The 72,089-nt window shown below is 45.6% G+C and overlaps 1 protein-coding gene across 1 annotated transcript; it reads left to right on the forward strand.

Annotated features, from left to right (window-relative positions):
- Nucleotides 1-21,029: 21,029 nt before the first annotated feature.
- On the forward strand, nucleotides 21,030-53,221 carry LOC147673655 (protein S100-A2-like). Its single transcript, XM_086946396.1, has 3 exons — nucleotides 21,030-21,050; nucleotides 50,195-50,341; nucleotides 53,048-53,221. Exons 2-3 carry the CDS (start codon nucleotides 50,210-50,212, stop codon nucleotides 53,183-53,185), a joined length of 270 nt encoding a protein of 89 aa, XP_086802522.1. The 5' UTR covers nucleotides 21,030-21,050; nucleotides 50,195-50,209; the 3' UTR covers nucleotides 53,186-53,221.
- Nucleotides 53,222-72,089: the final 18,868 nt, after the last annotated feature.

The following is a 72,089-nucleotide window of genomic DNA, read 5'->3' on the forward strand; positions in this document are numbered from 1 at the left end:
ACCCACCCAGGCTGTTGTCCTTCCACCCATCATTGCTTCATCATTCACCCAGCCATGCATCTCATATTCTTGCCTTCCCAGCTAGTCTTCAATCTCAATAAGTAAGGAATATATAAGAGCTTACCTCTGGCCGCCACCACCACCGTCTCAACTCTCACAGCCGCCGCCGCCGCCTCCTCCCCTGAACAATCGGCCTCCGCCTCCGTGTCCAGCACCACCACCTCCACACTGGCCCCGCCACCAGATGTTCCACCTACAAAGTACATGTAACAATGTTAGAATAAAGCACTCACTAGTCACTAGTATTTGGTCTAGGAATGAAGACATGTGAAAACAATGTAATTTGTGACTGTCTACGTTAAAGTTAAAAAAAATGTCCCTTTTTCCAGGGAAGGTTGTCTTGCTGCACTTTTTGGCACAACTGATGAAGGCTGTTTTTTTAACACGCACCATTTTTCTCCACATAGACAGAAGATGGACTTCTAACTACAAGATCAAGTTGAAACCAGGTGAGAGCTCGGCTCGACCACAAGAAATGTCTTCAATTAATCGTCAGCACTAACCACTTTTCCATTATCAGTTAAACGTTTAGTTTTATTATGACTTCATTTTAATAAATGTGTTTACTTTTAATAAAGCTTTTAAACTTAAATACAATCTGTGTTTTTTGGTCCAGACTAGAGTGACTGAGCGAAAGGTTTTGCAATTTTTGCAAGCATGAGTCCAGATAGAACACTTCAAAAGACATTATGGACAATCCCAGAGGACTGCACTAAGTTGATAGAGCTATTGCTGACTAGAATCATGGGAGTTTCGCCAACCGTGCAATCTTAGTTAGCTACACAGACAGACTAATAAGAATAATCTAGTAATACCACAGGGAGTCATAGTAGAGGCAGGATAAGAATTTAGATACAGTCTACAAGAAGAGCAAAGACAATTTTGAAAAAAGTCAAATGAGGAACGCTAGGAAAAATAGGTACTAGTCTAAAATGAAAACTTACTGGGGCCAGCAGAGGAGCCCTCGCCTGCCCGATCCTGGCCCTGTTGAACAGCATCCGCCGCCTGCTGCTCCTGTGTCCTCCTCTCGCCCCTGGGGGGAGCTGACGTACAACATGAAAGAAAGAACAGAAAACATGGATGATTGTTGCTTGTCAATGTCAACCAAATCAAACATTTCAAAAGAACAATAACAAAATATTTCCGCGAAATTATATTGATTATGGTTACTTTTCATTTATTTGCGGACCTGTGACTTCGAAAGTCACGTAACTCACTAAACAAAGTACTGAAACGTTCACCTAGGACTGGCAGTCCGCAGTCCGCAGGCAAGACGCAAAGTGACAGACAAACTCCATTGTGATTTCAGTCAGATCAGTGACAACACTAACAGTTGCCTGCTACATTACCAGTCATTTAAATAGTCAAACTATCAATCCACCGCCACTATTTTTCTTATTGTCAGGGTTACAAAGGAAGGGGCAGATTTAAGCCCTTGCGGCTCTTTTGCGCCGTTCTTGCGTGACTTTTGTGACGCAGCAGCTAAACAAAAAAGGTCGCCATGGTGCGGCGTATAATATTATAACAACGTGACGCATTTGGGAGATGCATCCCGTTATAAAGCCCTGCGCCATCAGGGGGCGTTCCGGCGCAAGGGAGGGCATTCCTGCGCTGGAACACATCCTAATAGTGGCTGAGGGAAATCTACAAAATATCAATCAGTCACCTTTAGGACAATGATGCGTCACACAAACCCTGCACCTGCTTGAAGCAGACGTACGGCTTGACCCAGCATTGGGGAGATAGGGTACCCCAGAGCATTGATGGAGCTGCGCCATCGTTGCGACGCAACTCCAGCAGTAAAGCTTCGGTGACGTTTTGGGCCCATGGTGCGCCGCATTGCAAATACGGCGCACCATGTTTGGTGGTGGTAGCGGGCCGCACAATTAATGGCGCATCCCTGCTACTTTGCAGGGATGCGACGGTAATTGCAATTCTGCCCCTTAGGGGCATACTTACTTACGCGTTCTGGCGCATCTCCAGAGATGCGCCAGATCATCATCAAATGCGTCACGCAAAACTACCCTTGCGACACGGCAGATGTGCCTCATTTACAATGCGGCGCGCCCTGGCGCAAGGGTAGGCACTTGCGTGACGCATCTCGTCACGTAAGAGCGGCGCATCGCTGGAGTCACGTCGCCAACGCAATGCAACTCCAGTAATGCTCAGGGCCACCCAATACTTAACATGCTGTGTCAGTCCTTTCGCCTGCTTCGAGCAGACATAAGGAATTGAATTGACGTAGCAGCGTCGCAGAAGTGCCTGCGTTAAATCTTGTACATTTCACGCAGGCAATTTTGCGAGGCGCACAGCCGCTGGACCGCCCACCCTGCGTACTAGGAACGCACCCATTGTGGTGCAGGCCCATGGCTTTATAACGTGACGCATCTCCCTAGATGCGTCATGCTGTAAATGACTCGCAGGGATGCGGCACGTTTACGCCGCTGTTGCGTCACGCAAGGCAACGTAAACGTGGCGCAAGGGGCTTGTAAATGTAATCTGCCCCCTAGTGTCTAGCATTACGCAGTTCTGTAAAGTACACTCATACATAATAGTTACTCAGGCCAATGAGACCACGAAATAGAAAACAAATAAGCATAGTAGCAACGCCACTGAGAAGGAGAGCAGTGCACCTGAAATGCACAGAAGATTTTGAAATATAATTTAACTACAATGTAATCGTCATCAGCGGCATTATTGGCTTGCTCCATGTAAAAAACAAATATTTGCAATACAACAACACAGAGCAGGAGAAAACATCATAGTAGTGAGTGATTAAATGGCTACTACTACTCACCAAGCCCGGGGATCTCCAAGCCGAGCTGGTCCAGCAGGTCGCGCTCGCGGTCCAGGAGGTCCGTCCAGCGATGGGTGACCTGGCTGTAGGTGCGCTGGACCCCGTAGAGGTGGGATATGGCCCAGCACACCTTCTCCCACCGCTTCCGGCGCTCCCGCATGTTGTAGCCGCCGGCCGCGATCCTGCCGCCTCCCGCGATGGTCCTGGGCAGGCGGCGCTGGACGAAGTAGACCAGCGCGCCCACTTCCTCCGGGCTGAATATCTCCCGTCGCGTCACCTGCTCCCCCCTCAATCTCCCGCATGCTGTCCTGCCACTGGGTCCAGCACTACTCCCCGCCGCCGCTGCGGCCCTCAAGTGCCTGGGCAGCTTCACGGCGCCTGGCTTGACCATGGTCTGGGCAGGTAAGGTAGGAAGAAGTAGAAAATTAAGAAAGAATAGGATAGGGAAGAAGAAAAGAAAAGAGTTTAAAAAAGTAGTTTAAAAGTAAAGAAAAATAGCAGAAAAGACAAAAATATACAGCTAGGAAAAGAGAGGGATAGATAAGAAGCAAAATCGTAAAAAAAAAACTGAAAACAAGCAAAGGATGGCAAAGATACCAAGAGGATTAAACACCATGCCCAGACACAGGAAATGAATGAAAAACAAGATGGCCGGCGCCCGTTCACGAGCGCGAAAGTAAGTTCGCGCGAGATTTTCCTCGCGATCTCGTGCGAACCTCTAGATTTCCCGCGCGATCTCGTGCGAACCTCTACTCGCAATGCGCTTACTGCGCGAGATTATACATAGCGGGCGGAAACGGAAATACGTCACGCAAACAAAATGGCCGCGCCCGTACTCGACCTTGGGGTAAATTCGCGTGTTGCGCTGCAAGCGGCTCGCGAATACTGCAAAAAAACTCGCGAAACAACAAGCCGCAAAAAAATAAAATGCTCATTCGCACGAATTGGCGTCTTCCGCGGTCGGTTTCGCACGACGCCGCGCCCCGCGAATAGCGCGAAAAAAACCGAAAAACGATTTCAGCAAAAGCAAAAGCAATGAGCAGGTGCAAAAGGTCAACCTCATGATTTGTAACGATTCTTTGTAGTGCTTCCTGAGGGGGCCCTCCAGAATTCGGTTGCCTGCTTGCAACTATTGTGTGACCCTGCTCTGACCTTAACTGTATGCCACAAAGGTCCTGATTTACAGCTAAAGGAGCAGACAAGCAGGTGCCAGGCTGGAACTTTAAATTCTTTCAGTGACACATTAATTAGCCCCTAATTCATTATTGTCAGTTGGGGCAGGGCAGGTGTTGTAACTAATTTTGCAACAATGAAAGCACTTAGCAAGTGCAAAAGATCACTAATCAGGGCGCACTAAGGAAGCAGGTGCCAGCTAAAAAAATATTCTGTGACACATTAATCAGCCCCAAATTAATTCAGGTCACTTGAGGCAGGGAAGGTGTGCTTTGCTTTGCCGAAAATGATGTACACTGGACAACCAGAGGGTGTGGTGATGAAACAGAGGGTGGCATGGGTGGGCCAGAGGGTGGCATGAGTAGTCAGAGAGTGGCAGTGGTGACAGAGAGTGGCAGTGATGAAGAAGAGTGTCCCAAACAGGCTGGACATGTAGAAACAACAAGTTCGCAAAACTTGCGACCCGACAGGTAAGTTCGCAAATTGCGAAATTGTAAAAACCCTCGCGAACTGGCAGAAACACGGGCGAACACAAAAAAAAAAAAATCCGCAAATTCGCGGGAATTCGCGGATTTTGCGGATTGCGAATCCGCAAATCCGCAAAATTCGCGAGCGCGAGATCTGCAAAATTCGCCCATGCTTAGCACAGACATGTTCGGGGTCCCCTGAGGGACACACAAAAGCTGCTTTAGGAATTTATTTTCGACCACCTGGAGGCCCTCTAGGTTACAGTATCCCCATAGATCACTTCCATAGCTGGCTATCGAGATATTCTTTGGAAGATAAACCTTCAACATAGCCGCCACTGGTCTATTACCCATTCTCGCAGCAAAATCGCCGCCCTACACAAGTCCCTGCTTCTGCCCGGATTAAGAGTACTGCCTGACCCCCCGGCTACTACTAAAGTTTCTTGTTACCTTAAGATCTATGGTGTATCTAACATTTGTCTTTGTGTCTCTATATAGATCTTTTAGGAAGTTCACCAGGTATTGCTCTACCCCCATGGCCTCCATGGACTGCCACAACTTTCCCCGGTTGACACAGTCAAAAGCCAAGGAAAGGTCCATGAAGGCCATGTAGATAGTCCCCGGACGTGAGAGGGTGTACTTACCCAAGATCAGATAGAGATTTAGGCATTGGGCCATGGTTGAGTGCCCTATGCGGAACCCGTAATGAATATCGGAAATAATCTCTTTCTCCTCCGCCCAGTTAGTCAGCCTCTTTAATATAACACCCCCTAGAACTTTTACAGTAGAATCAATTAGGGAGATGGGCATATAATTTCTAGTACAGTTTCGATCTTACTTCTTGAATACTGGTACTATTGTTGATACTCCCCAGGAGGTTGGACAACCTTTTTCTGCTGCGGCATTTCCCACTGCTGCCAGAATTGGGGCCCAAAATAGAGGGTTAGATTTAAATAGGTCAGGGGGGATGCCATCTGGACCTGGGGCCTTCTTGTTTGAAAGGTTGATGATTCCCTCCGTCGTTTCCGTTACTGAGAACACCATAACGTCCAACCCCAGCATCTCTTTTGGTTGGGCTGGTTGTGTAACTGTATCCTTAAAAATTGTGGAAAAATGGGACACCCATTCATCCTCCGTGATGTTTGACCCCACTTCTTTAGTTAATAGAGGTGAACGGTTGATTGTGGACCAGAATCTTGAGCTGCTTGCTAGGGTCAAAGGGTCTGGGAGTTCCTTCCAGAGCACATTTTTCAGCTCCACTTTCCGTTCAAGCCAACACATTTTTATAAATTGATCGAAGTGTACGGATCAGGGATCTATCCCGGGGAATTATTTTAAGGGCCGTCTTCAAATCTCTAGCTGCATTAGAGCAATTGTGGCAAAACCATTTGGGTTCGCCAGATGGAGTTTTTCCCCCCGGGGCATGTAACATCTTTCCTACTTTAGAGGCAATACATTTGAAGGCTTTAAGAACTCCTTCGCCCAAGGGTTCATTGCTAAGACAGCTTGAAAACTCAGCAGCGCAGTCTTTCTTAAGTCTGTCGAGGAAGACGGACGGTATGACCTGATTACATTTATAGGTTGCAACATATTTCCTCCTGCGACTTTATCCTTTTTTTTCAATAGATTCCCTCCTAGCAACACACAGACTGGATTATTATCGCTGTGTGCACTAGGTGTTATACAGAAGCCCAAGAGGAGGATCATAATGGTTCTGGAGACTAGAATAAAATCTATAAAGGTTCCATGACTTCTACCTTTAAAAGTGGGTTCCATTTGTGTGGTTAACGGTGGCGCAATACTCATGGTAAACAACAAGTTGTGCTCATCTAGCATGAGGTTCAGCGCATTTCCCTGTTTTGTGTGTTCAAAGTGTAACCCCGTTATCGTGGGGCAACCCATGGTCGCTAAGGTATTTAACATGGGGTCGCCTCAAGGGTGCACGTTAAAGTCGCCTGCAAGTAGCAGGTTCTTTCTTGTTGGTCCGCAACACTGAGTAATAAAGTAATGAAATTCAGTGATCCTACATCCCTCGCCCTGGTTACTTGCATTATAAAAATTTATCACACACAGGCTGCTGTCTTCTTTCCCCAAAACAATGGCCTGGATGTTTCTGTTATCAGAGTAAAAGGCCCTTATGATGCATCTTAATGCCAGGGAGGTGTAGATGACCAATCCTCCCGATGCATGACCGCTCTTTGAGCTTATTGCTGTAACACAAAATGATCTATAGCCCTCCAATGAAGTATTGTGGTTAGTAGCCCATGTCTCTTGGAGACAGATACTAGAGTATTGGCTTACAAACTGCACCCATAAGGGGTCTGAAACCTTTCCTGACAGCCCCGGAATGTTCCATGAAAGAACGTTTTATTCTAAATTAACCTCTCTAATCACAGAAATAGGCTTTCTAGGTGAATCAGGTTGAGTTGTTCCAAAGAGGTTATCCTCACAGGGACCTTCTTCTGCTGATGGTGCCGTTGTATCAGGGATAAGCACTGGGTTATCATAAACTTTCACAAAACTAACCAGTGATAAAGGATGTACAGGCAGAAAGCTAGGTCCATTAGGAGGGGAGTTACTAATAGGATTACCACACAGTCAGTCGCAATCATTAAGGCCCGAGAGGACGTTATTTCTATTTGTGACCTCCATGTGTGGGAGGTGCCCTGATCCACCCTCAAGTAAACTCCGTTGGGCCTCAGAGGTATTGTATCCCACCCATCTGGTCCTCTAGGATAAGGTAACTTGTTAATGTACATCCTGTTCCTGTTGTTGAAACCACCCTGCGGCCCTGGCCTATAGAAAAACCCGAGAGGTAATATTTCTATACCCTGTCCCCCCTGTGAAGTGCCTCCCTCTACTTCCCTAAGTATCCTTTCCACTGGTGTCGGACTGTTAAAGTTTATCACTATACAGTCTCCATCACTAGATTTCCTAGAACATCTCAGCCAGGCTACTCGTCGGGCTATGATTATATTGTGCCCTACCATTTGGCCTCCTATAGTATTACGGGATAGCCAGTATGTAACCTTATTTTTGATCTGGGAAAAGTCCTCTCTCTCTCCTAGAGGGAGGTGGGGAACGTTTCCCCGAACTATCACTAAAGGGGTACTTTGTGGGGGTAAGTCTAGGATGGTTTGATTACCCACACCCTGGGCTAGCTTGTTAGTCTGTATAGATCCGTTAGTCTGTGAAGCTGGTTGTGTGCCCTCTTCCTGATATGTCACAGGGGCCCCCGCAAGACTACGACTTTCCTCCATTCCTGGAGGTCTGTCCTTTATGTCCGCTGGTCTAATATCCCCGTTGGTCAGAGTCCCTCTCTCTATTGACGTAACAGGTTGTCTGGCAATGGGTGTAGGAGGTTGGTTAGAGTCAGTCCGTTTGTTTGGGAGTATAGCTTGTCCCCCAGACCTCTTGCTATCTATTAAGGAATGTAGCAGTTGAGTGTTATCCAATGTGGTCTGTTGTAACTTGCCTGATTTTCATAAATTATTTTCAATCTCTCGATGAGGGGGAGCATTAGGGACTTTGTGATCTGTTCCACCTGCCCAATTAAACCGCCATCTCCCTGTACGATCATTGGCAATCTTTTCAGCGACTGATGAGGGCCATTATTAGATGGAAGGGAAGTACTCACACACACAACCACACACACAACCACACACACACAACCACACACAACCACACACACACAACCACACACACAACCACAACCACACACAACCACAGCCTCACACACACAACCACACCCACATCCACACCCACAACCACACCAAACCACACACACAACCACACAACCAAAACCCCACACATAACCACACACACAACCACACACACAACCACACACACAACCACACACACATAAACACACACAATCACACACAAACACACGGAAACACATACAACCACACACACACAAGCACAACCACACACACAACCACACACACACAACCACACACATGCAACCACATGCACAACTACACACACACACACAAACACATACACAACCACACACACAACCACACACACACAACCATACCCACAACCACACAAACACATAACCCCACACAACCACACACAGAACCACACACAACCACACACATACACAACCACACACACAACCACACGCGCACATACACACCCACACACACAACCACACACAACCACAAACACATACACACACAACCACACACAACCCTACAAACACACACAACCACACACACACACAACCACCACACGACCACAACCACACACACAACCACACACACACACAACCACACACAACCACACACACAACCACAACCACACACACACAACCACACACATGACCACACCCACAACCACACCCAACCACACAACCACACACATAACCACAATCACAACAACCACACACAACCACACACACAAACATGCACAACCACACACACACAACCACTAACACACACACAACCACACACACACACACAACCACACACACAACCACACCCATATAACCACACAACCACACCCGAACACCCAACCACACATACAACCACACAACCAGAACAACACACAACCACACACACAACCACACACTACCACACACACATAAACACACACAACCACGCACAGAACCACACATACAAACACACAGACAAACAAAACACACACAACCACACACACACAACCACACACACACACACAACCACACACACAACCACAACCACACACACAACCACACACACATCCACAAACACAACACAGCACACACAACCACACACACAACTACACACACAACCACACACAGACAAGTAAACACACACACAACCACCACACACACAACCACACACACACAACCACACACACAACCACGCATACACCCACACACACACACAAACACATAGAACCACACACACAACCACAAACAAAACCACAACCTCACATACAACCACACATACAACCACATATGCAACCCCAAACACAACCACAAACAACCACACACACAACACACACAACCACACACACACAACCACACACACAACCAACCACACACACAACCACACCATCAGTGCACACTTTCACAAGACACAGACACCATCAGTCGTCAGTGCACGCTTTCACCAGGCACAAACACCACCAGCCATCAGTGCATGCTTTCACTGGGCACAAACACCACCAGCCGTCAGTGCACACTTCCACCAGGCACACACCACCAGACATCAGTGCACGCTTTCACCAGGCACACACGCACCACCAGCCGTCAGTGTACGCTTTCACCAGGCACCCATACACCACCAGTCGTCAATGCACGCTTTCACCAGGCACACAAACACCACCAGCCGTCAGTGCATGCTTTCACCAGACACACACCACCAGCCGTCAGTGCAAGCTTTCACCAGGCACACACACCACCAGTCGTCAGTGCACGCTTCCACGAGGCACACACACCACCAGCCGGCAGTGCACACTTCCACCAGGCACACACACCACCAGCCATCAGTGCACACATCAATTGTTAAAGCATCCACAATTAACTATTGTAGCATTCGCAGTATGGCATACTTTACTTTTAAACATATTCATCTAAAGCGCAGCATGCCACCATTGCTACAAAATAAATACACATTTTTTGGCCTACAATTTATAGACTTTTGTTGCAATTGGTGTTGCAATATTTAGCAATGCCAATAACTCAAACTTAATTAATGCAAGACCTATAAAAAATCTTGGATTATTTTGGGGACAGTTGATCCTTTAACAAATATTCTAGGATTGGAGTTAGAATTGTAAAATTTGACTTCCTTGCATTCACAAAGCCATCTGCTGCTCGAGAGTGCAACTGAAGGCAAGAAACTCAAATGGCACCTGTGTGATCCACAGCGCCGCAAAAAGTGAAACAAACTCTGTTTGTAGTAGGCTTTGTGCAATCAATTACATCCTGCAGTGGCCATGCAAGTGGTTTATTCCTCCACGTCCCACCTTAGTGAGACCAGATCCAGAGACAGGCCATACCCACCTACACAGCTAATCTTCTGCATTCTTATCAGCTGCTTTATTTTTTTTTTAACAAAATCTTCCAACAGTTTGACAATACTTTTCTATCCCAGACTTCACTGTTTACAAGATTGTATGTATTAAAATTGACTTCTAAAATGTTGGCTACATTATGATTCAGTTGAAATTGCTGAAGTATTAAGATTTTGTATTTCATACCTACCTATGAAAATTCCCAAAATGTCACATTTTTAAAGTCACTTTTATGGAATACATTCTTTAACCCCTTCGATGCTCATGACGAGCTGAGCTCGTCATGAGGCACGGTGCTCGTGTGCTCATGACGAGCTCAGCTCGTCATGACCACACCCATTTACATTAGGGCCCAGCACGGGGGTAAATCTGCACCGCACGCAAGGTGTTAATGTATCTCAATGTTTTCTATTGTAATGTATTTGTGATGAGTAGGTGTTAATTAGATCCAACATATCCAAACGTGACAATCAGCTTGACGCACACTGTAATTTCACCTTTTTGTTGGAGCTAATTAACATCTTGTCATAGATGTTTGGTATAGTTTATAATTTTTAATTTTCGTTTAGTAAACAGCACCCTAAGCTGATGTTTTTGTGTAGATTACATTGTTTATTTATTGCTTCATAGGAGATTGTGTTACCTGAAGAAGGGCACAGCCTGTAATGCATTGGGATTGATGAAGTAACACGATGAAATAATATGTGGATATCATTTGTACTGATCATCCATCCTTGGATGAATACCCACATATCATGAATAATGATTAAAGATAAAGACATCCTGCCATTAAAAAATCTTTATTTAATTTACCTAAATGAGTTCGATGGAGTTCACTGTCTAGGAGTGAACTTTGGGAATGCTGTTTCCAGATTGGGAGGGAGCAACAAATACATAATAAGGCCAGGGTCAGAAGGCAATACCCTAGAACACCCAATACAGCCAAACAACCTAGAATGCACCACTTTCAAGTGCCATCTTGGTGTGCATTGCCAACAGCTTTTCTTACTCATGCGAACATTGCCCACTGGAAGTGCTCATCTCTGACATGGAGCTGCTTTTTGCACCTTTAAAACCATGCCCTCTCACTCCAATGACCTCGGACTAGGCATCTACCAAAGTTTATTGTACGAAACAGATATGTGACCAAAATCAAAACTTGTGAGTCCTAGAACTTGCTTCACTCCCTCTCTTCTCTAGCTTGTCTCACTACCTCCATTTATAGAGTAATGTAAGGGGATTGCTTACCTTAAACAGGAAACATTGTCCTTGCCACCACAACTGATCCTGCCAGACAGCATGAACCTGGAATAGAGGGTGGTGCCAAACTGGAAACTAAAGAAAGACGCAAGGTGTGAGGAGCAGAAGCAAGAAGGAAGTGGGGCACAGATGAAAAGATGGGGCAAAGGAGAATCCCAAGCTCATGCCGAGAGAAGGGAGAGAAGGAAGATTTCGCACACTCTAAAATAAATGTGTTGCATTTGCATATCATACTTTTCAACATCAGTGACACACACACTCTCTTTATTATCTCAGTGTGTTACAGATGCTATCACAGAGACACGCTCACTTTGATCGATCTGTGTGTCATATTTCTCATCATTGAAATCAATGTCATATTTTATGAGTAATGTCACAGTTATTGAGACATATATATGATAAATAGATTTCTCGTAAAGTTATTTACATACATTGTTTTGATCCTTTGACTCTCATCAATATTTTAATTTTTTCAGTGTCATAATATAATGGGTCATTGTCGGCTGAGATTTGCTCATAAATTATTTCTACATTGTTTTAATAGTTAAATTACATTTGCTGTCTAATTTACTTTATACAAAATGCAAAATGTTACAGCAGCCCCATTTTTTAGGTCTCGCCCTGCGATTGCAGGCCAAAGGCCTGCTGTCGCAGAGCGAGACTATTGCTATCATTCCGGTTTTCAGGGACTCAAGGGGAGAGGACAACAGACTGTCACGCGCACGCAGCATCAGCCTGCCGGGATCAGGTCGCGCGCGTCAACACGCGCTCCGATTCCGGCAGGTTGTTAACAACATGTGCAAACACACATACAGCCCCCCCCGCATACACACACACACACGCACGCACACACCCACACAGAGAACCCCCCCTTACACACACATCACCTACCTTGTCTCGGCGTCTTCGCGCTCCCTTACCCCCGCTCCTCTGGTGCGCGCGCACCACTGGTTTCGATTCCCGAGTCGGCTCCTCTCTGGTGCGCGCGCACCACAGGTTTCTATTCAGTGTTTATTTCAACAGCCAATCAGGAGGCAGAACTCCTTGAAGATATGCTCCCTCTCTGGTCCGCCATCATTTGAACTGCACGGTGCGTCGTGCACCCCAGCAAAAACGGCAGCATGGGCCAATCACCTTTGTTGCTTTGCTTATTATGTCCGTAGGCAGCTTTTGGTTATGCAGCCCGCGTCACATACAAAGACACCCATGCGAGTACTTTAAACGTGACTTGTTGTACCAAGCTTTCAACTTCTTTTGTAATCATATGCATTATTTGCAGCTGCTAAGCAATTTATCATGACTTTTGTGGTGTACTTGTAAATATGGCTATTTCTAAATGGGGTCCCTTGACCTACCTGTAAAAGCTATAATTTCTTGCGAGTTTATTTGCAAAATCGTGCCTTAAAATGCATAATTTTCATACTTTTTCCCTTTCAATTACTGTTGGTAGTTAATATCAGCTGCTCCGCTTCAACCGTAATTTCCACGTGGTGTTTTTCACTTGTGAAGCACAATGCTGCAGGACTGATCTGATTTTTGCCACGGCTGCGTAGGATTCCCAGTTTAACCCCAAAAGTCCTGCCAGCCTTTATTGCCCCCAGAGGCAGGTGACTGTTACCGCACAATGAGAGTTGGCAAGAGACTTTAACTGCAGCCAGTACTAATTCAGTGGAATCTGTGGAAATCACCAGGGTGTTGCATGTGCATATAGAGCACCCAAATCTGACATTTGGTTTATTGCTGCACCCAAGGAACATTTACAACACCCAGAGATGTATCCGAGATATTCGAATATTGGAATGTGGAGTTCGTAGTAAGGGCATAGAGTGGGAAAGGACCAATAGGGACTTCTGGCCTCTGATTCACCATTCCAATGTTTGTCCTTCAGTTGTTTTTTTGCTAATTTAGAACATTCCTCCCTCTGAGTGGCCTGGTCTGATAGCACTATTATCACTATAGCCCACCTGGCTGGAGATATGTTTGTTGTTCGATGCCCTATCCCGTAGTAGACCTTTGCCTTCGGCTTGAGCCTATAACTTGGAGAGGGTATTTAACAACCAGTATACACCCAATACCAAGAGAATTGTGGGATGTTTTTAGTTGGGTGGCTTATAACCTGTCCCAACATAACACAGAACATATTCAAATTACAATATCCAATCAGTCCATAATCTGTATGCTGGTAACCCTCATGTCCTATATAATAGAATTGCCAACAGTGACCACCTATTGGTCAAATATGTTCTCTCAATGTTTCAAGCTTTATTACAAATGTAACAAAAACATGTTAATATTTCACTTCTGTTTTAGGACTTTTGTAACAATAAAACACACAAAACATAATCTTCACAAGTTATTTACAAAAGTTTAAGCTATTGCCATTATAAATTACAATACCTTTTATTTAAGTATTAATTATGTAAAAAAAAATTAAAAGCCATTGTTATTTGTAATATCAATACATGTAAGTCACGTAAATACAACACATATTGCATTACAAGTGCTATATGTGTCACATTTGCGAAAATTATAACTATTGGCATTGTAAATGACAAAACTATTAATTTTGCTATTTTCAAAAAAAAAAACGTAAGTAAAAAATTTGTCATTTACAATTCCAATAGCTCAAACTTTCCTAATGCGAGACCTATTGCATTGCAAATGCTTGTTCTATCTTGTCCTGGAACACCTCCTTTAAAATGGAAAAATGGAAGGTAGTTTTTGAACGTTATGCTAGGATCTGTGGACCTTCTCTTAGCGCTGAAAGGAAGTCCTCTTTGTTACTTCATTGTTTGGGGTCTGAAGGTCAGGATGTTTTTTACCATTTGCCTGATCTTCCACCTTCAGAGGCTAGCAACCTGAATGACTATGAAATTTGCATAAAAAATTAGACAAACATTATCTTCCAAAGGTCAGTACGATCTTGGCAAGATATCAATTTGCAAAACATATGCAGGGCATTGATGAGACAATTTAATGTTATGTAACTCATTTGAGAAAACGTGTCCCCTTGTGCAAATTTGAAAATCTCACTAACATGCGCATCCGGGATAAATGTATGTTTGGATGTAGCATAGAAAAAGTCAGGGAAGAATTGTGGTTAAGAGGTGAACCTACTCTTGAGGAAGTTTTAACTGTAGCCAAACGAATTGCGCATTTTCTTAAATGTGTAGCTGTCATAAAGAAAGACTCTGAGAAAGTTCTCAAAGTTCATGTAATTTAAGAGATAACAGAATTTAAAAGATAAGAAGGAAGTTGTTAAAACATGGACAGAAAGAAAGTGTTATAGGTGTGGAAAAGCTGGGCATCTTGCCAATGATAAGAAGTGTCCATCTCTTAACCATACTTGTTCTAAATGTAAAATAAAAGGACACTTTACAGCGTTGTGTAAAACCAAATTCAAACCTAAGGTGAAAGAAGTGGAAATTTATGAAGGTGCTAAGGGAGGATCTAGCTCTAAAGATTTTGAACGTGGACAAAAATAATAGTTCAGGTTGACAACAAATCAAATAACAAATCATGTCCTTTTGATGAGATCTTAGTTGAAGGGGAGAGGACTAGAGTATTATTTGACTCTGGCACTAAGATCACTATTATCTCCAATGAATTCTTTAATACTAAGCTAAAAAGAAAAATTACAATAATGAAAGCTGATATCATTCCATTAGCATATGGGGGTGGCCCATTAAGTGACAAGGATATTTTGTAGGACTTATAGAGAACAAAAACAGATTAGTATCTGGTAAATGTAGGTCTCAAAGAAAGGTGGAGTATAATTAGCTGGATACACCAAGGTGATCTGGGGGTGTTTCTAGATCCTAATGCTAACCCACCCATACAACTTAAAAGATAAGATTCAATCTGTGGAGAGAAACAGTGATGATAAATTTGCATGCAATTTGAAAGCAGAATTTCCTGATGTTTTTAAAGAAAATGTAGGATGTTTAAAGGGTTACAAACATAAAATCCAGTTAAAGAGTAATGCTGTTCCTGTGTGCTGTAAGGTTAGAAATGTGCCATTCTCTGTCAGAGAAGATATGAAAAACGAAATTCAAAAACTAAAGGATTGGGGAATCATTGAAGATGTTGAAGGATCTGAGTGGCTGGCTCTGGTCATTGCAGCACGCAAACCTAATGGAGATTTGTGTCTCTACATCGATTTGAGACAGCTAAACAAATGTGTAGTAATAGATCGTTACCCTTTAACCAATATTTATGAATTATTGACGTTACTTGATGGTGCAAAGGTCTTTAGCATCATTGATTTACCTTCTGCATACTATCAGATTGAGTCAGAGGAGTCATGCCGAGATTATACATCCTTCATTACACCTTTTGGCACATTCAGGTTTAGGAGAATGCCATTTGGGTTGGTGTCTGCTTCATCAGTATTTCAGCGGGTGATGGAAAAAGTGTTAAAGGATCTTCCTGGTGTATGCATATATCAGGATGATATTTTAATGTATGCTAAAGATGTGTTTGAACATGACTTAGGACTTAAATCTGTCATAAAGAATCTATGCAAACATAATCTCAAGGTCAAAGTGGAGAAGTGCAAATTTAGATCCAACTCACCAACTACTTAGGTCATAATATAACTGGTGAAGGAGTAAAACCAAAAGCTGACTTATTTGACAATATTACAAAAATGTGTTCACCTACGAATAAATCTGAATTAATGAAATTTTCAGGTATGATTGAATACTATGCAAAATTTGTGATCGGATTTGCCAATGCTACTGTCAACATGAGACAATTGTTGCGCAAAGGTGTAGCTTTCTTGTGGTCAGATCTTTGTGAAAGAGAATTTGTAGCCATCAAAGAAAAACTGAATCAAGCTCCTTTTCTTAAAAGTTTTAATTGTGCTTACAAATCCATCTTAGTTACAGATGCGAGTAAGAAAAGATTAGGTGCTGTCTTAAAATAAAATGGTCCCAATGGTATGCAAACCATTATGTTCTTGGCAAGGAGTTTGAGGGATCCCGAAACAAGGTATTCCGTTGTGGAGAGGGAGGCCTTGGCAGTAAAAAACTTTTAAAAATTCTTTGGGGTTCAAATTTTGATGTCCATACAGATCACAAACCTTTGATCGAGATTTTTAGTAAGAAAGGATTGGATCTTATCTCTGGTAGAATAACTAAATGGGTTATTGGCTTACAAGAGTACAGTTTTAACATTAAATACATTCCTGAAATAGACAATGGAGTAGCTGATGTGCTGTCACCTCTAGTTTCCATTGATCATATGCAAGAAGATAGTTCAGAAGATGATGATGAGTTGGTGTGCGTTGTGGATCATGATATTGTTTCTGAGAAAAGATGGTCTGATGAATTGGCACTTGATACAACCTTGTGTGAGGTGGTGTCTTTAGTTAATAAAAGGTGGAATAGTAACAAAGAGGGTTCAGAAGCTACAAGACCATTTTGGGTTATAAGCAATGAGCTTTTGGCACAAGATTGATTCCACCCAATAGCCTTGGAAAAGAGTTAATTGATTTGGTACATGCTTCTCATTCAGGCTTTTCTAAGAGTAAGGAAATGTACGGATGTCATATTGGTGGGCTGGAATGGACAAAATGGTGGAGCGTGTTATAAGGGATTGCATTCCATGTAGTTTGAGTGATGAGTCCAAGTGTACACATGTTCAACCAATGGTCCTAAGAAGGCGCCCTAATGGGCCTTGGCAAGACTTGGCCCTATACATGGTAAGAAATCACAACAGTTCTTATTAGTAATAATCAATGTGTATTCTAGGTGGCCTGAGGTTTTCTTTTAATCTGCTGTTGACTCTAATAGTGTAATTTAATGTTTGAAAAGCTTATTTTCTAGAGAAGGATTACCAAATTCCATTTTAACAGATAATGGTGTACAATTAATTTCGAAGGAGATGGAACAGTTTTTATCTTCTAGAGGTATTGTATATAAAACGTGTTCTCTTTACCATACAGAGGCTAATGGCATAGTTGAGAGATTTAACAAAGTTATAAAAGAAACCATTGCCTTAGCTAAATCCATGTCTTTAGACTGGAAAAAAGAAGTTATGATGAAAATAGAAGAGTATAGGTTATCTCCACATGCAACGACTGGGAAAACTCATTTTTTATTGTTTCGTGGTAGAGTCCCGAATACATGTGTAGAACCCTATTGGGTTAACAAGTACGAATTGGAGAAAGGAAAGGAGAGTATATGTGACAATAAAGAAGAATGAATGGAGGAAGAAAAAGCCAGACAAAGGAAAACATATTTCGATGCTAAAAATGTTGTAAAGAAAACTGAAGTAAAAGTGGGTGATTGGGTCATGATTAAGCGTTGTGGTATGTTAGGAAGCTCTTTATCCAAATTCATGAAACCCATCAAGGTTATCAAGATTTTTAATAATGCTATTAAAGCACCAGACCACCGCATTTAGAACTTAAATAGAGTGGGGGTAGTTAAGCGTAATCTGGTCTATGATAAAAATGTTGATTTATCACATGAAGATGACACTTTCACTTACTCTAAACCTATTGTGTAGTAGTATAGTGGAGAAGTGTGGCTCAGGGGTCAGAGGCGGCAGACCCGGAAGCTGAGATCGGCCCTGGACCAGGGTTCAATTCCCCGCCTCGGCGGGTCTTGGGCTCAAAAATTCCATGGACTCGATAATTCTCGCTCCGGTGCCTTCTTGACTCACGGGTTCACACTCTGCGACTCTGGGCAATAGCTTGCTTAATCTTCACAACGGCCCCTCGCGGCGGGATGCCTGGCTTTCACCTTGTGGAAACCCACTGCGGGTAGCTGTGCACTATATAAGCTCAAATACATTTACATTTACATTCACATGGCTATTCTGACACTGCCTGTTTCATTTCCTGTAAGCAAATCCTGGAGAGGCGGAGTCTCACAAGAAAGGGGAAAGGGTTTCCTGCTGTTTAGAAATCACTATCCTTCAGTGATTTCAGCAGGCTGGTGCTTGGTCAGATGGACTGCTAACTCCCCGTACCTACTTTGGACCGGCTATTTAAATTATGCCGATTCACATTGTGTACTAAGTTTGGTACCCGGCCACCTTGTTGGAAGGCGAGTCATTTGTAGCGACTAACGCTCGGGGGCTAAGATTTGCTGGATCTAAATTACATATTGGATGCTCTGAACTATGACTTTTTTGTCCTGATGATGACTGCACTAACTCGTTTTGGTTGAAACGCCATTGACGCACATCTTTGGCATACATTAAAGAGGAAGCATCTATTGCCAATCCTGTTTTTTCAATTGTCTGCATCAGTGGTCCTTTTTATATATTTTCCTCGGCCATTGTTTTATTGTTTACACTGTCAATTGGTTCTTTTGTATTGTCAGATTGTCTAACTGTATGAGCACCTTTTTGTTCATTGTTTTATTGTAATTTTTCTAATGTTGCAGAGTTTTAAGATGAGAGCGGTGTCGTCGGACCGGTGATAATTCCAACCCGGTCCTAATCGGGTGTAAACAAAGGAAGACGCGAGAAGGGAGTGCTTCTAATACGTCTAGGTGGCATGTTAGAGGTGGAAAAATTCGCTGCCGGGTGCGCGGTCGGATCGAGCAGGGAAGCAAATCCGCTTGCCCTGGCTTGTGAACTTCTGGCCGTCGTGCGGAGGTGAGACGAAGTCCGTTGGTGCTCGGGTATGTGAGACAACTACCCCCTGACCACTACCTGTAGAGCGCCATCATATTTCTGAACACTCTCATAACCCTTCGCTGAACTTTGTGATATGAGAAGCAGACGAGGAACAAAGATTGGTAAAGGCAGGAAAATATGCGACAGCCAATAGAAATGGAGTAAAAGAAAGTGCCAAGCACAGTAACCAATGAAAAACCAGGAAAGCGAAGGGTCCCTTTTAAGATTATTATTAAAAACAATAGATTTCTCAAGCACAGCGCAAGGGCTGTACAGGTGAAACCCGAAATGGGGTGAATAAACAAATATGACTACTTACCTTGTTCTTATGACCGAAGAGCAAAATCAGTCCTGAAGGCCAGTGGAAAATATTCAGCAACATCCAGCCTTAGTTACCACACAAACTACTAAACGAAAAAAAAATAGACTTTTGAGAACTGAGAGAGAATTCTGAAAACCCCTTTTTGTACTTAAAACAAGAGAACGATAAACCTGAGCATGAAAGAAACTGATCTGACTGTTTAAAACCTGAAGGTATATTCTATAAAGTCACAGTTAAACTCTGGCTGGTTGAACTTGTGATTCACAGATTACTAATTTTTTTTCTCAATAAACCCATTAAGACTCCGGCTGACGTCTAAGATTAGAATTTTACACTGGCATTTGAAGAAAAGGCTGACTGCTGCAAGACATGATGGCTTCCTTGGTCGCCAGAGGCATCGCCCTGATTATGAGCTAATGCCTCAAAGGGGCTTCCTGCTTGGACAGTGGGGCCTCTTTTTGGCAACTGACAGCTCATCGACCACCTGACGTGCCACCATCTCGGATCTCTGACAAAACAATTGATTCACAACTTCCACTCCTGCAGCCATCTCAGCGGAGAGGTCAAAAACTGAATGGTCATGGAAGGCTGGACTCCAGCACTTCTGCAAGCTTCGGTGGTGTGTGTTGGGCAGATTGAGAAGGTCTTTATGTCAAGGACTTCAGGATCCGGTGCTGCCTTTACACAGAATCCAAATATACAAACACACAATGTTTTCTCAAGTGGCTGGAAGCTCTTCAGTCCATAGTATGTGCTTCATAAAATGTATCCGTACGCGCATTACAGAGGGGTTTAGTTACTCCCACAGCGAAATAAGGTAATGCATTTCTTTAGCAAGCATCTATGAGATATAGTTGTTAGAAAAACAATAAAAGGTCCCAAAGGACAACCAATTCTCCTGTTTGTATTTTAAGGCCTAGACAGGAAATCCCGGAGCTCCCGAGTTTCCAGGTCCATATTCAGTGGCTCATCCAGTCCAGGACTATTCTCTGCACTCTGAGATTTGTAGTCTCTCTATTCTAATGGGATAAACGGGACTACAAATCCCACAATGCACAGTACAAACAGGAACTAGGTGAGTAAAGCATGGAAACGGGAACTGGGAGCCCTGGAAATACTCCTACTTGTGTCAAGGTGAGTGAGTGAAGACAAACAGAACAGGCCACTGACGAGCGCGGACTGACGGCCCTTTGAGTGAGGCCGACCCTGTGTGCAGCAGCCTGGTGGCGGCCTCACTTGGAGTAAAGGGGCGGGGCCGGGGCCTTTAAAGAGGCCGATGAGACCTCCCGTCTGCTCGTTGCTCTCATCCACCGTCTGTACTCAGAGGCTCGCGGTAAGGCGCTGGGAAAAGGGGGTTTGCATTTGGGGTCTGTTCTGGGGGTCAGCAGCGTGATTAGCCGCTGTGTGTGGCTCGTTCGGAGTGATAATAACTTGATTCGCCGCGGTATGGTGGATACTTTAATGTCTCTTCGGGGTGGCTACAATGCGGTTCGTGGTGGCTTAACGAGTGTTGTAAAGATAATAACCATAACAATAAGAAGATGCAACCGATGGACTGTCCCGTGACCGCTGAGTGTCCCAGACCCCGGGGTGATCAGCGGCTCCGGTCCAGGCCTCGTCTCTCTGCCCTTTTGGGAGTTGTGGCCCTGGGTTTGTTATTATGGGGTGCACACGGCTGTTCTCCTCCAGAAAGCAAAGACGAGCCTTGATTGTGGGACATGTCACATGGCCATACATTGAATAGCGGTACCTTTCCTTGGTAGGACTAAAGCGGTCTGAAGAGAAGTAGGAAACGGCTGTAGTCTAATTAAATGACCTGTAATGAGACGTCCATTCTATATCTAAATACCAAGCACTTGATTGACACCGGTAAGGATGTGGCCATTCTCGGCAAGTTCCCGCTTGTATTCTGTGCACCAGCCCTCGTCGTGTTTGAGTGCATTCTGGGTCTTGTAGTTTTGACCTAATATAACTAAGTATGGAGTGCTTTTAACTCTTCCACCTCCAAGCTGTATCTTATGCTGTCCAGTCCACATACGTATACACATTTTGGGCTACATATTTTATGGGGCTGTGACAAAGATTGCAAGCTTTATACTACAAAAGAAGATGAGGCTGAACCTGCTGCTTGTGCATTGACCATGACTGAGTGTAGCTTACAATGTAAGGAAAGTTTACCCCTTGGAAGATTTGCATGGATGACCTTTTAGGGTGTCCGCCATCCGGATTATGATAAAGCTGATGTATTCATCCATCCAATTTTGCATTTCGTTGTTATATTTGTATGTATTTTTTTGTGCACTACTCTCAGAATGCAAAGATAACCTGGACTGTCACCCATGGGCAGCTTGGAAGTGCAATTCACGTAGCTCGCTCCTGTTGTGTATATTTGGCTATGGCTAAAACGAAACCGCAAAACTGTTTTCAAACCACGTGTTGTACTGGTATCTGTGTCCCATAAAGTGAAACTCCTAGATCTGAGGATGACTCCGCTCAATTCTTTTAACTCATTACACAAAACGAAAGCGAAATGCTATATGTTAACTTTTCTTTTAGCAATAGTTGCACCTTCTTAATGCCATACTGTTAATTGCTGTTTGGCATAATACTATATATTTTTGAGCTTGTGAGTAGGAAGAAACTGAAAATACTCCCACTTCGAACCAAAGCTCTTATGGAACCAAGCAAATCATCATGACCCTCCCCAGAAGATCTTTTCTCTTCCATTAATCTATCCAGTCATTCTTTCATCCTACCATTTACCTTCTGATGTCCATTTACGCTTTACATTCTGCCATCTATTCAATCGATCATTCAGTTATTCACCATTTCGTCTAGCCAGGTTTGAACCTATCCATTCATCCTTTCACTCATCCATCTCTTTATCCACCCTTTTACTCATCCATCAATCCTTTCGTGCATCTATCCATCAACCCTTTCACTCCTTCCATTCCATCCACCCTTACATTCAATCCCTCCTTTCACTCGTCCGTCAATCAAGGCATTTATATAGCGTGCTACTCACCCGGAGGGTCTCAAGGTGCTTGGGGGGCGGGGGTTGGGGGATCTGCTACTGCTCGAACACCCAGGTCTTGAGTTGCTTCCTGAAGGCGAGGTGGTCTTGGGTCAGGCGGAGGTGGGTGGGGAGGGAGTTCCACGTCTTGGCGGCCAGGTAGGAGAAGGATCTTCCTCCCATTGTGGCTCTTCGGATGCGGGGGACGGCAGCGAGGGCGTGACTGGTCGATCGAAGCTGGAGTGTAGAAGTTGAGGTATCTTGGGCCTTGGTTGTGGAGGGCTTTGTGTGCGTGGGTGAGGAGTCGGAACGTGATCCTCTTGTTGACGGGGAGCCAGTGCAGGTTTCTTAGGTGTGCGGAGATGTGGCTGTGTCGGGGGATGTCCAGGATGAGTCGAGCTGAGGTGTTCTGAATCCGCTGGAGTCTTTTCTGGAGTTTTGCAGTGGTTCTGGCGTAGAGGGAGTTGCCGTAGTCCAATCGGCTGGTGACGAGGGCCTGGGTGACTGTCTTCCTGGTTTCGGTGGGGATCTACCGGAAGATCTTCCGTAGGATGTTGAAGCATGACGAGGAGACGGCGTTGACTTGTCTGGTCATGGAGAGGGAGGAGTCCAGGAAGAAGCCCAGGTTGCGTGCGTGGTCCGTCGGTTTGGGTGCGTTGCCCAGGGCAGGGGGCCACCAGGAGTCGTCCCAGGCGGAGGGCGACGATTCCAGGATGAGGACTTCCGTCTTATCTGAGTTCAGTTTCAGGCGGCTGTTCATCATCCACTTGGCTACGTCTTTCATCCCTTCGTGTAGGTTGGCATTGGCGATGGCGGGGTCGTAGTTGAGGGAGAGGATCAGCTGGGTGTCGTCGGCGTAGGAGATGATGTTGAGGTTGTGTTGGCGTGCGATGGCTGCGAGGGGGCTCATGTAGATGTTGAAGAGGGTGGGGCTGAGCGATGATCCCTGTGGTATGCCGCAGATGACTTCGGTGGCCTCGGATCTGAACGGGGGGAGGCGGACTCTGTGTCCTTCTGGCAAGGAAGGAGATGATCCACTCCAGTGCCTTCTCTTGGATTCCGACGTTCCTGAGGCGCTGCACTAGGGTGCGGTGGCAGACAGTGTCGAACGCCGCGGAGCGGTCCAGGAGGATGAGGGCCGCTGTTTCCCCGTTGTCGAGCAGGGATCTGATGTCGTCGGTGGCTGCGATGAGGGCGGTCTCGGTGCTGTGGTTGGCTCGGAAACTCGACTGCGAGAGGTCAAGGGAGCCATTCGTCTCGAGGATGGCGGCCAGCTGTCTGTTGACTGTCTTCTCGATGACTTTAGCAGGAAATGGGAGGAGCGAGATGGGGCAGTAGTTTTTGAGGTCGGTGGGGTCGGCTGAAGGTTTCTTCAGGAGGGTGCCGAGTTCGGCGTGCTTCCAGCTCTCTGGGAAGGTTGCGGTGTCGAAGGAGGCGTTGATGTCTCGTAGATGGGGAGCGATGACGGAGTCTGCCTTGTTGAAGACGTGGTGGGGGCAGGGGTCAGTTGGAGATCCGGCGTAGATGGAGTTCATCGTGCGTATGGTTTCTTCGGTGTTGGTCGGGGTCCAGGCTCGGAGGGTGATGGGGGCACTGGTGCGCTCGTAGGGTGCGTCGGCTGTGTGCTGAAGCTGTTGTGTATGTCTGCGATCTTGTTGTGGAAGTACAAGGCGAGGGATTTGCAGAGGTCTTGTGATGGGGTGATGTCGTTGTTTCCGGCGCTGGGGTTGGAGAGCTCTTTGACGATGTTGAAGAGTTCCTTGCTGTTGTGGGCGTTGTTGTCCAGCCATTCCTTGAATGCTGTTTTCATGGTGGTGTGGATCAGTTGGTGGTGTGTTCGAGTGGCGAGCTTGAGGGTGGTCATGTTGTCTGGTGTCGGGTCTCTGCGCCAGGCTCTCTCGAGGGCTCGGCAGTTCTTCTTGGAACTCTTGAGTTCGTCGGTAAACCAGGGTGCTTTCTTACAGCCGGTTCTGCTGGGCGGGGTCCTGAGAGGGGCGAGTTAGTCTGCGCAGTTGCTGATCCACTTCGTGAGGTTGTTGGCGGCATGGTTGGGGTTCGCTGAGCTGGCGGGAGGGTCCTGGCTCAGGGATGCGGTGAGCTGGTCGGCTGTGATCTTGTTCCAGCTTCTGCGTGCTACCTGTTGCTGGTGGTGGTGGATTGTGTTCTTTCTGAGGCTGAAGTGGACGCAGCTGTGGTCCGTCCGGTGGCGTGGCAGAAGGAGATGTACTTGCTGGAGGAGAAGACTGGGTCAAGCGTGTGGCCGGCATAGTGGGTGGGGGTGGTCACCAGTTGCTGGAGTCCGAGGTTGTCCAGCAGGGTGGTGGTGTTGCGGTCATTGTTGTTCTCCAGGTGGAAGTTGAGGTCCCCGAGGAGGATGTAGTCAGCGGAGGGGAGGGCGTGCGGGCTGATTAAGTCGGCGATGTCTTCGCTGAATTGTGTGCGGGGTCCTGGGGGTCTGTAGATGAGGGTGCCTCTGAGGGTGGTCTTGGGGTCGGTGTGGATCTGGAAGTGCAGGTGTTCGGCGGTTGTGAGGGTGTCGTCGGTGTTGGTCGTGATGCGGATGGTGTTCTTGTGGATGATGGCGATGCCTCCTCCAGTCTGACTCTGTCCCTCCGGGTGATCTTGTATCCATCCGGGATGGCGATGTCGGGCGCTGAGGAGGTGTTCATCCAGGTTTCCGTGAGGAAGGCGACGTCTGGTGATGTTGTGTCTATCAGGTTCCAGAGTTGGACGGCGTGTCTGTGGACGGAGCGAGTGTTGAGTAGGATGCACTTCAGGTGGTTGCTGTTGGTGTTCGGCTTGGCGGGTGCAGTGCAGGTCCGGATGCAGGAGAAGTTGCAGGAATGGCAGCTGAATGGCCCGTGGGTGTGGCTCGGTAGCAGCCGAAGATCCGACCGGTGTTGAGTTCGGATGCGTCGTAAGTCCGGCAGGTGGGGTGGCCTCTGCGAGGGCCAGGGGGTCTGGCGCTGGGCGTGGTCCAGGCACAGACAGGCTTACCTCTGTGCTCCCGCTGCGCGCGGTCGCTCAGGGGGCGTCATAAGTAAGGAGCCGGGAGGGAGGAGCAGCTGGGTGGCGGGAGCGGGGCGGCGAATGGAGTCGCAGGGGGGCGGGCCGCAGGTAGGCAGCGGCGGGAAATCCAAGGATCTGCGGGCAGCGGGATCCCAGGAGCTGCGAGCAGCGCTCAAGGGAAACTGCAGGCAGGAGCGGCAGCAGAGGGTGGAGTGACCAAGCCCGAAGGAGAGCTGAGGGATCATCCATACTTTCATCCATCCTCCCTCCCTTTCATCCATCCAATCTTTCACTTCTCCACCCATCATCTGCCCTTTTATCCAATCATCCACCCTCTCTTACCCATCCATCCATCCATTCACTCATCCATCTATACATCCACCCTTGCTCAGTCATCCATCCTCTCACTCACAACCCTCCCTACTACAGTCTAACTGTGCTGAGAAAATAAAGGGTGCTGCTTCGTAATGTCACTGTCAAGCAAGTTTGTTAAACACTTTGCACTACTAATCAGCAAAACTTCTAGTTTAGACCAAACATAGCACGTTTTCAGTATAGACAGGCAACTCTAGCGTGCCCATTTGCTAGGCCCTATGCCATGCTGGAGCCCCTAATCATTTCCGTAACACACATTTTAAATATCGGCAGCAGATTATTAAATTAATATCAGACTTAACTGAATCTCTTTACAGCTGTCAGAACGATTGAGAGGAACTGCTGGCCGGTCTCTTCTTAACCTGGCAATCGAAGGGGCATGGGTAATGTTAATCAATAGGGGCTGGGCTAAAATGGCAGACAATCAGGATCAGGTAATTTTCAGGCCAAGCTGAGAAAGTGAAGTCTGCATTTGAAACTGGACAACAATTGGAGCACACATAAGAACCCTAATATTTCTTCCCTGGCCCCTTAAAACTCATACATTCCTTGATCCCTAAAACTAGCTCCCTGGCACCCCATACCCGCCCTGACCCCTAAAATTGTCCCCTGGGCACCCCAGAACCCATACCCGCCCTGAACCCTAAAACTACCCCCTGGTTCCCCAAAACCCATATCCACCCTGAACCTTAACATTTCACTTGGCACCCCAAAACCCATACACGCCCTGAACCCTAAAATTACCCAACTGGCAATCCCAAAAGCTGAACGCTACGGGGCAGATTTACAAGCCCCTCGCGGCACTTTTGCGTCACTTTTAACATGGGGGGGGGGGAAAGTGACACAAAAGTGGCTCAAGGGGCTTGTAAATCTGCCCCTACAAGCTTAATATGCATTTGCATATTCGGAGGGGACTGTGCTCCTTGACGTTTTCATGCATGTAAGTCTAAAACACCGTAACCTAAATATGCAGCCAGTAGGTAATGCTGGTGATGCTGTAGAATGCATTAAAGTTACTGGAACTTACTTAAAAACTGCTGCCTGCTCTTCTGATACTATTTAGGGGAGTCTGGCTGATCAGCCCTGTCGTTCTGGCATCCAGCCCCTCCCGAAGGTCTCACTTTCTTGATCAATGTGGGTTAAATGTTTCCTGGATTCTCCTTGCCTGGGCTTCCTCTGCTTCTTCATCGGTGCTCTTGGATGCAAAAAGAGATGGATCCATGGCCCTGTTGACCATTTATCTGGTGAGTAGCGCCTTGGATGTGTATTCCATACAAGTGCACAGACAGCAGAGGAAAAGGGATGTTAGTGTAGGTGACACTTTTCCTTTGTAAAGTAATTCCTGCTGGCGTCATAGCCCAGGGTGTGCTGTCTGTGCACTTGTATGGAATACACGTCTATACAAGTGCACAGACAGAAAATCCTTGGCTATGATTAATTCCTATACAAAAGAAAAGCGTCACCTGCACTGGCCATCCCTTTCACCCTGCTGTGCACATCTTCCCACTCCCACCCCATGACGAGGCAGCTATAAGTGGTGGTTTGTTATTCTGAGGGGTGTGAATGTTATAAGAACGTGTGCCTGGATGAGACGGCTTCCCGGCACCCCACACACACACAGCCGCACGGAGTACTTGACACAGGCCTTTAAAAGACCATTTTCTTGGTAATGAGGCTTTGTGTTTTCACCCCTACTTAGAGCCCCTGTATCTCCACTCTGCACATGGCTTAGGCTGGATGAATTGGCCCCCCCTCCCGAAATTTGAGGGAAACTAGTTGACGTGAGGTTTAAAAGAGGGGTGAACGAGGTATTGAAGATGCTGAGTGGTAACCGTGATGGGGCAGACATTTAATGCAGTTTCCCTTTCAAATGGGTTTATTGTACAAATCTACTTTGCCAGACTCGCAGACAGCAAATGCTGCTGCCTTTCCATGACGTCAAAGTTTTTTTTTTTTCTTCTTGAAGTTGGGTCGCCAAGCTGATCGGGTTCTTTTCTTCATGTGGTGGGGAGTGGGTTGCAGGGCGCCTGCACTTGTCACCTGTCATTGGTAGCCCCCTGCTTCCATCTGAACACTGAGGATCACTGCCTCCCCCACCTCCCCCCCAACCACCACCACCTGGAGGGGTCGCCGTGATGCCTAGGGTGACCAACTGGCATGGGTGCAAAGTCAGGATAGGGAGTGTAAAACTTCAGGACAAAGGGTCCAAATTCTGGACAAAAGGTAGCGTTTACAGTTGCATCAGAGGAGGTTGCACAATAGTATATAAGTAAGTTAATAGACAACCACTAAAGTACAAGTGAAAATAAGTTTATATTAGGTTAAGACAGTTGTGCACATCATGGTTTGTCAGTATACCTGCAGCTTTAGGCAAATGTGCAGGTCTTTTTGTGGTAACAAAACTGCCTCCACCTTTCCAGCTCCCAGAGAACACCTGATGTCTGGCCTTGATACCACCCTCCAATGGCGCCCCTCATCTTCACATAGACCCTCTATCATGTGTATTTAATTTCTTCTGTAGTGCGTTTCATCCCAAGTATGTGGGGCAGAGTTTTGGAGTGCGTTACAACACATACATTATATAGAGACAATCACTCCTATAACTGGGAAAGTCCATGCATAGGAAATGTTGCTTAAGATAATGGGGCTTACATTGTCTAATCATACTTTCATCCATCATTCAGTCTTTCACCATTCATTCTGTCCTTCCATCTGTGTGCCCATCCATGTCCATATTCATCCATTTACAAACCTATCAATCACGTTTCCTTCTATCCATCATTTCACTCATCCATCCTTTTACTCGTCCATCCACTCTTCCACCCATCCATCCAGTAACATCCATCCAGCCATTCACCTGTTCAGTCATCCATTTACCCATTCCCCCTTACTTTCAATTCCCCTTTCACTTAGCCATCCATCCACCCACCCATCCATCTACTCATCCACTCATGAATCGATCCATTTAACCTATCCGCCCTTTCACTCATCCATCCGCCCTTTCACTCATCCATCCGCCCTTTCACTCATCCATCCATCTATCCATCTTTTTGTCCATCCGCCCTTTCACTCATCCATCCATCTATCCATCTTTTTGTCCATCCGCCCTTTCACTCATCCATCCATCTATCCATCTTTTTGTCCATCCGCCCTTTCACTCATCCATCCATCTATCCATCTTTTTGTCCATCCGCCCTTTCACTCATCCATCCATCTATCCATCTTTTTGTCCATCCGCCCTTTCACTCACCCATCCATCTATCCATCTTTTTGTCCATCCGCCCTTTCACTCACCCATCCATCTATCCATCTTTTTGTCCATCTGCCCTTTCACTCACCCATCCATCTATCCATCTTTTTGTCCATCCGCCCTTTCACTCACCCATCCATCTATCCATCTTTTTGTCCATCTGCCCTTTCACTCACCCATCCATCTATCCATCTTTTTGTCCATCCGCCCTTTCACTCATCCATCCATCTATCCATCTTTTTGTCCATCCGCCCTTTCACTCACCCATCCATCTATCCATCTTTTTGTCCATCCGCCCTTTCACTCACCCATCCATCTATCCATCTTTTTGTCCATCTGCCCTTTCACTCACCCATCCATCTATCCATCTTTTTGTCCATCCGCCCTTTCACTCACCCATCCATCTATCCATCTTTTTGTCCATCTGCCCTTTCACTCACCCATCCATCTATCCATCTTTTTGTCCATCCGCCCTTTCACTCATCCATCCATCTATCCATCTTTTTGTCCATCCGCTCTTTCACTCCATCCATCTATCCATCTTTTTGTCCATCCGCCCTTTCACTGATCCATCTATCCATCTTTTTGTCCATCCGCCCTTTCACTCACCCATCCATCTATCCATCTTTTTGTCCATCCGCCCTTTCACTCACCCATCCATCTATCCATCTTTTTGTCCATCCGCCCTTTCACTCATCCACTCATCTATCCATCTATCCACCCTTTCTCTCATCTGTCTATCCATTCGCCCTTTCACTTATCAATTCATCAACCCATCCATCATTTTACTCATCCTCCCATTTTACTCATGTATCCATCCATCCATCCCTTCACTTACTCGCCTTTTCACAATAATTATGAGACCCATCAAGAACTCCACCCTCGCTGTAGTTCCTAAAGCAAGGGGTGGGGTAGAGCAGGGTTCACTATGCCCCTGTGTTAGAAGGGGTGATCCCAGGGGGGACAGAGGTAATTCTCCTTACCACCCCGTGACCCGCTTCTCCCAGGAACGCTGCTGAGCACAGGTGTGAGGCCCTACAGTAGAGGGCTTCGTATTTAAGATCGTACACGCTGAGATTCCACCACTCTATAAATGGACACCACACAGATTACGGAATAAAAGGTTCTTTATCAAGCAGTAGTTATGAGGTACTTTCAGGTCAAATAGTCACATATTTACAGTTGGGTTGAGGATTCGTAAGTTCTTGGTTGCAGGGGTGTGGGAAGCGGGACAGTCACAGTACTGGGGCCAGTACCACGTGTATCCTGCGCACGGCTCTCAATCCTCGAGCCGGGAGATACGGGCTGTTGTAGGCGTCGGTCGCACTGGTTGCTCCACTCGCCCTCCTAGAGTTACGTTGTTTGGGTAGCATTGTCGGTCCAGCCGGACCAGAGTACTCTTCGAGCCGGGACCAGGTCAGCAGGGCTCTGGCACGAGTGAACTGAGTGTCCTTCAGTTCTTGGGGAGCTGCAACCAAGTCAGCAGGGCTCAAGCAGAGGTCCAGTAGATTTCAAGGGAGCCGCAACCAAGTCAGCAGAGCTCACAAAGGTTCCAAAGTTCGGGAAGCAATCTTTTCGTGAGATGGTTGAGCCATGACCAGGTCAGCAGGGCTCTCTTCTTCCAGGATTCAACTGGCCGCTAGTTCCAGAGCAGCCCTGGTTATAGTCATGTTTCCCTTTGAAGTCCGAACCCTCACAGGCGGGTATTGGGTGCCCGGGGGCTGATTGTTGGGGTTTTTGGCTATCCAGCCCTTTTGATCCTTTGAAGATGGGTCAGGGGGTTTCCAGACACCCAGAAGGGAATGGGGCCAGCTCTCGGGGAGGCCGGAGGGGTGATCGAAACCAGTCTTCAGGGGGAGGCCAGTCTTCAGGGGGAGGCCAGAGGTGTGATCAAAACTACTCCACCCTATCCCACTCAGAGGAAGCCCAGCTGGGCATGGTGCTTTGGGTGCCTGTGTTTCTCTGGTGCTGGGGTCATGCAGGGAGCTATGGAGTCGGATCTTAGGGAAGGGTGATGGCTACCTGAGACGTTTGGGGTTGATGCGGGTTGGGGGCGTCCAGTACCGGGAAGATAGATGGCAGGATACGGGGATGGTAGTCTTATCGGTAGGATCATAGAGGGAGCGGGGCGGATAGAAGATGGGACGACCAGGGGTTTCTGCTGTACAGGGGCACTGACTGTTGGGGAGTACCACGACACGAGGCCAGGTCTAACACCATGCACATAGGCAACCTGAAAGTTGAAGGCATGTCATGCATGATACACAGTGCCTGGACGTGGGGCGACTGTGACATGGTGTTTCCAGAGCTTTAAGTGGGATGAAAAAACTAAGGGGGTCTCTCCAAAAGGGTGTTTGATATAATAAACTGCGTGGCTTAAAACACATAAGCTAAAAATCTGTTCTAATATAATGTGCCGTCCCAACTGGTAATTTTGTTGCTTCTGTCATTGCATCCAGATATAATACAAGTAACGTTACACCTACAACAAGCCAGAACTATTGGCTTTGTCAATGGTGGTTACTTGGATAAAATAGAAAAGCAGCAACCATGGCTGTTATACTATAACTATAATTCTTTCCTTTAAACTTCTTTCACCGCCTTATTTTGGCTAACTGGATTCTCACCTAGCAGCATGGGTGCTTTTGCACTTTCATGTGACCCAATGCCCTACCCTGGACTGAGGCTGTAGGAGGCTACCACCTGCTGTGCCAGCCCAGAATGACCCATTGTCATTCTGTATGTGGCAATCGGCCCCACACAGAATGATAATGGGGGGGTGGGGCTGCTCTTGTGCTTAGAGGGAGCTGAGGTCTTTTGCGGTCCTTTGGAACTGCCAGTATTTCTGATCACTCCAGGCTGGGATTCTTCTCCCAGTCTGAAGTTGAACAATCTCTGTCCGTGTATATGTAAGATCTCTTTTCTGTCATGAGCAATCTCAGTGCTGTGTATTAATGAGATTTAACTGTCCGTTTGAGTTTTCCATGATATTGAAGTAATCTTATTTTCTCAAGATATTGTGGCTTGTGTTTCTCTAAAGCCTCTAACTACACGAAACCAGACTTTTTATTTGGATTTTATATAAACTGTACGACAAATGAGACACAGGCCAACATTAGCCATAACAAACTTTCAGTCCTGTTCAGCCCAGCTCTATGGTAATTTCTGCTTTTGGCCTGGTGCCATTTTTCATATTACTTAGACATACGCACATGGGCACTAGCACACCAAAAAAAACATGAATCGCTAACTAGGCCCTGGTTAAAATGAAAAGCTAAAGAGTTTATGCTTTACAGCTCTGAGGGGCGTCAGCCAGCCCCACGCAACAGAGGCCCTTTGTTTAGGATCATTAATATGTAAACAGTGTCCGGCGCGAGACGTGGCCCTGACCGTCCCCATAATGAGAAGCGATACCGAGTTTGCTAATTTATATGAAGCTGCGATCAGTGCACCTACCTTGAAAGTGCGCGCTGAGTCGGAGGAATAAAGGCCTGCAGGCTGGAGGAATGCCGCCGTTCTATCGCGAACACGGGGAGTGCTTCTTAAATAAATAAACTCGGCGTGAGAAACAGATGGCACACTACAGTTAGTTAAAACAAGTGCGAGTTGCGGATGAAAACTGTACTTGGGCGCCGCTGATTTGGAAGTACACGGAATTAACTTTAGGATCAACAGCCAAAAGAAAGCACGAACACAACGCCTCGGGTAAACCAATCACAAGCGGAAAAACAAATTAGACTATGTTTCAGCCAAAATACAGTTTACTTTAGGTCTCGCTGAGACAGCGCATGCACTGCCAAATGCAAGACCTAAAACAAAGTGGGACGACTAATCTAGTTAATCAGAATGCGCATGGCATCACGGCGCGTGGCATCAGATCTTAAGCCCTCCCATATATGTTTAGCAGGTCTATCATGAGTCCATTTGAGCATATTTCGAGTATACAAAGAAACCATCCTGATTTAGGCAGAAGTTTTTAGCTTTTGTAAGCTAAACCTAAAACAGTGTTGCGTTTTGTCAGCCTAACCTAAAGCTTCTTCTACCTGTAGTGCTGTCAAAGGAAAAATAGCGGTACTTAAATTATTTCAACACCTTCTCGGAGGTAGTAAGCACTATACAAATTACATTTATTTTGTGTAAATACAGGGAAAGACCAACACATCTGACACTCTTACAGTGAATGCATATCATGTAAACAAGGACTGAACAAAGTGAAAGCTGCCTCTTACCTATGTGTGAAGGGCTAACAAGGTGTGTCTGTTTCCCCTTCATTTAACTCTGGTGTGAGACTCCTGACTGCTCCCAGGAGGCATGATGACCCCCCCCCCCCCCAGATTCCTTCTTTGTTATGGGCCCAGCTGGAGTGTGAAAAGAGCCCCTGCCCTGCCCTACCTGCACATTGTTGCAGATGGAAAGCAGACAACCATGTGCAGGCGCTGCTGAAAGTCTCCCGTGTTTGAAAATTACACGGTGCGAATTCTGCATATTTTTTTTAGTGGGGCCCAACTTCTTGGCAGGGTGGATGGCGTCCACCCTGTGTAAATAGTGGTTGGACGCCGTCCACCCGTGTACCCCCCCCCACCCATTCCCTGGTTTCTTTACCCTTTACTGCTCTCTGTATTGCTTGGACTCCTCCAGGATCTTCTCCCCATGCCGACCCACGTCCATGTTAAAATGTTGTTAAACCATTTCTTTGTAATCTAGTGGTCTTTCTCCAGGGTGCTGCAGCTTAACTTCCATGTTTCCTGAAACCATCATAGCGCGCTGGAGCAACGCTCCAGTCGCAGGTCTGAAGCCAACCCTGCCTAAGGTCCATAAGGAAAGTCTTAGACATACACGTTTCTTCAAATATATCTGTAGCGTATCTAAAAACCAGAGAAGACCGATTTTTGCTTAGCCACTGCTTGCCCCCCCACCCCCTTACTGAGTCCTAATCGGATAAGTCCTAGTCCTCCCCCTCCCCCCCCCTCCCTCCTCCGCCCAAAAATGCACTGGTGGGTAGGGTCAGACTGCAAACCTAAATCAGCCCAGGTCCATTTTCAGACCAGCCCAAACCAGTGGTGTAACAAAAGCCCCAGCGGTGCAGGGGATGAGCTCCATTGAGGGGGGTCAGCTAAAGTGGTGGGCCAGGTAGGGGGTACCATCCGTGCAATTTGCCGGGGGGGCCTCATGTTTCGTTACACCACAGGCCCAAACAATGCATAGTGAGTAAGCCTGACCACTACAAGGTGAGATTGGGGGGGGGGACCTCAAGAATTTGTGGCAAGAAAGTGTTCTATGACACTTTTCATAATGTATTCTCTTGCTTTAGCGTTTAATGCACAGTAAATGATGACCTTATAGTAATGTAATGTATCCAATATTTATAAAGTGCTCTATCGCCCCTCAGGTATCCTGGCGCTGAAGATGAAGTTCCAATACACATGCAGAGTTAGCCCACCACTAGCGATGAACACTACACCCTGGGAAAAAGATGGGTTTTAAGTGTTTTTTCTAAACTGTACAAACTCCTCTGATATTAATGGGAGGTTATTCCACAACTCTACCGCTGTCCAGCTGAAAGCTCTGCCACCAAATCTAGAAATTCGTACGCTGGTGGTACGGGCCAGATATGCAGTGGAAGAGCGAAGCATTCTTGAAGGAGAGTACCAGACACACTTTTTTCTGCAGAGGCTGGGGTCCGAGGCCATGAAGGGCTTTGAACACCATGCAAGCAGCTTTGAACTGGATTCTCTGGGCCAGAGGGAGCTAGTGGAGATCGATGAGAGCTGCCGATGCAGAGTCATCCCATCTCCTTTTTAAGGCTAACTTGGCGGCTATTGTTTGAATTCTTTGTAGTCTCTTGATGAGAACTAGGTGCCCCAAGAAGCAGGGCATTACAGTAGTCTAGCTGACTCAAGATGAGGCTTTTACCTACTAGGGCCCTGGCTGACAGAGGCAGCATGGGGAGGACCAGGATACCCAGTCGTACCCAGACATTCATACTCTAGCGTGAAACATGAATTTCATTACAAGAACTGAGGCTACATTATGCAATGACTTTTAATTGCAGATCCAAGCAGCCGCATCACAATACAAAGGTTCCAAGAAGAACACTGAGATAAACTAAGACCTATAACGTAGCAACCATCTGCCTCTTTTAAATGCGGCTCCAAGCAGATAAGTAGCTTACTATCTTCTCTCTTTATTTCTACTATTTTTGCCCTTTAATCTATATAAGATTGGTATGGGGGGAGGGGGGGGGTTACGCTAAAGGGTGGCTTTATCTCCCACCTCCTCCCTCCCCCCTCCCCTCCTATGGTCTGCAATTCACGGTGATTACCCCCCCCCCCGCCCCCCCTTTTGTTCCTTTGAGCTGTTTAATCTGGCTTTTCTTTTCAGGTTTATTTTTCCACAGCCATTTTGTTACTGCTTATGCGCTCTTAATCGCTTATGCTCGTTATCGCTCCCCCACAAGCGTAGTCGGAACAGTTCCGGCCTCTCCCTCGTGGACACATTTAAAATCTAGCACTTATATGCGCGCCAAGCGTTTTTCTACAGCGAGGGTCTCTTTGAGCTGCTAGCGCTCAAGGCTGTACGATTCAGGTGCGCGCTGGCCTTACCCGTCTTCATGGGATCTGCGATCCTCGTCAATAACATTAGTTTGCAGGCATTGTTCACCGGGTCTGACGCCTTCAGCAAACAAGACTTGCATTAGAGGAAAGACCCCTGGCAAGAGGCACGCTTCCTGCGTTTCTCGCCAAGGGACTTTCCTTATTCACACAGACAGTTGGAAAGTAAGCTGCTCGACCGCGGTTGTGGAGGACACCTCGGCTTGACATTTTGTTAATAGAGGTTCTTATCATTAACCCCTCACAACCTAATAGGGATACTTTTCCTTATTTCAATCTAACATTTGTTTGGGCAAGTTGCAGTTACATAGACTCTATGTACTAACTGTCAGGATCACACTCCGCAGGATCCGCATGCAGCAACAATGCTCCACCTCCGGAACTCCCTGAAGTGTAAACACAGGGTTTTCAGATGATACGGTGAGGGAAAAACCCCAAAAGGGGAAAAAACCCAAAAAGAATTAAGAGAAGGAAGGGGCAGCAGGGAAAAAGAACTGTAAGACAAAAGTACAAAGGTTAATACAATTCTTAACCCTACTCATTAATTCTCACTAGTCCACCACACATGGATTCACCTGTAGATATTGCGCACACAAACACCCTATTGCTGTTTCTCCCGTCTTCCTTACATCCTGAACACAAAAGAATGTATTAACAACAAGACATAACACTCAATCTATCTAAAACCTTAATTGTTGTTATCAACATACCCCATTGCCAATAATAAGAAAGCTCTGGAGAATAGTTCCAATAGTTCGATAAAGGCACAAGGACTCAAGTAGCACGCCTGTGCTTAAAGAATGTAAGGAGATCCACTTAATGGTGAAAAGAAATCCTCTGTCGCAATGAAAGTACAACTGTCTCCTTTATTCCATGTATACACAAGAGTTAACCCAAACACGGCAAGGCATAGTTCCTGCTCTACTGCCATCCGCTTTGGTATTTATTCATCCACAAATCCGGACTGAGAGAACACAAGATCACAGATTCGTGACGGTAGTGTGGAGGTCCTCATCCCCCCCTGCACTCCGCCACTTGAGGCCAAAATACCGTTATTGGTTCCACGCCTATGTAATCTTCCTAGCGCGCGCAGAAGAAATCTGAAACCTCTTTAATTAAGATCCCTCGCAGCCGAGAGGCATCAATGAAACACAGCGTTGCTCCGCTCAGAAGAGCGCTAACACAATCGGCATAAACAAACGCGCTAGCCAGCGCGTCACACAAATACCGGTCACAGTCTCGCAACTTCTCGGAATGGAACCCGCGAAGACAACTGGAAATCACCGGGTGCAGAGGAGCAGCCGCTACCTCAGTCTAACAGGAATCACGAGCCCCGATCGTCGGGCTCTGCCCAGTGATATGCTGTGAGACCCTGGGGATTCTGGGAACAGTCTTGAGCCCTGGATTGATGGGAAATGTAGTCTTTTCGGCAGGCGCGCTGATCTACAACCTGACACTAACTATATTGGCTGTTCTCAGTCGAATTTATGATTCTAAATAAGCTATATATGCTTTGCTGTGAGCTTACCTTGATGAAAAAAGTATAATTTATATAATCAAAAAAAGGGGTGAATAATGTTTAATATTTAAAAAAAGAAGGAAGCTTATTAATTTGGAAAATGTATCCGACTCTGAGTCGGAATTGAATAATACCGCACTCCCTAATTTTGATAGTCAGGAACTTGGACTTCTAATCCAAAGAGAGATAAAGTCTTGTATGTTACAAACACTTGCCCAGGTCGCACCTTATAAAAGACCCCTTCCCTCTCAGGAAGATGTCTCTACTCCCTTCCCTCTCAGGAAGATGTCTAGACTCCCTGCATTGCCCTACCTGTGAGCGGCAAACGCACAAAGAAGTCTAATTATACCACTCCTCACGTCCCGGAGAGCACAGGGGGTCCTGGCACCTCTAATGATATTGGTGGTCTTAGCACCTCAAAACAACCTGGAGGTCTTCGCACCTCAACTAAGAAGGCTGTCCCTAGCAACACTTTACCTTTGGGTGCCCTTCGCGGCTCAAACATCTCAGATGTCTTCAGTGGCTCTCTCTCATGGTGCTCAGAACTATACAGGGGACTCGAATTATGACAATTCTGATTATCCAGACTAGTATATTCTGCACCTTGATGATGAGGATGTTGGTCCATTCGACACTGAGGATGAACTCACTTCCTCTTCGAAAGACCGTATTTTAGATACATTAGGGGAAGAAATGTCCCCCCCCCCCCCCCCATGAATTTAAAACACCCCTGTTCATCGCAATGGTCTCCCCAAGAACATCATAATTCTCATAGATCTGGAAACGGTTATGAAGCTAATAGAAAGCCTAGGATTCTACATCAACAAAGAAATCCATTCTAACCCCCTCAAAATCCCCTGGAGTTTCTGAGTTTCACTCTGGACACTTCAAAGTGTCTTCTCTTACCTCCTTCAAAGATATCAAAGAGCAAAAAAGATTTGACATGTCTTGAGACAGGAGGCTATCCCTTTAAGGGAGCTGGCAAGACTACTGGGTCTCTTGTCTTCCTCCATCCAAGCGATCTTTCCAGGGCCTCTGAATTACCGGGCCCTGCAAAGGATAAAAGGAAGGGTCTTGAGGTCTGGCCTCTGGTACGAGGACCGAATCACCCTAGATTCGGAGGCCAAAGCAGAACTAAATTGGTGGTTGGAAAACCTGGAGGCTTGGAATGGGAAAGCAATTTTTGGTTCAGAACTAGATTTTGTGTTGGAATCGGACGCTTCCCTTCATGGTTGGGGTGCATGCTTCCTAGACCAGAATACGAGAGGGGTATGGTCTCTGGAGGAGTCATCCCACCACATAAATTTCCTCAAACTTACTGCTGGCCTGTACGCAGATTCAAGCACTCAATACAGGGGAGGTCGGTTGTCCAGAAATGGACAATGTTTCTGCAGTGGCCTACATCAATCGGTTGGGAGGTACCAAATCTGCCGACCTTTCCAACTTGGCCAAGAGACTCTGGATGTTCTGCTTAGAACACAAAATTGGCCTCAAAGCGGAATAGTATCCATGGAAATCAAACGTTTATGACGATTGGAATTCCAGATTCCTTTCGGACTTCAGCGATTGGAAACTCAAAGTCCTGTCTTCGACTCACTGAATTCTTGCTGGTGTCCATTCGAAATAGACCTCTTTGCGAGCCGTCTCAACTAGAACATTACTTCAGCTGGATGCCGGATCCCGGTGCTCTAGCAGTGAACTCATTTCTCCAACCTTGATCAGGGATCAATGCATATACCTTCCCCCATTTTCAATGATCCAGAGAGTCTTGCAGAAAGTGAGGCAAGACCAATGCTCTCTAGTCCTGATAACTCCCTTCTAGCTGTCACAAGCATGGTTCCCCACAGTTCTGGAGCTAACTTACGAACTTCCCTTTCCGATACCTTCCCTGGAAGATCTCCTTAGACGTAAATGGAGATCCTCACCTACTGACTAAGCATGGGCGGAAAATCCGTTTCGCTCGCGGATTTTCGGTAAATTCGCAATCCGCGAATCTCCCGCAAAATCCGCGAGCAGCGGATTTTATGGCTTGCTCGCACTGTTCGCGTGAGTTCGCGGCTTGCCAGTACAACTTCGCACCCCGCGAGTAAGTGCTAAATTGCAGAAATACGATCTTAGCAAAACTGAAACTACTTACCAGGTTCAAAAGTTCAGGCTCATCATTAGTAGCCATTTCCTGTAGTGCTTCCTGAGGGGCCCCTCCAGAGTTCAGTTGCAACTATTGTGTGACCCTGCTCTGAACCTCAGAATAGTTACACATATGCCACAAAGGTCCTGAATTACAGCTAAGGGAGACAAGCAGGAGCCAGGCTGGAAGTTAAAATCCATTAATCAGCCCCTAATTCATTATTGTCAGTTGGGGCAGGGCAGGTGTTGTAACTAATTTTGCAACAATGAAAGCACTTAGCAAGTGCAAAAGATCACTAATCAGTAAGCACTATGGAAGCAGGTGCCAGCTAAAAAAATATTCTGTGACACATTAATCAGCCCCAAATTAATTCAGGTCACTTGAGGCAGGGAAGGTGTGCTTTGCCGAAAATAATGTACACTGGACAACCAGAGGGTGTGGTGATGAAACAGAGGGTGGCATGGGTGGGCCAGAGGGTGGCATGAGTAGTCAGAGAGTGGCAGTGGTGACAGAGAGTGGCAGTGATGAAGAAGAGTGTCCCAAACAGGCTGGACACGTAGAAACAACAAGTTCGCAAAACTTGCGACCCGAAATTGTAAAAACCCTCGCGAACTGGCAGAAACATGCGCGAACACAAAAAAAAATCCGCAAATTCGCGGGAATTCGCGGATTTTGCGGATTGCGAGTTCGCAAATCCGCGAACGCGAGATTCGCAAAATTCGCCCATGCTTACTACTGACCCTTTCCGGGAGTTTGAACCTTCTTGCTTGGAGAGTGTCTGGAGATCCAACGAAGTCTCAGGACTTTCGACATCAGCTTCTACTCTCCTCAGAGTCATGGGCGCTGGGAACTCACTACAGATACAATAATAACTGGAAATCTTGGTTTCGTTGGTGCCTGTAGAGGGATTTGGATCCCATACAGGCCCCTATTGTTGATGTAGTGAACTTTCTGGCTGATCTTTTTGACAAAGGTCTGAGTTATAGATCGATCAATTGTTATAGATCCGCGATCTCTGCGGGTCATGTTCTTGTTAATGGAAAAACGGTTGGTAAAAACATCATTGTTTGTAGAGTTATGAAGAGTATTAGTCTCAAAAGACCCCTGAAGGCGAAATATGATACTCTGGGATGTGAATTTGACTCTGGATCTTTTTACTTCCTGGCCCGAAAATTTTCTTAAGTAGAAAATTTCTGTCTTAAACTTGCCACTCTTCTTTGCCTTATCTCTTGTCGTAGAGTTTCTGACATTAAAGCTCTGGAGATCTCTAACAGGTCCTATAGTTTGTTTGGAGTCAAATTTGAGGTCTACAGAAGAGCCAAGAGCATGTCTGACTCTTTTATCCTCGTTTCGACCCTTGTCCAAAACTGTGTAGTTGAATGTATGAAAGCTTATGATCTGGATATGTCTAACCTGCGACCTCTTGCTGAGAATCAGCTTCTCATTTCCTTTGTTAAACCTCATAAGGCCATTTCTTCCACTTCAATTGCTAGGTGGGTCAAGTCTGCTATGTCTCTAGCAGGTGTCAATATAACCAAATATCAAGCTCATTCTCTCAGGTGCTATGGCGAGTAAGTCACTTTGGTCCGAAGGTAAGTTGGATGATCTCCTTAAAGCTGCCGACTGGTCTAATGCTAGTACCTTTGCAAGACGCTATTGTAAACCAATTGAACACATGTCTAATGTAGTTTTACATGGCTACCAACATGCATAATGTAGCCTCCGTTCTTGTAATGAAACTGCGATTCTCCTATTACCATGCCTAGAGAATCTAGATTTCTTTAAAGACGCGGAGGCTCACATTATCCCGCCCATCCCATTCCCTGTTTGATTTTGGATGTCTTACTTGTATCCGGATTGCTCATGTTTTTCATTGAGGTGTTATGTCTAATATATTTGCATTGACATGTTATCTAAAGTTGTTCAATTCGTTTCTCTTGACCTGCTTGTGACTACTTTGACCCTTTGGACACAATTGTCATTGTCTCCTTTCTTTTCAGGTAACCCTTCTACTTGAGCTACATTGGATGTTTTCTGACTGGCTGGTTGCCTTCAACTTTCGTTTGGACTTCATTTCAAATTCTCTCCTTTCCACTGGTTCTTCTTTTCGCCCGATTTAAGAGGCAGATGGTTGCTATGTTATGTCTTAGTTTATCTCAGTGTTCTTATTGGTACCTTTGTATTGTGATGCGGCTGCTTGGATCTGCAATTAAAAGTCATTGCATAATGTGAGCCTCCGTGTCTTTAATGAAATCTAGATTCTCTAGGCATGTTAATAGGAGAATCGCAATTTAAATACAACATAAGTGCACAGGCAAACTAAGCCCAGCAAAGAAGCTAGGAACACCATGAAGGATAATTTCAATGGGTCTTGACATACTCACCCCAATAAGCCGGACAGCCAGCTTTAGCGCTGGTGGCGCTCAGTGAGACAAACTTGTTTTGGAGTCCCTAGAGGCCTCGATCACAGATTTCCTCACTTGTCACTCTACAACTGTGCTCTCGTCTCAATATAGTTCCTCATGATTTATTTTTTATTTTTAGCGCCTCTCATACCAGTGTAAGGTGTTGGAGCACTTTACATCACGTACAGAGACAGTTGGAGTAAATTGGTGTATAGCAAATCTTACATAAGGCATTTAGAACATCTGATATTTTAAAAACTTTTGTGTTTTGCACATCTGATATTTTAATCTGTCCCCGTCCCCCTCGCCGCATTTCCCTACCTGTGGGGCTTCTCTCTAGGGATTACCAGGGCCTCAGGGAGCCGATTTGGAGCTTCTGCTGACCACCGGCATTGAGCCCTCGCGGGACAAACTGCTGGCGCCATCTTAGCTGAGGACGAGGACAGCGCTCTAGTTCTCGGCCGATTGGGGGCCCACACACGATATAATGAATTCCTCTTCCTGTCCGCGCAGCGGGCGCGCCGATGGCGTGCCAGAAGCAAGCCCATCTGTGCCCGTCCATGCCTGTACCAGGGCCACCCTGGCCCCGGGCACATTGATACCCACAGAACCCCTTTGCGCTATTGCTCTTTTCAGTTGTGGGAACTCAATACACCCACCACGCGGTGTTGACACTTGCCCCCTCCTAGCTGTCTTGTGTCCGCCCCCGCCCCATGTCCAGGCTGTATCTACTCTTCCATGTCCTATGCCTTCTGTTTATGGTATCAGCCCCACACCTAAGCGCTATTTTCGCTCGGCGCTTATCAACGCCCGCTCCCTCCCGAAACCTAGTTTGAACATTAGGGAATTCATAATAAGCCAGAAGCTGGACATCTTGTTTGTAACTGAATCTTGGGGAGATGCTGCCTCCGGCCCGGATTGCTGTTCGGCCACACCTGAGGGTTTTTGTGTGGTAAGACGGGACAGAACTACGGGGAGAGGAGGTGGTTTAGCCATTATCCATAAAGCGTTTTTTCACTCCAAGATCTAACCTATTCATCAACTGGATTGTGAAGCCTGTGCATTTTCAATCACACTTAATCACAATCAAGTTTTTAAAGGAATTCTTTTATACCATCCCCCTGGCCTGCATACTCGTTTCCTCTCTGCTCTTGATGAATTTACAGACTCTCCTTAGCCTATTCTGACTATACCATCTTGGGGGATTTAAATTTTCATCTAGAAGTCGCAGGGGACAAAGACACTACTCCACTTATTGTCTATCTACTTGCGGTAGGATTACAGCAGTTAGTGGTAGCCCCTACTCATCATGCAGGTCTCATGCTTGATGGTTTGTTCACCAACAACCCCAACATTTCACTCTCCACTGTTCTTACCGTAGTATGGTCGGACCACCTTGCAGTCATTTTCACCATTTTGGCTCATAACCCCAACCCTCCTCAGTCCACATCTCGTACCCCCATTAGTACCCGAGCCTGGAAAAACCAGGACTACCCTCTATTGTCCAATATCTTGGCTGGATCTCCTTATGAGGCATTACCTCACCCCCAGTCTTCTGTCCAGCAGGTACCAGAAATGGATTCTGGATGCAATTAATCAAGTAGCCCCGGCCAAACCCATCACTTCTAACCGGGCCACGCCATCTGCCCAATGGTTCACAGAGGAACTTCGACTACAACGGCAGTATTGTAGGAATTTAGAAAGGCGCTGGCGCAAGCACTACAGTCTTTCAGACAAGGAAACCTACAAAGATGTGCTACCGCTATGAGATCTATCATTAAACCTAAAAGTGTTTTTTTTCAGGCCCAGATTGAATCTGCCCAGAACTCTGGAAGGAAGCTATTTCAAGTAGTCTATTCTCTCTAACCCTCCAACAGGACCTCCCATTGAGCCATCTCATCTTTGTAAATGCGGCAGCAACTTTCTTTTCCACCAAGGTCACTAATATCTATTAATCTTTCTCCTTCCCTAAATGCTCTGATTGCCCTGACCCCCTTCCGCTGTCCCCCTTCACTCACACCCATCTTCTCCAACTTTCAATTGGTCTCGACAGACCAGATCAGCAAGCTTATCACTTCTATTAAATCTGGGTCTCCTTTAGACCCTTGCCCCCCCCTTCTATACTGAGCGCTCTCGCTGAGGTTATTACTTCCCTGCTCATGGACCTATGTAATTCCATCTTCCAGACCGGCATTTATCCTGAAATTTGGAAAAAGGCAGTCATCAAGCCCCTTAAAACCGTCCCTGGACCCCGCTGACTCAGCTAGTTAAAGACCTATTGCCTGCCTCCCATTCCCGGCCAAAATATTCGAAGCAGTCATGAACAAACCGCTTTCAGGGTTCATCGACTGTCACCAACTTTTAGATGACACCCAGTTCGGGTTTAGGAAGGACCACAGCACAGAAACCGCTTTGATAAAGGCCTCTGACGAGATTAGGACTATAACGGACCAGGGTGGGGTGGCGGTCCTTGTACTCCTAGATCTGTCCGCTGCCTTTGACACGGTCGATCACTCCATCTTGATCGACCGTGTCACATCCTTGGGGGTGACCCATCTTGCCAGGGACCTCATTGCTTCGTTTCTGGCCAACCGCACGCAGGCGGTGAAACTGGGCACTTTCTACTCGCCTACCTTCACCCTTCCGTGCGGGGTGCCCCAGGGCTCCTCGCTAAGCCCCACAATCAATCTAAGCATTTATATAGCGCACTACTCACCCGGAGGGTCTCAAGGCGCTAGGGGAGGGGGGGGGGGTCCGCTATTACTCGAACAGCCAGGTCTTGAGCTGCTTCCTGAAGGCAAGGTGGTCCTGGGTCAGGCGGAGGTGGGTCTGGAGGGAGTTCCAAGTCTTGGCGGCCAGGTAGGAGAAGGACCTTCCTCCTGTGGTGGCGATGCGGGGGGACATTGGCGACGAGGGCGTGGCCGGTCGATCGATGCTGGCATGTGGGAGCGTAGAAGTTGAGGCGGCTGTTGAGGTATCCTGGGCCTCGGTTGTGTAGGGCTTTGTTTGCGTGAATGAGGAGACGGAAGGTGATTCTCTTGTTGACCGGGAGCCAGTGCAGCTCTCTCAGGTGTCCGGAGATGTGGCTGCAATGGAGGATGTCTAGGATGAGTCGTGCTGAGGCGTTCTGAATCCGCTGGAGTCTCTTCTGGAGTTTGGCGGTGGTTCCGGCGTAGAGGGAGTTGCCGTAGTCCAGACGGCTGGTGACGAGGGCCTGGGTGACCGTCTTCCAGGTCTCGGTGGGGATCCACATTATTTAATATATATGTGGCGGATTTGGTGAGGGTCTTAAAAGCACACTGGCAATGCTTAACCACCTATGTGGATGACACCCAATTGGTGTTGGCGGTACATAAGGATGGACCAGCCGTTGCTGCAAGATTCCAGGAGGGGATGTCTGCCATTGGCTCATGGATGTCGAGTAACTGCTTGAAATTAAATTCGGACAAGACGGAGGTGATTACCTTCGGCAACCTTTCACCGGAATGGTCTTCCATTTGGTGGCCCATTGAAATGGGTTCACCTCCCACTCCGGTTGCCAGGGTCAGAAACCTCGGTGTCATGTTCGATGACAAGCTGTTATTCAAGCACCATGTGAATGCAGTGGTCTCATCCTCCTTCTATATGCTGAGGAAGATTAAGAAGCTGTTGCCATAGCTCCCTCCAGCTGCAGGGAAAACATTGATCACCACCTTCGTTTTTTCCAAGATGGATTATGGCAACGCTCTCTTCCTCAGCACACAAGAACAGGTTTTAACCAAACTACTATCAGTCCAAAATGCTGCAGCCAGAATTCTGCTCGGCATCCCTAGTCACCGCCCCACCTCCTCGGCCATACGTCACCTGCATTGGCTAAGGGTCAAGAGTCGGATAAAGTTTAAAGCACTCTGTATCACCTACAAGGCCATCCATGACTCAGGACCCAGGTTCCTTAAGGATGCTTTTCGGATCTACGCTCCTAAAAGATCACTTCGCTCATCCTGCACCCATCTTCTCTCTGTCCCACGTACCAGAACCACTACCTGGGGAGACAGACGTTTCTTAGTAGCAACCCCCAGCCTATGGAATTCTCTCCCTTGGTCCATCAAAACCAGTCCCACTCATCTTCCATAAACTTCTGAAAACCTGGTTATTTAATCAATGATCATCTTGGCTGCTCTGTCACAGGAAGCCCAATATGCGCCGAGACACCCCAGGGTAGTTGCGCGCAATAAACATCCCATAAACATACTGCGGTGGGGGTTGGCTTCGCTTATTTATTTATTCCCATACAAAGCCTTTATTTGCTCTTTGCTTAAAAAAAGTTTGAATAATGAGACTGGGATGGGTGGGGTGACTTTATAACGTGCATTCAGTTTTCATGAATCTCTGGGAGTTCATAGGTCATTGAGCTAGTTGTGATTTAACTTACGAACTGCAAGTAACTATGGCAAAATCAGTAACCCACTGAGCTATCATATAAATCCAGTGCTGTGATCTACATGGGACCTGATTTTTGTTTTGCGCTACTTTAGATGAGTTAAAACTGGCACTAGAGTCCACACAACTCGATCCTTCTCCAGCAGGGATATTAATCACCAGAACTCTTTACACTTAATGTTGCTGGATATGAAAATGAACTCTGCAGTTGGTGCTTTGAAACTTAAAGCAATTTGCAAAGCAGTGATAATCTAGGGGGATGAACCGCCCCCAAGAATAAAACCGGCCCGCACTTCCAGCTGTCCAGCAGGAACCCCTGGTACGTTCAGCCCAGCCTCGCTGATGGGTCCAACTGGCTCAAATTAAGCATTGGTGACTATAACTTGCAGATCGGCATTTTGACTGTATTGGTCACACCGGTCAGTGCCTGCTGTCCTTCCTTCAAAGCACCAAGTAAAGGTGAGAACTGCGGTCTCTATAGCAACCACTCCTAACGCCAAACTTATCCGCCCCTTCGGGATAAAAGGGCCCAGCTCTTCTTTGCATACCTCCTTCACAATCCAGCTTCTGTTGTTCCAGTAACTCCCACCCTGCAGGTCCAACTTGAACTGGGTTAGATGGAGTCTTTTTTTTTTTTTTTTATTTAAATTTTTGAAAACCTTTATTAGTGCATCCAAAGAAATACAAATACGGGCCCACAACCCTGAGGCCGGCCACGAAAACTGATTAGGCACAGGTGCAAGCAATACGGAGACGCAATAGCACGGCAATATCGATAAACAATTAGTCAGCAGTTACACTGGAGATCACTTGCTATAGCGCCTAAGGAGCAATGAAGGTTAATTTTAAAAATTTTAAGTCTGTATTCCGAGTTCTAGCAACCATTAAAGTCCAAACTGTTCCGTTAGAATAGAAAATAAACCATAAACTAAAAAGCAGGGTTCACGTAGGCACGACATATCGATAGCAACCAAGGCACACATCGCCCAGCATCCCAATCCGCAGGTCCCTCCAGGCGGCATGACGGCCCATTAAGTATGCAACAGGAATATCAAAGCCAGGATCATAACAAAGCCTACCGCCACCCGCCCACCAGCATCACCTACGCAAACCCAAGACAGAAAGAAGAGGAAATAAAATAAAGAAGAAAAACAAGGCACCATAGAAACAGAAAAGAAATAAACCCCCCCCACCCTACACGCATGCAAAGGCTACGGCCTACCCCCCCTAGCAGTGTGTCTGTCGCCCAATAAACCCGAAATATAGAATAAGTAAGAGAAAGGAAAAAAAAGGTTATCGCATCACATAAGTCATAGGGAGCAAGAAAAGAGCAATCTAAAAAGAGCAATCTAATCTAAAACTCCCATGAAACCCCACCCAAGAGGAGGGCCAAATCCTATATCTCCCGGACTTCCCCGACCCTAAAATACTCTCTCCCCCAGACATGATGGCCAAATCAAGGATCATAAAGTACAATATAAACCGGGAAAGAGACATTATAGCACAACATTCCGCGCCGAGGAGGCACCCCATCCCGAGTCTCCACCCGCCCACTTAAAACAGACCGTGTGAGTGAGGGCCCGTCTAACCCTGGCCAGATCTCAAGCGTCCATCCAAAAATGGCGCCGGAGAAGGATCCGCATCAAAAAGAACAAAGAGGCAAAATGGCCGCTCACGGTGAATAAGGGGCCCCCCCAAGACAAACCAAGTACTTCCAAGCACACGCAGATTCAGCAATCCAAAGGGGCGCCAGTCCCAAGGCCATCAAGTATTTCAGTGCACAATAAAATGGGGTCTTAGCGCGTGTGGGATAGGCAGTCATGTGAAGCAGCAGCAGCAGCGTCAGCGGATCCATGCTGAAAGGTAGCGAGTCTGTAGCCATGATGGACAGCTTCGACATATCAGGAAACAATGTAGCCTCGCCGGGATAAGCAGACGGCAGTCCGCTATAGTCACCCGCGCCAGAGGTTTGCCCCAGTTCACCATCGCGTGGCAACAATGTAGCGCGCTCAGTGCCGAGAGGGGCCAGATCAGCGCGGTGATGAGAACAAGCCGGCGATGCGTACCCCGGCCCAAGTGAGACGGTGTCCAGCTGTATGATCAGCGCTCGGGAGCATTCTCGCCATTCAGCCCTTAAGTCGGCAATCGCGGCCAGAATGGAAGCACAGGAGTAATCAGGCGGGTGATCCGACGTGTCCACAGTCCTAAGCACAGCACCGCATCCCCAACCACGCTGGAGTCCAATCGGTGCTACACAATCCTGATCCGAGGTAGAGCTCACAATTGCCACGGTGGGGACGGCCGCCATGTTTCAGCCAGGGATTTCGCAGAAAGCGTAGGCAAATCCGACAGCAGTAAGGTGGGATGCAATCTACCGATTCCAACTGAGCCAGTCGCTCCTAAGCGGCAGGTAACGAGAGTTCCCTTCTTGCAAGGTCGGGCAGGAGCGATCAATGAGGCGATTCACAGCAGCCAGTCCCACACACACACGGGAAGGAGCGACGCGGCTCACTTCGGCATCTCAGAAAGACGGAGCTGTAAAGTCTCACCGCAATCGGTCGGTGCGTCCTGTGCACACGAAGGTCAGTACAGGTGCCTCCATAATAGGGAATCCGACAGTGGACACCCGTCACACCACTGATCAAGCAATAAGCGGAGCTGCAGCCCTCTCCGGCGGTGCGCAGGGACAGGAGTTTCGGTTTCAGGGCTCGGCAATGGTCAGAAGATCAATGTGCCCGTAACATCGGGAAACGGGCAGGTAGAGACACCGGAGAAGCACCCCCGGTATCAGCGCGCTATCTTCCTCCCTCAGCAGAGTTACGCCAGGATAGTGGACAGGATAGTGCTGCAGGAGAGACTGGCTCGGGGAGCCGGGCGACTACACGTCCGTCTCCGCCGCCATCTTGGCTCCTCCCCCCCCGGTTAGATGGAGTCTTGGTTGTTTGTATACTGACCTCTGACCCCTAGTAGATAGATTAACCGACTCTACATGTAGAACATGAAGAAAAGTTGATGGCTATGGAGTATAAAAGAACTATAGATAGCACAGAGAAGGCAATCTTTGAGGAAGCCGGACTACAGCGCATGAGGTTGGGCTCAGAATGTATGTTTGTGTAGGGCTAAATTTGGAATCCGAATGCATGTTTGTTCTTTGTGTAGGGCCAATATTGGGATCCGAATGCATGTTTGTTCTTTGTGTAGGGCCAATATTGGGATCCGAATGCATGTTTGTTCTTTGTGTAGGGCAAATATTGGGATCCGAGTGCATGTTTGTTCTTTGTGTAGGGCCAATATTGGGATCCGAATGCATGTTTGTTCTTTGTGTAGGGCCAATATTGGAATCAGAATGCATGTTTGTTCTTTGTGTAGGGCCAATATTGGAATCAGAATGCATGTTTGTACTTTGTGAGGCCAATATTGGGATCAGAATGCTGGTTTGTTCTTCGTGTAGAGCCAATATGCTACATTTTGGTTACTTTTGACAAGCCTAAGACCAGATCAAAACTACAGGGTAACCCAAATGAAAGTGTTGCTGTTATTGGGCTGACTGGTAATTGTAAAGAGATCCTCCTTGGAACCATCTTGAGCAGGACCGCAGGCCTCCTGTTTCGCTTGGATAAACAGTGCTGGGGGCTGGGGAGTCTGTAGATAATTTGGCACCTCATCGCCAGTGGTCCCTCCTCGCTTGTCGTTTTTATAGGTGGAATATTTTGGAACCAGACTGAAGGTTTGTGTACTTGGTTTACAGATCAAAACAGTCAAGATGCATCTGGAAGAGCTGTGTGGGACTATGATCCAGACATTCAAGAAATACTCTGGAGCTGATGGGAAGGATGGAGAGCTGAACCAGGAGGAGCTGTCCAAGCTTCTGAAGGAAGAGTTCCCAAGTCTATCTGTGAGTACAACCTGAAACCTATGTTTATTTTAAAATGTATACGTATTGAATGTTTGCTAGTGGTTTCAAAGAGCGTAACTTACAGAACCGGTCTTGCGGAGAATTATTTCCCATAATTTAGTGCTGAGTTCATTTGCAGGGTATTTAACTTTCCAAAGCAAACTTAAGTAGATGATGGACGGAGCGTTGAAACTTTACAGGCACTCACCCCTTGCCACAGATCTGGGTTGAATCGATCGTTTTATAGCTCACTTCGCCACCCCAGTTCATACCCAGCTAGCCTATATGCAAATCAGTCTTGACCCTGTGCCTCATGTTACCCCCGAAACCGGTCCCAGGATTCTTGTTCCTGGTCCAAGGAAGTCATGGCTTTGGCAGTTGGGTCTGGACTGTTCCATGAAGGACACGGTCAAGACTGAGTTGCATATAACTGGGTATAGTTCTGAGTGTTCAGGTTCCACTTGTACAACTCTACCTTAAGTCTTGTAAATGTCGCCAGAACTGCTTGGTGGCAATGTAGGCCCATATCTCACGGTTAATGGTTCTGTATTCTGTCCCATATTGATTATAGGGCTTTTTAGCCCAATGTATACCTGAACCTTCACAATGCTGCTTGCAATTTGGTGCTTCTGGCGTTCCTATTCGTGTCTCTGGTGCTGGCTTGACAATGTCATGCCAGTCTGGTTATCTTTAAACTGTACTTTCCACTCGAGATGGACTGTCTATGTGAACTTAGAGCTTTGAGGGCTGGATTTAGAACCAAGTACAGGATAATCACTATAGACTAGTTCTAAAGTCCTCTTCCACCACTGACTTTCAACATTTGGCAATATTCTATACATATATAGTCTTTCAATCTCTTGTTGCGTCACCACAGTAAATGTTTGCATCCTAACTGTGCAGAATGGGTGTTGTCTCCTCTAGATGTCATAGTTCAAGTGGGATGCACAGCTGCTTAAATGGCTATCTTCAAGATGACCTCAGTAGATGTGATGGAAAGCACACAAGCTCTTTACCCTAATAAGCCTGAAGCTTGGGGTGAGAAGATGCTTAGAATAAAATTCCAGAATGCTAGTACTTGAACAATCCTTGAAGGCAGAGCACTTCTTTCGGGCATGGTATATATCATACAGTCTAGCTTACTTGTTTCAAACAAGCAACACTTTAGTTTGAATGTCTAGGGTGGTGTATGTACTTTAAGCATGTTTTAAGATTAAACATCTATTTGGCGAGGAGAGCTCCTGACAAAGAAAATACTAGCTTCTGAAAGGAAGTCAGGAAGGGTCTTGCTTACGTGTATTACATTTAAAAATTCTACAGATACTGTAAGCTTGGTCACCCCAATGACACCTTTTCAATAGCCTTGCTGGAAACAATGGGCAGGATTGGGTCATCTACCCGCATGGATGAAAGCACTTTTGTATCCCAAATGAAGGGGAAAATATGGGTTAGTTTGATCCTTCTGAAAGAACCTACCTTTTATGAAAGCTGATGGGTAAAGATGGCCAATGTAAAAAAAACTGCCTTGATTGAGGAATAGGTACTTGACCAACTTACCTCTATACTTGTAAAATGACCAATGGCTGAGCAAATGTTTAGCCTTTATGGTGGTTGCTAGTAGACTGTTGAATCAAGTTCCTAAAAAAGAACCGTCTCCTTTTATCACCCTGCCCTACACATCTCTGCATTTCCTTTTTTCTTCCCCTAGCTCATGTCTGGAGGAGGGCAGTGGTTGTCTGGTTGTTCTGATGAAATTGAAGGCTGGATGAGAATGAACCAATTTCCCTAGTGTTGGTTTCAACCTCTGAAATCCCAAACACACGAGGCCATTTTTAGCTCTTGGGTTACTTGCAATATCAACAGGTCGCAAGTTCCATATTTAGTCAATCTCTCTGAAAGGAGCGATCCAATTCTGAACATAAATGTGAGATTTGGTTCAATACACATGTTCTCAAATTGAAGGCAGAAGGACTATGGTGGCTCTGGCGGTTCCCGGTAGGTGTTCCTGCATGGGATTGTAACTCTTCCAGTGCTTGAGGCGGAGCGCCCTTGCTGGATGAAGGACGTGGGACACCATGGATGCTGTAAAGTGTTGCCGAAAAAGCAAACGTACTAGGCAATTTCTGTACTAAAATTTTTCTCAACTGCACATTGACTCTGCAGCTCTTTCTCCCTCTAGAGAATGACCCTGTAAATCCAGTCCCTCTCGGCCATGGTCTTTCATCTGAGACTGTTCTTCCTTAAGGCAGCAGGTGACCGATTCAGAAACCCCAAGGGTGGAGCTTTAGGCTTCACTGCATTGTAGGAAACCAGAAACTGGACTAACCTGGGAAGGGATTTGTTTGTTAATAATCCATAGAACTTCCACTTAAAAGGCTATGTGCGCCTCTCTTGTCAGTCTGCCCATGGTATAGGGTTTAAACAACCAGTACTAATGGCATCTCCTTTGTAATAGTAAATAGTAAAGTAATATCTTGAAAACATTGGTTCCTGGAGACTTGGTCTTATGAACAGAGTTTAACAATTGTACTGAGCCAGACAAATCTGTATTGCGAATAATGGAAATATTGAAATATTAGGGGAGGTGTGTGGGTGGGGGGGGGGGGGGGGGGCTTTTTAAAAGTTCCTTCCCAGCGAGAAAGTAGAATGTTCTGAACATAATTGAATTCACTTAATAAAACTTTCTCTTATTTATTCCCTCTTCAGGCCCATGGGAAAGATGAGGAAATGGAAAAAAAGGTGATGAAAATGATGGACTTGGATGGTGACCAGAAGGTTTCCTTCAAAGAGTTTGCAATATTTTTAGCCCGCCTGAGTGTGCTAATGGAGGATTGTGAATCCTGATCTAAACTCATTTGTCTCCATTTATAAAAAAAATAAGTATGGCATCTTGTCTGTTCCTCTTTTCAGTAAGGTGTCTGTCTTGACGTGAGTTTTTCACATGGTTGATAGTTAAGAGGTGATATTGTGAAGTGTTTCCTGCTTTCCTAGTCCCCATGAGTGCGGGACATGGAGCAATAAAAGGCTACATATTTGAGGTCCATGAATTTACTATGTACTATCCCGTTTACGAATTACTGTTTGCAAAGGACTGCCAAGTGAGCACTGCAAGCATTTTTACAGGGAATAAAGTGTTTACTTAAGTATCCATGTGTGAAGCTCTCTACCTGGTCCCATGTCTCCCCCTTCCAAATTCCAGGCTGCTGTGGGGTGATCTAGGAAATGTGTCTTGGGGTCATCATAATATCATGTAATGCAATTACGTTCAGCATGTGAACATAAACTGGCGCTCTGGAACCCGCTTCGCAGAAGCATTCAAACCAGGTATCCCGTACAGATATTAGTGAATCCTTTTACTGGCTTTTAATGATACTCTGATCTAATTTAGGATACAATTCTCCATGCATGTTTGAAGGAGCTCTTTGAATCCCATGTACCTTACCCAACACATACCCAGGCAGGACATGCTACATCCTTCCAATCTGACACTCTGAAAGGGCAAAGTATGTGAATCTAAAATTCAGTGGGGCTTGAGATGCTGTATGCACCCTGCAATACTTCAAGTAAATCTCCACTTGCACCTGAATCTGGAGAATCCATGATGAATCGGTAATTACATCTACTGCATCCCTGACACCAATACAAGCCAGTCTCCAGATTCTCAGTTGAATGGACCATCTCTGTTCCAGATTGGGACAAGTCTCTTGTGCACATTACGATCATTAGTAGCAAGTTCTGATTCATTTAAATAGCCCTATTTCTAAGTCTTGATAGCATAAGGCTCGGCATAAACCAGGCCGCCACATATAGCGCTGTATGCTGAGCAAATTGATCACGTGGTTCCAGAGCTTAATTTGTAAAAAAAAAGTGCAGGTGCTCAAATGTCCAGTGATATGTACCCCATAATGTGGCCTAGATGAGGACTGATGGAGCAAAATAGGCTAAAAAGTAAAAAACAAGGGAGGTTTTGTGCAGTGCACATTGCGAAATCAATAATTTGCCTATTATCACACCATTTGGCAAAGCATGAAAGCCAGTATTGACCCCAGAATCTCCACTTTCACACTTTGCAATTCACTATTCTAATTAGATGTGTATTTATTTCTGTCATCAAAGGTTAACACTTTATCCTTAATCCATGGGGAATTCAGATTAGCAGAAGAGTGACGATGAATCCACATTTTATTTTTTGCAGTTTTATATGGTGCGAACCCTGACGTGGGCAGACAGAGGAGCACTTCACAACAGCAGACACAGACTACATTACACTTTCCAGGCACATCCAGATATGCTAGAATTCAATGGGTGCTGCTAAATCAAGGTCTTCAAACCGGCTTCCCTATGTTTCTCCCTTTCCTTTTCCTCCAGTGCAAGCTCCTCTGACTTTTTTTCATCAGACTTTGTCCCTGAACACGAGAGAGGCAAAAAATGGAAAGGAGGAAGAGCAAGATAGTAAAGAAGATGCCAAGGGAGGAAGCAGAGATGAGAGAGAACCTTAAAGAGCAAGAGGATAAAGAGGCAGGAAGTCTAGGGGCAGAAACAGGCATTTAATGGCATTAAAAGAATGCTGCCTTGGTATTTGTCGAACCCAACGTTCACAACAGGCTCATAAGAAAAACGTTAACCCTACAAATTCAGCGATATTACACCTGTGTTATTTGGAGCAGCCAAGTTACCTCCTACATTATAACAGTAAAGTCAGACTCACACGTGCCAAACTTTTAGAAAATGTTTTTGATTAGCACAAACCGCACGCCTCACCATCCCAGCCTGGGCATTGCAACTTTTGAAACTGTCCAGAGACACACATTCACATTTCTTAATGAGACTAATTTACATAATTAATGGCTGTCCTCTGTCTGGCAGGGTACAGCCATGAACAGACGGGCTTTAGACCCTGTGAAGCAGACATGCTTAGTGACATGTGCACCTGTCCCTGTGCCATAACCTTGTGCAATGAAGGGGTGGGCGCAGAGCGGCAGTTGAGTGGGTGGTGAGTTTCTGCACTCGGGTTGGAGGCTAGACTGGGCACGAGGTGTAGTCCCAGTCCCTCTGCCCAAAGTGCTCTCTCCCTGAAGCTCTGACCTCTCTGTGCCCCGGATGGAGCCCACCATCCCTGAACAGCTGGAGAGGAGGGAGACCCCAAAGAAGGCCCACGTGAAATTGTTAGGGGTGGAAGAGGGCAGGCCCTAGAGGAAGGTCCATGGAGGCATACTGAAGAAGGGACATCGATTACGAGGTCGCTAAGGGGATATACACTGAGGAAGACTTCCCAAGAGTGGCCAAGTGGAGGGTATGCGAGAGGTCTGAGGAAAGGCCTGGATCAATAATGAAGGGCCCTAGTGGTGGGCAGTGGGTGTGATAAGAGGGGCACTGCCGAGGAGAGTCCAGAGGAAGACTCAAAAAGAGGTGCAGTAGGAGAGGGAGAGAGCCCTCAGAGGAAAGTAACTATTGCTTTCACTGAGGCCTTGCAACTGCTCTGTCCCTCCCAGCCCCCTACACTCGCGCCCACAATACTTCCCTCATCGGCACGGACAGTCAGCCACTGGGCGGCTTAATGTCCCCATCAAAGGCCCCCACCCAGACATCTGTCTCACATGGTGGGTTATTAGCCATGGACCTTGTACTGGGGTCTGTGGTACCGCACGGCCTCGGTTCATGGGACTGGGCGTCACGACGCACAAGAAACCAGCATTTGCAATGCAATAGGTCTCGCATTAGGAAAGTGTGAGCTATTGGTATTGTAAATGACACATTTTTTTAAAATGTGTAAATTAATAGCATTGTTAATTACAAAGCCAATAGCTTACACTTTCCTAAAGGTTCCGTGAATTCTGAACCCGTTTTGTTACGAATTTGATAGTAGCGAACCGTAACTAGGGAGTGCGGCAAGTACGAGTGATATTGCCATGTTAGACCGATGGATTCACTACGTATTTAGGGAGTTCGTTCTGAACCCTTGGGTTCCATTTTGTGCATGGCAGCTGTTGGACAGGCCACATGAAAGGCCGCTCTCCCCCGGCCCGACCAGGCCTGAGCCCGGTCACGCAGGTACTACACACCACCCTTGCACGTCCTCCGTCCCCTCAGGGACCCCTGCCCTCGAGCATGTCAACCTCGTGGGTCCGATCCACTGCCAGCCCACGCGCCCATCCTGGGGCGCCATCTTGGACACTCCCCCACGTGGCCGCCTGGCCCCCGGCCGACCTCAACCCTATCTTCACCGGGACCTGCAGGCTCCGCCGCGGACCGTCGTTTTTCCTTCGTCCATCTCGGGACCTGCTGGCTCCGCCGCGGCCCGATCATCTAGAACGCCGAGCTAGAGGATTGAGAGCTATCTTCCACTCATTGGTAACAAGACTGTCCCGCTACCCCTTTTCCTAATCCAGAGACCAGAACCGAGGGGACCCCTGAGTCCAGACCTCCTTGTATCATATCATCGTAACCTAAGAATTGCATATAAAGCCTCGTTAAACTTCAACCTTGTGTGGTGTCCGTCTGTGGGGGGGGGGGAAGTTACTTGTCTGTACAGTCGTTGGAGACGGCTCTCCCCGGAGACCTCTCCCCGTAGTCTCGGCCGACCCTCCCGGTCCGTCTAACAGCAGCCATTTTGTGGTTGCCCTCACAAAGGCCGATGACTAAGGCCGAACGAGTCTTTAGTACACGTACACGTATACGTTAGCTGACTTCTGAATAACCTGAGTGAACTGACCCCGTTGCCTGAAGCTGACCTTGCTCCGCCAGTTCCTTGCCCGGTAGCTGATCAAGATTAAGAATCGGAGCACAGGAGATTGTAAAGTTTGGTATGCACACACCCCTTATCCTACTTCTCATCTGTTTCTGTTCCTTCTTTTATGGTCTAGTTATGGTATGGGTTGTGGTCCTTTATTATGGGTTTGTCCGGCCTGTTCGAGAAAGAATGTTGGGCTTTCCCGTGTAATTGATGGGTGGCTGGACAACTGAAAAGTGGGTTTGTCGACATGCGATACCTTTGGCAATGTTACCTGTGATTGGACAAATTGTAAATAATGGGTGTTTGTCCAGAATGTGATTTTTGGCATAAAAGACTCTCGCCATACAAAAATTGAGCAGTCTCTGACGAACCTACTTGTGTTGTACTTCGTAGACTTCTGTTCCTGGTTGTACCCAATAAATTTGATCTTTGACGTCACCGAGAAGTATCCCGTGTCTCTGTAGTCTAAGACAGGTGAACCCGAAGACTTTGGGCGTGCCCCTGGGTTCTAAAACCCGGTTCTTCAGTGGACGCCCAACGTGGGGCGACTTCAGCGGTACCGGTCCAAGCCTGAAGATCGCGAGGAGCTTCATGAGGAAATTCTGGCGAGGGCCCCCACTTCATCGACTCCTGCATGTCTAACGTGGACTGAAGGTTTTTGCTGCGAGGCTTCCCGACGGCTACGAAGGACTGTTGCCCTGACTTTCGCCCTGTCTTGGACCCTTCGTGACGATTTGTATGGCGAGACGATAAACTGGTCTTCTGATGACGTGATCGATACTTCAGTTAAGTAAAAGTGGGTCGCTCCCAGTCCTTAGTTTTGGGTTTCTCTTGGATATTTGATTTGGTACTTGCAAGCGACAAAGCAGAGGGACTCGTATGTTGGCGAGTATCGTTTTTGGTTATCCATCGAAGTTTGAAGCTAGATTAGTGAGCGAAGATGCCTGGTCTTAGCAAAATTAGGAATTTGTTTTGTTGTAGTTGTAACAGGGATTCCTGATTGGAGGACTCGTGTCCGATACCTCCGGTTGGAACTCCGACTTATGAGCTCTATTCTAAACATGGCGTGGGCCCCATTACGTTTAATGAAGTATGGGTCCGGTACACTGGGAAAGACGGTGTCTTAAAATGACCAAAGCATGGTAGTTTTGAATCAGATATTTTAGATAATTTGGAAGTTAAACTATTTAAGAAGAAAGCCCGGCCGGCGATGTTTGACTCTTTCCGCCTTTGGCGTAAGGAAGCCAAACAGAGAGCAATTAAACAAGCTAAAAGAGAAGGGTATATCAATTCAAAAAAGTCTTTATTCCATTTTCATCATAAAAGACATACTAGCATTCAATTAATACAGTTTCATTAATAAAAACATCCCAGTTATACTATCACCATAAAAACCATTCAATAAAATCCGATGCTAGTAATGTACATATTAATAAAATTCATAGAAGGGTATATTGATAATGCAAGCTGCTAGGCAGTTTAAAGAAAAGGAAGATCAAGTGAGTGAAGAGTTGCATAGGCAACATAAAATGGCCATCGATAAATGTTATCCAGCTTTGCCACCTCTTCTACAAGGTGTAATGAAGGACCCTGAAAAGGATCCTTTGATGTCACATTTGTTGAGTTCACCACCCCCTTATGCGCAGAGTGCTACGGCACCTCCGCATCCTCCAGTTGTTCAACCTTTGGCTGCTGCTCAGCCGCCAGCTCCTCTTCAGCTGGTTCCTCTTCCTCTGGCGCAGCCTTCCCTAGGGCCGCAGACTTTGCTATCCGTTCCGCCTCAAATTCCTACGACTATTTCTCCTGTATTTGCTACTTCTACGTTTGTTTCACCTCAGTCTGCTTTGTCTCCTGTCCTTTTGACAACTTCTCCTTCTGTTCGACAGATACTGTTACTGGTCTTTTGTCTCCTTTCTTTGGGTCAATGAATGTGACCCCTGTTTCTGCGCGTAAACAATTACGGAGCCAGCTTCTTGGTCCCGAAGAGCGGGCAGTATTCGATAATTTGGCTCGTAGATGGGTTACTAATTCTTTGAGCTATAATCTAGAGTCTGTTATGGATGTCTTCCGTCAATGGGAAGCACCGAAGCATAGGTATGTCTTCGATATCATGTCTACCCTCCTCCATGAGGAATGGGAAGATAGTGAGTTGGGTCAGACCCCATTGGAGTTACTTAATGTACAGTCTGAGTTTGCGAAAGGGACGATAGTGGGTTCCGAAGTTGAGAAAGCAGTTGCGACGCTGCTTGCGTTTAGGAGTGTTTCCTTCTCAGTCGTTGTTTGAGCCTGATCCTTCTGTTAGGAGAAAAGTGGCAGTAGCCTATGAGAGAGGTTCCTCTGGTATGGAAAGAGGAAGTTTTGGCCGATGTCCCTAATGGTGTCTTGGGAGTACCGGCTCATTTCTAGCGTATTTGGGTACATGTTCCGTGGAAAAGAGCTGAAGTTTTGGCCCTTAAACAGACTCTGCCCGACCCCCGTAAGAATCCTGCAGGTTACTACAAAGAGTTGTCACAGACAGCTGACGCGTGCATCATGAATTTAGCCGATATAGACATGTTGTTTGGTAATGTGATTCCTCAACCTTTGTGGGGAAAGATTCGTCATGTAGATCATGCGCCAGTGTTAGGTGATACATGGGCGAATATTATTCTCGCAGATGGTCTTCAAGGTGGAGGGGCTAAACCTGAGGTTTTAGTTGCGGAACTCCCGGTAGGATTATTAATTTCATGAAGACTTTGATGCCTGCTATGCGAGTGAATTTGGATAATTTGTCAGCATGCAAGCAGAAGAAAAATGAAAGTGTCTGATTTCTTCACTAGGTTTGAAGAGATGTTTATCGATCACAGTGGTCCAAATATGAGCACGGAAGGTGGCCAAAGGTTGTTCGTGGATAAGTTTGTTCATAATTTGCTTCCCGAGTTGTGTAATAAGTTGAAGTATTCAGAGATTTCATGGGCTGTTTCTTCGTCGGCCCAGATATTGGCTACTGCACAATATTACGAGAATAGAGAAGGATGAGAAAGAGAAAACAGAGAAAAAGACTAAAGATTTAAAGACGAAGGTTCTTTTGCAACAGGCATATCCACCTCGTTATAATCGGTGCAAGTTTCCACATCAGCAGTTTCAGAGGATCGCAAAGGTCCGAGTCTTTTCAGCAGCGTGTTCCTGTTTGCCCTAATCAATGTGCGTATCGTAAGGAAGAAGGCCACTTCAAGAATAGTTGTCTGGTTCTGTTACAGCGTGGGAATGGTGTGTCTGGTGTGAGAGGTCGATGTGTTCAGTGAACTCCTAGAGGTAGAGAACGTGGTGTGTTCCCCCCCAGAATGCACGTTCCCTTCCTCCACAGAATTCTATGAATTGTTTTGATCAACAGAATGTTTCGTCTGGCCAGTCGACTCAGTACTATGCTGATGATTACTATGTTGAGGGTGAGAATGCTGACGGTACTGATTTCTATTACAGCCATAGACAAAGAGAGGGAGTAGTGTCAGTTCCAGTAGATCATAGTGGACCTTATGTTGAAGTGATTACATCAGGTGTCCCAGAGCCTTTTCTGTTGGATACTGGTGCGACGAAGAGTTCTATTGTGCACTCTAAACTCCCTGGCGCACCTTTGTCTGGCTTAACGAATGTTTCAGTAGGTTTTTCTGGCACCCCAGTTCGTAATCCAGTTTCTTGTCCTTTGTCTCTTTCTGTTGGACCTTGTGAATTGGAAGCACCCCTTATTCTAACAGGTTGTGGTGAGAATCTGTTGGGTTTGGATTTGTTGAAGAGATTGTATGCAACATTGTATTGTTCTCCTTCAGGAGTACAGCTTACATTGGGTAAGAGAGTGATCTCTCCGATGTATTTGTCTAAAGATCGGCTTCCATTGGAATTGCGTTCTCTCCCTGATACTCTTTGGGCAACTGGTCCTAATGACGTAGGTCTTTTAGAAATTCCACCATATGTCGTGACGCTGAAAGCGAATGCTAGATTGCCACGTATTCCCCAATATAGGATCTCTAGTGATGGTGCAAGAGCGCTTTTAGCGATCATCTATGATCTGATTGAGAAAGGTGTGATCGAGGAAACGAGAGGTAATGTGTGCAACAGTCCGGTTTTGCCTGTCCTGAAATGGACTGATTCTTCTCAGCCGCTTGTGTATAGGTTTGTGATCGATCTTCGAGAAGTGAACAAGATTGTTGTACCGCAGTTTCATGTTCCGGATATTACTGCTTTGCTGACTAGGATTCCTGCTTCAGCTGCCTGGTTTTCGGTGATTGATCTGAAGAATGCTTTCTTCAGCATCCCGATTGCCGAGGAGAGTAGACATTTTTGGCTTCTCTTTAGGAGGCCGAAGTTTCCGGTTTAAGCGCGCTCCTCAAGGCTATTGTGAAAGTCCATCCATCTATAGTCAGGCTTTGAAAACACAGCTTGATACGATTGTCTTACCTGATGGTGCTGCTCTTATTCAGTATGTGGATGATCTTAGTTGCTGCTGATGATGAGGAAATTTGGAAAGCAGCTATTCTTTCTTTGTTGCGACATTTGTTTGACCTCCATCATAAAGTGTCACCTTCAAAGTTGCAGCATTGTCGACAAGAAGTGACCTACTTAGGTCATCTCTTATCGAAGGAGGGAATAAGGTTGACCCCAGAACAAATTCAAGCAATTGCGAAAATGACTGTGCCAACTACACAGAGAAGTACGTGCTTTCTTGGGTATTACTTTGTACTGTAGGCAATGGATTCTGAACTTTTCGCTACTTGTGAAACCTCTGTTAGCACTTACTCTTAAGGATACTCCGAATCCTCTTCCTTGGTCTGACTAATGTCAGAAGAGTTTTTCTGAATTGTGAGATTCATTGTGTTCGGCTCCGGTGTTGGGTACTCCCAACTACAGTAAGCCTTTTACACTCTGTCCATGAGAGAGAGGGTTGTGCATTGTCAGTCCTGACACAGCAGTTTGGTGATAAGCAGCGTCCATGTGCATATTTCTCGTTTACTTTGGATCCGGTAGCTAGAGTGTTGCCGAGTTGTTTGAGAGCTGCAGAGGCTGTTTCTATCCGACAGTCTGCTGGTTTGGTGATGGATAATACGTTTATTGTGATGGTTCCACATGCAGTGGATACTTTATTAAACAGGACTAAAACACAGCACTTGACTAGTGCTCAATTGTCAGGTTACGAGTTGACGCTTTTGGTGAGTCATGTGCATATAAAGCGATGCAACACGTTGAATCCAGCTACGTTGTTGCCGATTTCTGTAGAGACAGATGTTCTGGAACAGCATGATTGCTTTCTTAGCACTGAGGAAGAAACGAAGGGTAGAATTGATTTGAAAGATACTCCTCTTGTGAGGTCTGATGGTACCTTATGGGTGGATGGTTCATGCTTTAAGCTTCCGAATGGCGATACGACTGCAGCATATGTGGTTACGACTTTACATACGATTGTTGAAACTGCACGTGTCCCAAAGAATTCAGCTAAAGCAGCAGAGTTGATTGCACTGACGAGAGCGTGTGTGTTGTCGAAGCGAAAGAGAGTGACTGTGTACACAGATAGTCAGTATGCGTTTGGTGTTGCCCATAGCTTTGGGTGTTTGTGGAAAGAGCATGGTTCCTTACTTCGCATGGTACGAAGATCCAGCATGGTCAGTTGGTGAATGAGCTTCTTGAGTCACTTACGTTGCTGACGCAAGTTGTGATCGTGAAATGCAGTGCACATAAGAAGGTTACCGATGACATTGGTCGTGGTAATGCGTTTGCAGATGAAGTTGCGAATGAAACGGCGAAAGATGTGATGAGTCGAATGTATGTCGTGGGTACAGCGAGATGGGTTCTGGATAGAGGAATGTGTGAAGATACGATAGGGAGTGTGAAGTCAATTCAGGCTGAAGCTACGGAGAAAGAATTGAGTGTATGGAGAGAGTACGGCAAAATTGGATTCGACTGGTTGTTGGATTGAGTTGTCGGAACATCAGCGACGGTTGTTACCTGATGCGTATGTGCTTGCAGTGGTTACGATGGCGCATGGAATGGCTCACATTAGTGTGAAAGGGATTTGTAAGTTGTTGGCTCCAGTATGGCAGAATGCTGGAATTCCTAAGTGTGCGGAGAATCTGGTTAAGAATTGCATGGTTTGTCTGATGTATAATCCCGAGATTATTAGACGCCTCTTGGGCTTCACCTGCAGAAATTGTAATGCACCCCGTTTACACCTCTGTCCTGATGAAGACCCCGATGTAAGGCCACAGGTACGCCTACTGCTGTAGCGTGGGGTCGAAACTTCGACGGCTACCTTCTTTCTTCCTCAGTTGACACCGCCCGCATTTCTTTGGATATTCACATACCAGTGTCAATATAGACATTTTTATAAATAATGGGATATGCTATGAACCCTTTCTTTGGCTCAGGGATCTGAAGCCGGTTATTGTGTTTAATTCTGCAAGAAATTGGATATCCTCATTTGTCACAACTATTACCATTTCTTAATCTTCTTTTTCTTTTCACAGCATCACGCTTTTTCACTTCTTTTCCTTTGGGGCACTGTTATCAAAATGTATAAATTGCATTAATTACTCATTGTGATTAATTTACAGTGTTGATTGTCTTCTTATTACTACTGCTTTAATAAATGTGAATGATTATGCAGCTCACAGGGATCCTCATTTTGTACACTCCATTTTGTGCATGGCAGCCATTTTGTGGTTGGCCTCACATAGGCCGATGACTACGGCTGAACGAGTCTTTAGTACACGTATACATTAGCTGACTTCTGAATGACCTGAGTGAACTGACCCCGTTGCCTGAAGCTGACCTTGCTAAGCCAGTTCCTTGCCTGGTAGCTGATCAAGATTAAGGATCAGAGCACAGGAGATTGTAAAGTTTGGTATGCACACACACCCCTTATCCTACTTCTCAACTGTTTCTGTTCCTTTTATGGTCTAGTTATGGTATGGGTTGTGGTCCTTTATTATGGGTTTGTCTGGCCTGTTCGAGAAAGAATGTTGGGCTTTCCCGTGTAATTTATGGTGGGCTGGACAACTGAAAAGTGGGTTTGTTGTCATGCGATACCTTTTGCAATGTTACCTGTGATTGGACAAATTGTAAATAATGGGTGTTTGTTCAGAATGTGATTTTTGGCATAAAAGACGATGTCTCGCCATACAAAAATTGAGCAGTCTCTGACGAACCTATTGTGTCGTACTTCCTAGACTTCTGTTCCTGGTTGCAGCCAATAAATTTGATCTTTGACGTCACCAAGAAGTATCCAGTGTCTCTGTATTCTAAGACAGGTGAACCCGAAGACTTTGGGCGTGCCCCTGGCGCCGCTGGGTTCTAAAACCTGGTTCTTCACTAATGAGTCCTATTGGCTATGGCAATGCTTGTTGGTAGCAAGGACTGTGCTGTTGTGTTGGTGTCCACGAGCGATGTGGTGGTGTCCACGAGCGATGTGTGAAGCGTGCAGCAGTAGTGTGAAGCGTGCAGCAGTAGTGTGAAGCGTGCTGCAGTAGTGTGAAGCGTGCTGCGGTGTGAGAGTGTCTACAACAAAAAGATGTGTAAGAAATTGGGTAACTGGTTGAGGGGTGATAGCCTACCTAATCAGCAACAATTCTTCTCAGGGTGAAGTCACAAGCTAACCCCAAATTATCCTGTGCTTAACTCTCTAGTAGGTTGGCACAGAGCAGTCAGGCTTAACCTATAGGCAATGTATTTGTGCAACACTTCAAATAGTAACCAATTGAAAACTGACCACAAAAGATTCCAAACCAGATTAGAAAATTAGTAGTTTTAATACATAAACCAGACTATAACGACTACATTCAATTCGTTCAACTGGAGATTTGAAAGATTTCTGTAAAAAAACACACACAAAGAGCCAAATTGTGAATATCTGGTTGTGTCTGACTGGGACAGTCACATGTTTAGGCTGACCATGATGGAGCATGGGCTGGATAGAGGGACCCAGTTAGGTCCATTGTACAAAGTACCTTAAATCCTGCTTTGCGGAGTGTTGCGAGGCTCTGGGTCAAAAATGTGTATTTGAGAGGCTGAGGTGCAAGGTCATCAAGAATTCCATCGATGCGGGATTGTGATTCTAGTTAAGTGTCAAGGATGAATCATGCAATTGGGGGTGGGGGGCATGACTGGGTTCAGAGGAGCTGCCATGCAGGTTCTGGGGGTTGTCGAGGCAGCCTGCACCGAGGATGTCACCAAGTGGTGGTTCTGATACAACGGGCTCTGATGTGCACCTTTGTGGCGGAAAAGATCCACACAGCAGTGAAGTTGCATTGGTTCTGCTCAGGGTAGTCATGCAGCAGAGATGTTGGTTCTGCTGCATCCACTGAGGCCAGTCGTGCTTACCATGGACTCTGTGTGTACTAGGCCTAGTCCTTCGCTTACTTCAAGAAGTTGTCTCCCTCCCCGTGGAATGATGTGAATACGTAAAATATTGTAGAATCGTACTGTGGACTAGAGATTGCATTCCACTGCATATATTTTTTTTCTAAAGCCCTGGAAAAAGTCGTGTAGTGACGAAACAGGTGTTGGCTCTTCATCTGTAAAGAATAAGTCTGGCAAATCATTTGCATCAGAATAAATTACATTTTTGTTTAAAAATATTTTTTCTTTTGACATCTGTACTGTTTGGATTTTTTATTTTTTGTCTAAATACGGTTTAGAGGTTTTTTTTAACCTCTTCCATGTGTTTTTAAGTTAAACGCACTAAAACTCTATACTCCTGAATCTTATCCCACTAGTGATATTTCACACTACTGTTCCTCAATACACAACCCATCCCTCAACATTTTGATCTCCTTGAATCTGATTTGACTCAAACTGACTTACTTAATGCTCTTAAATTCCTCAAAGATAATGCCCCTGGACTTGAGGGCTTGACTGTTGAATTATTTTTGCATTTTGCCCAAATTGTAATACCCCTGCTTCATTCTTTAATTCCTTCTTTCCTTTCTTCAGGCAATTCTTCTGGTACTTTTATGGATGCCTTGATCTGTCTTATTCCAATGGAAGGGAAAGATTTATGACATTGTAAAAACTATCCACCCATTTCTTTAGTTGATATAGATTATAAAAAAAATCTAAGTCGTTAGTCTCGATTGGAATCTCTTACCCCAACTCTTAGGTAAGGAATAATCAGGTTTTGTCAGGGAACGCATTATTCATGATAATACAAGTTTATTTTTTGATATCGTATCCAAATCTCCAAATCTTTCACAACACCACGCTAATGATTTGGATGCTGAAAAAGCATTCCATAGGATGCATTGGCCTCTTATTTTCCAGGCTTTAAAATGGTTTGGTTTTGGCCCAAACATTATTTCCTTGAATTCTCTTCTGTACTGAAGTCCTAAAGCCGCCATATTTGCCAACGATCTTCCCTCTTCTTGTTATTTTTCTCTGCACAGAGGAGTAAGACAAGGGTGTCCCCTATCTCCTTTTCTTTTTAATCTAGCCTTAGAATCCTTCTGGTCTGTACTAAGACAGTATCCATCCATACGGGTTAAGCATCAAAGTCTCTACAAATCAAATTAGCTGCTTATGCAGATGTTTTTATTTATTTCCCAACCTCGTACTTCCCTGCCGACCGTAACTGAAGTTAAATTATACTCTTTAGTTTCGGGTTACAAGTTAAATAACGACAAATATGAAATTTTACCACTGACTAAATACACCTTTTAAAGAAGATTTCTCAATCTCCAGTTTTACCTGTAATCCCCTTCACATACCGTATCTTGGTATATGGTTTACACCCCCCCCCCCCATTAAATCCTCATTATCTCTGAATTTCAACAAATGCATTGAGAAGCTCTGTTCTCTCACAACCAAATGGCATCCCTTTTATAGCTCTTTGTTGGGCCGGCTTGACACTATTAGGATGATGCTAATGCCTATTCTCCTGTATCTTCTTTCTAATATACCACTTTCCATTCCTGCGAAATGGTATCATAATTGACTCCATTCTTATTTCCGCTTTTTTGTTTAATAAACCTAGAATGTCCCTATTAAAATTGATGCAACTGAAATCCGAAGGTGGGGTCCGCTTTCCCAAATATCCTGAAGCCTTTTTATGGAAACATGTTTCCAAGTGGGTGTCAGTTCCTTCTCCATATCTACCCCTCTGAATTGATCTGGAAGCCTCCTTTCTTTCTCCTTTTTCTTTTCAAGAATATTTGACTTTTACGAGGAAACTGCAAAAGTTACATACACCAATCATTATATACTCATGTAACAATTTAAATAAACTTCTTCATATTGAGCCACATGATCTCAATACAATTCTTAATGCCACTATTTGGCACAGCAATTTTATTTATACTAAGAAAAAAATAAATTATTGGAAAACTTGGAGATAAATGCATCTTATGGGTAAATCAGTTATTTAAACATACCTTATTAACCTTCACCAATGCGTGCTCCTTTTTATTTACCGCTATCATTCTCACATAAATTTTCAATTCTATGCTCTGCTAAATTAGATGCTTATGCATATTTTCAAGCTCTACCCCATTCCCCCTACCAATTGATCATGCATCGTCAAATATTTTAAGTAAAAGACCTAAAGCCTCTACCCTTCATCATTGTTCATTATCCCCACTCTCACCAAGAGCTAAAACAAAGACTGAAATTTCATGGGAAACTGATTTAGACATACATTGGACCATCTCCATTTGGGATCAAATTTGGTTGAAAATTAGAAAGTCCTCAAGAGCAGCTAGCACCACACACTTTTATTTACAATAGATTACTTTTACATCAACCTCCCTGCAAAAAAATGCATTCTGATGCGTCTAACACGTGTTGGTCTTGCTCATCTCCACAGGCAGATCTTTACCATTTACTTTTCTTATGTCCTGAAATTCTGTCCTTCAGTCTGGACCCAGATTAACACTATCTTTGAGACTAATGCCCCCCTTACATTTGCAAACACTCAATTGCCGCTGCTTTTCAGCAAATCACAAAGAATTGGAAATACCCCTCTAAATTCTCATTTTTAGCTTGGTGGTATTCTGTCTGTCAGAACCACAGGCTTGATACATCCTTTGTCCATGAAACCTAAACAACTACTTTTATGGTCTCCAATTTAATCGTTTTTAGATGAAGGTGCTAAAAGATCCTTCGCTCCAGTACCATATATTCAGGAAGTTGTACAGCCCCTTTGATTTCCCAAATGTTTTTAATTTCCTACTTTTCACCAGATATAATGCAGTGTTTTATATGCATAATTATTATGATCTGTATTTGTCTTCATATACCCTTTTTTGCCTTATGAATCTAAACCTTCTACATGATTATATACCTACTTATTAGTAATAGCATGCTATCTGTAATGTTTATTTTTTGATGCTAAGTTCTCTAATAAACTTATCTTTTAAAACTTTAAAAAAAAGTTAAATGCACTGGGTTTTCGCCAGTGTCTATATGCACCTTTGGTAATGGAGTGCTTTAAACATTATAGCACCACCAGTATATCTTCATTTCTTTTTAGAAATGACTTCACCCACAGTGTGATTTGTTCTATCTATACCAGGTGCGATAATTGTAACCACTAACACCAAAAAGATTTCCTCTTATTCTAGGATTGGAGGAAGAATTGTTTAATTTGACTTTCCTGCATTTACTAAACCATCTGCTACCCTGAGGGCGCAACTGAAGGCAAACTCAAATGGCATCAGTGTGATCCACATCATCATAAAAAGTGATCATCGCTGTCTGTAGCAGGCTTTGTACAATCAATTAAATCTGGCAATGGCCATGAAAGTGGTTCATTCCTCCACCTTAGTGAGACCAGACACTGAGACGGGCCATACCCTGCTACAAAGATGATGTTTTGCCTTCTTATCAATTGCTTTTTTTATTATTATTATTAGACAAAATCTTGCAACAGTTTGACAATACTCTTCTATCACAGAAATCGCTGTCTGCAGGATTGTATGTATTAAAATTGACTTTTAAAATGCCAGCTACATTAAAGTTCAGTTGAAATTGAGGTATTAATGTCTATTACCCATAAAAATTGCAATGTCACTTTTATGTCATGCGCTCTTTAATGCAGGGGTCTCCAACCTTTTCTGTAATCAGAGCTACTTATGTTCAGTGAATATAATCCTGAGCTACTCTTATTACAGTTGTAGTAGTGAGCATATCAGGCAAGATTACAGTAGTGGTGACCCCATGTAAGATTACCAGCAGTGATCAATTGCCACTAGTAGTGCAAAAAAGGACTTATCAACTTAGAATGCCTCTAAATGGGTAATAAATATCCACTGCAGTAATGCTCCTGGTACCAAGGTAATAATGAGTAAAGTCTCCCCAGCATCATATGATTATCATTCAAATATAGGCCGTAAGTATATTTTACAAAGTCAACCATGTTTTTTCTCTCTGCTTAGGAGTTCTTGAAATACAATTTTTTTTTCTTTTTACCTCTAACACATTTTTCAAATGTGGCCTGCTTATATTATTCAACTAAGCAAAATCTTAAAATTTAGTAGGCTGGGCTGCATGTAAGTGATCTACTTGCAGGTAGCTACAGAGCTATCTAGCCCATGTGCTTCTAGTTGGAGAAGCCTGCTTTATTGTATCTAACTGCATCCTAATAGTACACCTTAACATTTCCCATCACTAAAACCTACACACTTGTGATGTACACACCCCCTTCAATGTTGGTAAGGGTGGAAGAACTACTGCAGCTGCCCACCCTCCTCTATAAGGCCCATATGTACACATTCAGGTTGATTTCATTCTGACACCTCAATGCTGTTCCTATGTTTATGTACTAGTGCTGCGTTGTAAATTCCCTAATATGGATTAAAGATTACCCATGTGGCACTTACAAAGTAAATGTTGCTTAATGGTTATCAAGAACAATGCAAAGCACTGTGGATTGAAACATATTTCCAATTTGCCCAACACACTGAGTGCTATTGGAAAGTTGAGGGGTTCCAAGAAATTAGAAAAATATTATATCTAAAATATGAAGTGAGATTATTTATAGTCTTGGCATTCTGGTCAACTTGAGCCACCCTAGCCAAAACACTGGGTTGAGTGAGTCTTTGTGAAATCCTAATGAGTAGAATGTGAAATCTTCTTGCTATCCCTCAAGTGTCTCCAGCTTTATTTGATTTGCACCGGAATTATGATGTGGCTTTAGGATACTTCAAACCACTGATTCACAGTGTTTAGCAGTACAAATAAGCGTTGGTCCGAGTTGCAATGTGACTCATGTACAATATTTAGTCTGTACCATATCAAAATAACACTCACCGCATAACCATTTATCATAGATTAACTCACATTTATCAAAAGGAATCAAAAAAAGAAAGATTTCTATGCATTTATTTCTGCATAATCAGTGTACACGCAATACTGGTATTTGCGTTCATTAATCGGCTTAGTTGTTTCAAATATTTCAAAAAACAGAGGTACTTGAATGCAATTATTAAATCATTACATTTCAGAGTGCTCTCAGTGGGAAGGGAAGGGAAAGTGCGAAGGTTGTGAGGGACCGGGTAAAGGTGGTGTGACTTTTTAAAGACATCACGTTAAAATCAAAACACGCCTTTACAATCAAAGTGTACAAGGTTCCAGAATTGCATCACACATAGGTCAAAATAATATATTTCTTTGTGTCCTATGGTGTACTGAGATGGCGTAGTCTACGTTTCGACCCCCGAAGTACGCTAGAAGGGTAATTGTTGCCTCATGTTGGGGTCTCATCAGGACCGTGAGAAAGGAGAGCCTACAAGAATAATGTGGAGGCTGTAGTTACATTAAGCAAAGGGTGAGTGAACTCAGTTATATTTGTGATAATAAGAACGGGTTTACATACATCAAAGAATGGTTGGCATCTGTACCGTCTTGAGGTGGGCCAGGGCTGGCTCCTTAATGTTCTATTTAAGACATAATAGGTAGAGACTGGGGCTAAGTAACTAGCTAGACCAGGCTGCTAGAAGCAACATACTAGTGTCGAGAGGGGAACTTACTTGGAGACTGATCCTTACTGGAGTGTAGGCATCATATCAGGGATTAATCCTGGTGTTTTCAGCTGTTCAGCGCGCTGCGTAGGAAAGAGCGTGGCTCAGTGGTTAGAGGCGGCAGACCCGGAAGCTGAGATCGACCGTGGACCAGGGTTCGATTCCCCGCCTCGGCGGGTCTCGGGCTCAAAATTCCACGGACTCGACAATTCTCGCTCTGGTGCCTACTCAACTCACGGGGTCACACTCTGCGACTCTGGGCAATAGCTTGCTTAATCTCCACTACGGCCCCTCGCGGCGGGATGCCTGGCTTTCACCTTGTGGACACCCTGGCGTGGTTTCTCACAGGGGAATACCAGGACGGGTTCCCTAAGCAAGCGCCGGGACGCTTACGGGCAGCTGTGCGCTTTACAAGTCCAGCACATTTACATTACATTTACCACCATTTAGATATATTACATGGGGACTGATCTGTGCGCGTTAGTTGGACAAGCCATTGTAGGGCAGTGAGCGCGAGGGGCCCATAATGCTGGAAGGAATTCGTTTTAAAAGGGTAGATATTGTAAATGCCTCGGGGATATATGAGCTACGAGTGAATGAGCGCATATATTCAAGACTCAAAAGAATACGCGCTGGGCCGAAATGCTCGAAATTCGAAACATTTTACACAGTGTAATAAATGTGCAGGTTGGGAGGACTCTTTTGAGAGAAGAAGCGCCGTTAAATACTAAATAACCAAAAATGCTCGGAATTTTAACTCTCAGGGTTGAGAGACATTAGGGACGGTGCCGCATACCATTAACATGCAGGACTCGGGTTGCTGTTGAAAACAGGGTGCTTTACCGGTTACAAAGAAGGGGGCAAGGTCACTTACTAAAGCATGGTAGCAGCCGTCAGTCCTCTAGGCTTCCTTACTGCGTCTGAGATACTCGCGGTGCAGCCGCTGAGTACTGGTTAAAAAAGGGCTCGTCATCCCGGGCCAATCTCGTTAGGTCTCAAAGGCCCTCCTCGTATAACGCATGAGGCGTGAGCCAGGGAA

Source organism: Lissotriton vulgaris, chromosome 12 (assembly GCF_964263255.1).
Source record: "Lissotriton vulgaris chromosome 12, aLisVul1.2, whole genome shotgun sequence".
Taxonomy (NCBI): domain Eukaryota; kingdom Metazoa; phylum Chordata; class Amphibia; order Caudata; family Salamandridae; genus Lissotriton; species Lissotriton vulgaris.

Coding starts and splice junctions, on each gene's coding strand:
- LOC147673655 (XM_086946396.1), top strand. CDS start 50,210: ATGCATCTGGAAGAGCTGTGTGGGACTATGATCCAGACATTCAAGAAA. Junction 50,342..53,047: donor AAGAGTTCCCAAGTCTATCT/GTGAGTACAACC, acceptor TTCCCTCTTCAG/GCCCATGGGAAAGATGAGGA.